At 44.4% G+C, this 72,089-nt stretch overlaps 4 protein-coding genes and 1 pseudogene across 5 annotated transcripts; 3 read left to right on the plus strand and 2 right to left on the minus strand.

Moving 5' to 3' along the window:
* Positions 1-4,855: 4,855 nt before the first annotated feature.
* Positions 4,856-24,758, minus strand: LOC310784630 (homeobox-containing protein 1). The gene is made up of 11 exons (XM_083645642.1): positions 24,578-24,758; positions 23,354-23,544; positions 19,699-20,128; positions 18,826-18,911; positions 17,879-17,989; positions 13,823-14,059; positions 13,354-13,510; positions 11,721-11,803; positions 9,462-9,557; positions 9,034-9,152; positions 4,856-6,858 (listed from the first exon to the last, which is right to left on the minus strand). Exons 2-11 carry the CDS (start codon positions 23,436-23,438, stop codon positions 6,709-6,711), a joined length of 1,554 nt encoding a protein of 517 aa, XP_083501768.1. The 5' UTR covers positions 23,439-23,544; positions 24,578-24,758; the 3' UTR covers positions 4,856-6,708.
* Positions 24,759-27,283: 2,525 nt separating this feature from the next.
* On the plus strand, positions 27,284-28,270 carry LOC310784951 (gap junction beta-4 protein pseudogene; annotated as a pseudogene). The gene is made up of 2 exons: positions 27,284-27,819; positions 27,997-28,270. The product of its transcript is annotated as a gap junction beta-4 protein pseudogene (transcript).
* A 2,601-nt stretch (positions 28,271-30,871) lies between these two features.
* Positions 30,872-31,609, plus strand: LOC310784952 (gap junction beta-3 protein-like; the record flags this gene model as incomplete). Its single annotated transcript, XM_083645971.1, has 1 exon — positions 30,872-31,609. The coding sequence occupies one exon, from the start codon at positions 30,872-30,874 to the stop codon at positions 31,607-31,609; it is 738 nt and encodes a 245-aa protein (XP_083502097.1).
* A 1,546-nt stretch (positions 31,610-33,155) lies between these two features.
* On the plus strand, positions 33,156-41,855 carry tmem54b (transmembrane protein 54b). The gene is made up of 6 exons (XM_083646348.1): positions 33,156-33,204; positions 35,239-35,435; positions 36,358-36,417; positions 38,335-38,526; positions 39,501-39,647; positions 40,606-41,855. The coding sequence occupies exons 1-6, from the start codon at positions 33,192-33,194 to the stop codon at positions 40,903-40,905; spliced, it is 909 nt and encodes a 302-aa protein (XP_083502474.1). The 5' UTR covers positions 33,156-33,191; the 3' UTR covers positions 40,906-41,855.
* A 4,046-nt stretch (positions 41,856-45,901) lies between these two features.
* LOC310784779 (hippocalcin-like protein 1) lies at positions 45,902-55,115 on the minus strand (the record flags this gene model as incomplete). The annotated part of the gene is made up of 4 exons (XM_083645825.1): positions 45,902-45,999; positions 46,781-46,886; positions 51,317-51,598; positions 55,020-55,115. 4 exons carry the CDS (start codon positions 55,113-55,115, stop codon positions 45,902-45,904), a joined length of 582 nt encoding a protein of 193 aa, XP_083501951.1.
* Between the last annotated feature and the right edge of the window lie 16,974 nt (positions 55,116-72,089).

Raw genomic sequence — 72,089 nt, forward strand, 5'->3', positions numbered from 1 at the left:
CCCACATTTTCTCCCCAATTGTACTTGGTAAATTCCCCCTGCTGTGCTGATCATTGCTCCCTCTACTGATCTGGGGAGAGTTGCAGACTTGCACATGCTTCATCCGATAGATGTGCAGTCGCCAGCCGCGTTTCTTTTCACCTGACAACGAGGGGTTTCACCGGCAGGACGTAGCACGTGCAAGGATCACGCTATGACCCCCCGGTACAGCACCTGAGGAGGCACTACTGCAGTGACCAGGGCTCATACCCCACAGGCTTCCCACTCGCACACACGGCCAATTGTGCCTGTATGGACGCTGTTTGGGCTCGAACCTGCGACCCTCGTGTTGGTAGGCAGGGAATCTACCGCTGCACTACCCGGAGGCTCCATTTATAAATGCCGGTGATTTGCATTAGAAACAGGCAAAATTAATTTCACCCTAGTCTAGTAGTGAACAAGCGGGTGTTTCAAGATATTGACACTGCTGAAACAATTCAAACTGCACTGGAAACAAGTGTAATTATCTCTCACCCCATTAGCAAAATAGTTCTCATTTTTTAAGAGAATTAGCTTCAATAGGCTTAAGACTGATGGACATTTCTTGCTGTTGAAACTACAAAGCAAATGCACCTACAAATAACATGCAGTCAGTCTCCAGTTATTCCAGACATTTAAGTGTGGATTTAAGAACAGTATTTGTCTCATGTTCAGACCTGGAATGGAAAGAATTTGCAGATTTCTCACAGTTTCACCACAGGACAATGGAGGGAGAGTCAGGTAGCAGAAGACAGAGAGGTGTGTTAATTTGACTTGCAAATGCATCATTCATTGTGATTGTCTAAAAACGCACTGGCACTCATGTATCTTAACACATAAAAGGGAAACCATACGTATCATTTTCCTCAGACACCGTCGGCCTCGCCTGACAGCATTCATTTTCGGCACGGGTACCAGCAGAAGTCCCAAGCAGACGGTGTCAGAGAACCCCCCCCCCCCCCACACACACACACACACACACACAGAAACAGACAGTGATTGCATGCTCCAATGGGTATCAGAAATTAGTGCTTGCACTACCCACAGCATCCAGCTGGTGGCGCGTGTGCACGCGCCCACACAGAGAGACAGACCGACAGACCGACAGTGATTGCATGCTCCAAGGGGTATCAGAACTAGAATTCATGTTTGGCACGGGTACCGGCAGAGGTCCCAAGCAGACGGTGTCAGGGCAAGATTTTTTTATTATGCCATTATGGCCGATTAAATGGTCAAAAACGGCCAATTAGTCATAGCACTACCCACAACAGCCAGCAGGTGACGCATACACACACCAATTAGTGATACCACTACCCACAACAGGCACCAGGTGACACCCACACAGACATGGCACTACCCACAGCAGCCAGCAGAGAACCCCCCCCCCCCACACACACACACACACACACACACAGAAACAGACAGTGATTGCATGCTCCAACGGGTATACCCACAGCATCCAGCAGGTGGCGGGTGTGCACGCGCCCACCATAGACTGTAAAAATAGGGCGCCCACACAGAGAGACAGACCGACAGACCGACAGTGATTGCATGCTCCAAGGGGTATCAGAACTAGTCCTACCTTCTATGGATATGGTCCTGTGGTACATCAAGTAGGTTAAAACAAATGGCAGGAGTTCTTTTTTCACCCCATCTTGTCTGTAAATACAAAGACATTTGTGAACATATGCAAATCATGCATGTACTGTACTGTACTCTTAATTTCACATAACCTGTTTCTAACAACTTGGGTTGAAAATTAGGAGTAGCCTACCAATTCAGTCCAGTTCAAGCAAACACGCACATTGAGAATAGTTTATTTATTTATTTCATCCCAGTGGTCAAAAACCCACTGAATGAAGTTTGACTGTGTCTGAGTCTCCCTCGTGTGGTTTAGCAGCAGGTATGCAAATATGACTGAAGAACATTCACTTTGTTAGGGATGTGGAGCAAATTTGATCATGTTGCCATTGCAGCAGCTCAGTCAATGTCTCTAGTAGTCAATAAAACACCATTTTCTTTTCCAAATGCCAATTTCCCGAGACAAGTTTATTTGGCCTCCTTGCAGTCTGCCAAATCGTTATCTCCATCGACACTGCTCAATTGAAAATCAATTAACAGGTCGGAAATATAAATGTATGACTAATGAATTTCAGGTGTAGAGTACATTCTCTAAGTGTCTTTTCTCTAAGTTTGAGAAATGGCTATGCTCCAAAAAAATAACCCTTCCAATGTTACAAAGTTGGTGATAATAAGATGGACTGTCCATCATGGACGCTGCTGACACCAATTAACCTTTTGACCAATAATCAGCCACCTCATTAAGTCCATCCATGTCTTACATGTGTTGTTTAGATTTCTCTCATTTAGCACGTACATAATATTGATGATGTTCTTGTTTCTTGTGGTGAGTAGCATTGGCACTGTGACTGATTATATACAACATTGACACCGTCTCGATTGCCTGGCAGAGGTTCAGACCAGTATGTTCTTACCTAACTTGCAGATTAGATTTCAGAGCACCATGCAAACAACTTCTTGGCCGAGGTGTGAGCGAGCAAAAAGGCCATTCAAATGTCACAGGAAGTATTTTGGAGGAGAACCAAGGCGCTACCCAACCAAGTTCAGACACTTCTCGCTTAACAGATGCTCTCTCAAACTGTTTGCTTTAGCTCTCGTTGTGAATTGGAAGTGTAAAACTTTGAACTCGCTTGTTATTGTAACTTTGAAATAGTAGAAGAATGTGTTTCCATATGGGATTTAACAGAAAGATGGATTCTCCTTTGTAGTATGCTAATACTTGCAAATGTATCCACTTGATTAGAGTGAATACAACAGGAGGAAATGAGCTGCAGTTACCCGCACAACTTTGCTTTGTCAGTGATGGATGCACAGCGCCTTTAGAAAGTATTCAGACCTCCTTGACTTTCTCTGCATTTTGTGGAGTTACAGCCTGAATTCAGAAGAGATTAAATTAAGATTGTGTTTTGTGTGTGCAGTGACAGTCCAAACTGAGTTGAGGTGCATTCAAATTATTTGAGATGTCTACAATTTCACTTGGGGAGTCTACACATGGCCATTCAACTTGTTTGACCATGATTTAGAAGGAGACACTATAAAAGTCTGTCTCCACAGATGATACTTCATGAAACTTGACCACAGAGTCCAAGGAAATGTCTCTTGAAGTCGAGCCATCTGGAGAAGGTATTTCAACTTGAAGTACAGAATAATGGTTGTGGATGTTCCAGTTTGTGGGAGGGTTTTTTAGAGTCAGGGACTGTCTGGAGACCAGTAAGGATATATAAATAAAAATAATTATAAGTATTATTAATAATAATAATAATAATAATAATAATAATAATAATAATAATAATAATACATGTAATAATTTATTTTTAAACCTTGGTACCTTGAACCCATTTTTTAATTCAATCTGCAACACTACAAAACAGAAAAAAGTCAAGGGGGTGAATGCTCTCTAAAAAGGCACTGTTTGTGTAGGTAACCTTTGGCCTCCCTTGCCAAAGGTTCCGAGTTCGATTCCCAGCTGGACTACACAACGCAGGTTACACTGAGTGACTCAGTAGTTGGTTTGTCATCACCTGCACTGCAGCACTTGTGCCGTCTCTCCCTTCAGCAGCACAGCAGCTATTTAACATGCAGGGTGTATTTACTCTTCCAGCCTGGGATCATATGCATGCCTGACTAACATAACAGTGTGTGACAGGCAGCACACAGTCACCAATACAAAATATAAAAGACGTGAACATGCAGTGAGATCTATGACGACTTGACAGATTGTCAGGATTGCATGCCCCACATTGTCCTTGCTTCAGCGCCCATATTACTCTGACAAGTAACAACATTGCCATCTTGTGGCAAATAGCTGCGACAATACTACACTGTGAGAATAATAAAAAGATGCAAATAAAGCAAAAAATGATGTCCTATTCTATGGTGAGAAACTCTTGGGAGTTGTACACCTGTCCTTGACTTGCAATGTAGCCTATATTAATCGATTGGTATGACAACATGTAGGCGCTCACCATCCCCGAGTCCAAATTTGATCCTGTAGATTTGACCATCATCACGGAGAGCAAATATCAATCATAACTGCAAATCCTACTAGTAGGAAATCCTATCTAAACAAGCCTAGCCAAGCCACTGCAGCACCCGTTAATAGGCTGATTGACTCCCCATTGTTGAAACACGTGTGCGTTGAGCAGCAGCGGTCCGGCTTAACTAGGCTCGCCACACATGCATGTTTCGACAATCATCGGGAGTCTGCTGTCGCCCGTTACGGGTCTGGCAAAAAAGAAAATCATACACAAAGTACCAATATTGCCTCTAAGCTGCTAGTTTGGTCACCAACTTCTAATTTATAACACTGACCAAATAATGGCAAATATCGGTAATCATTGCTCCAATTCTACCCAGAAATTGCCAAATTTGGTGGCAAATTATATGTATTTTTTATACTGATGAGTGATCTGCCATGTTAAGACTTTCAGAACTACATGTTCTGAAATGTACACACTACTTTACTTGTTTCTTGAAATAAATGAAATTTGAAACAAGTCTTTCTTACCCTATTAGCAGAACTCTTAAGAAAAATATGATTTTCAGATTGAATATGACACTTCTACACCCATCTTTGATGTACAATCTTGTATAATGTACAATGTAAAATAATAAATGTCAAGCACCTGAATATATAGTGTAAATGTAAACCACTACAGGAATGGTTTATATTCCTGGGCAGAGGCCCAAACCTTACCAATTCATATTTAAGTCATTACCAACAAATCCAAACATATCATAGCCATTGTTTACAGGTTTTATTACGGTTATTGTTTTGTCAGATAAAAGCAGATAAGAGGAGCTTAATCATCAGAAACAGCGTGCAGCTTTGGGGTTCCTGTCCAAAGCCAGACATCTGTCTGTCTGAAGTGAGTATACATGAACAATACAGGGTCAACCCCACTGTCATAAATGCTACATAACACTGTCCATATCATAAATTGTCACCAACAGCGGCTGTCTGTTTCATGACGAGCCAGTAACACATTTATGACACAGAATTATTTTTGAGGTAAGCTAAAGTTGGCTAGTGTTGTACTGAGCAAATGAAATCTAGATCTATGATGTCATGACTGTGTCAATTCTGTTGACATAAGCTGTAATGTCTCAACTAGGTACTGTTTCTATGAGCACAGTTTACTCTGGAGCAACATCTCTACCTTGGCATAGCTTTGGCATTAGGAGGTAAGATGGTAGCACCCGGTTTGGGGGCCATTCGAGAAGAAGCGGCTTGGTTCATTTTATGAACATTTGGAGAATAAGAACTCCCACGGCCTTGGGCCAGCGAGTATAGGGGACTACATAATGCAGAGTTTACGTCGGCTATTCATATTACAAAATTGACAGTTAACAGTTTCTAAATACTGCCAATGTAATTTGAAGACAGGAAAGCACCCATACAAGTATATATTTTCTGGGTTGTGTACACGTCTAGGCCCAAATGCAAGGTACAGTCTGTAATGTTCCCTTCTTTCAATTATAGTGGGATCCACTTTGAAGTGCAGCTTTGCAATCATACAAACTTACATGAGCTTTAAGCTTTAGCTTATTCCAATATAAGGGAAGGTGCTTCTAGCAAGTAGGCCAACATATTACGATTTTATAATATCTGTTTTAGCGTTCTTTCAAACGTTAAGGAAAAGAAATCTAAGTAGACTTACATAACTCGTCTAGCTTCACTGGCTGAGTTCAGGGCTCAGACAGACTTTGAGACGTGGGTACAGTAGATTACAAATATGAACAAAGACAACATCATTCAGTTGAACGAACAAGATGGATGACAAATAGATACTGAGATATATGATCCTGGGCTTGTTTTGCTAATACAAAAGGTATAAATAACACATCCTGTTTTGGCTGAACATAGTCAAGATGATATGACACATTCATTGGAAGAAAACAAAGTGGAGAGAAACAAAAAAAAAACTGGTACAATTCTTCACTGTCTTTATCCACCATCTTTGGGATTACCTGAGATTCCAGTTGTCCCTCAGGGCTGTACAGGTTTGATAGCAAGACTACTGGTTGATTGACCGATTGATTGCATCAATCGATTGATTGAGGTTATAGTCTCACGAACAAGGTGGCGTTGACATTCAAGCAAGCAGAGGGCATCTTCACTACAAGCTCCTATACATCATGATAGATCCCCACAGCAAACATCACACCAAGCTCTCTTCTCACCCAAAACACACCTGACCCGCAGGCTCTGCACATTCATCTCACCACAGTCCATCAAACAACCACTCTTTGAAAATGTTAAAAGGCATGTTGCAAAGGGGGGGAAAAGGAAAGGCTTAGCTTAAAATGGGTGAGGTATCTTTTATACTCCTCTCCCTCTAAGGAATTTAGGCTTGTTAAGACTGTCTTGGAATGCACTATATATAGAGATAGATATTGCCATTAATATAAGCAGGATTACTGTTGATACATACAGTGGCCTCCTTACCACTAGAGGCACCACAGCGAGCTTTAGCACCCTTCTCCCTTTGTTTTCAGAGTGTCATAGGCCCCAAATGCCACAGGGGATGGAGGAGACACTCACATTTTTCCTATTTCATCGGTCTATAATTCAAATATGTGATTATCCAAAAGCTCCTCGAGCTTTGGTCACTCCTCGTCCACAGTTTCCCCTTTTGTCACATCCTCATCTTTCGGTTCCAGGATCTGAGGGGTGGGGCTAGGAAGGGGCGCCACCTCGGTGGCAGCCAATGAGGAGGGGTCTTCTTGGTCGACATTCCTCTGGGAGGATGGCTCTTCCTGTGGAAAAACATGAATATATGAGCAAACAGTTTGATCTGACAGACAGTATCCACTTTATTAGGTACAGGGTGGACCCCATCTTGCCTCCACAACAGCCTGGACTCTTCAAGGACTGGATTCAACAATGTCCTGGAAACGTTCCACAGGGATCTTGGTCTCCACGCTGACTTGATATCTGGACCGAACTAAAGTCACTGTCGTGTTCTTGGAGCCACCTTGAGACAAGGCCACATTAACCTGCTTGAAGTCCCATTTAAAAAAAGGGTAGAACGTGTCCATGAAGGGATGTGCCTGGTCAGCAACAATGTTTAGGTATACTGAGGTGATCAAATGATGATCGCTCAGTACTACGTGCTAATTTGTGCCAGCAAAACCTTCCTCACACCACTACTAGCCTGTACTGTTGACAGAGCAGGAGGGATTCATAGATCTTTTTCGTTTCGCTTTAGCACACGGTCGCATCATTCTTGGTAAAACTCTAGATACTGTAGCGGCAAAATTGTAGAAAGGCGGCCATTTCTGCAATGCTGAAACCGTTTGAACAATTACATGTACGACTGTTGGTGCCAAAGTCACTTACTGTATCTAAGCCATTCCCAAGCTGTGTATTTATGTATGAGATTATCTATGCATTTCTCCATTGTTGAATGATAGCGTTATTTAATTTGTAATCAATTATTTGATAATCAGCCTATAGCAGACAGCACAGCCCCTCACTTTTAGTTTCTTTGTTCTGTGCCGTGCTGATGTTGATATAAAAAGTGCTCTGAGGACGCATTATTTGGCCTCTGTACTGTTTATGGTCAGATGTGGGCTGCAGACATTTTCAAGTGGGCCATGAGTGGAAGAAGAGTGTTCTCTGCCTTGTTGCATTTTATATGGTTCTGTTTTTACCCTGTAGGACTTTGAGATTTATCTTAAATGAAAAGTGCATGACAAATAAAATGTATTATTATTATTATTATTATTATTATTATTATTATTATTATAAGAAGGTTTGGAACCTCTGACATCTTGCTCATTCTAATGTTTATTTGATGAATAAGTGAACCTCTTGACCCTGTCTGCATGCTTTGTACTTATCTTTCTCTTAACGTGACTCACTGTCTGGAGCAAGTGGTTGGACAGATATGGGACGGTGTAGGGGAGGTCCGGGACGAATTAAGCAGGGGGACGGAATTAGCTTGTCCTCATATACTATCTTTGACAAAACCCAGGAAGACGATTCTTTCCCCCCATGTTACACTTCCTGGTACCTCACTTCCTGTGAAGTTTCAGCTCGGCCAGTCAGTGGATGGCGGAGATATCCGCAAAAACGTTGCCTTTTTCGTCTTATTTTCAAACGCGAGTAAAATATTGCAAACTGTGTATTTTTCTATTAGCGTGTTGGAATTTATTTATTTAATGCTGCTAACGCTATTCATCTGTTAGACCTATCGGTAGACTACAGCTCAATGATTGTTTTGTGTGTAATGTTAGCATATCCTTTGTGCTAGCTTAGCTTTCATCCAGGGAAACGCACGGGGGACAAATAAAGCACTTTGCTCCAATTGCCTTGAATAGGCTATGCATTTATCTGTGCTTGCAGGACAATGCCTCGCATAAGGAAGAGGACCACGGACAGAGGGCAAAAAAATGCACACATTCAAATATTTCTTTGGATAAGCCATTTAAGGGAGGTAAAATATTGATCACATCACATCAGCAAAATATATAGATAGACGTTATAATTATATTAATTTGCAACATATAACATATTAAAATGTATTTCATAATACTTAGTTTCTTAGATGACCAAAAGATGAAGGAATTAATGCCAGAAAAAAATTGTTACCTGGCTGTTTTTGTGCCTTTTTCACAACCGCTACATTAGTCCCCCGCCTGTGCTTTATTTGTCCCTTCACTGTGGGACAAATTAAGCATTGCGCAGCTTCTGGTTGCCATCTGATGACGTCTGATGTATTGACCCATGGAACGAAACTACGGTTGGTATTGCCAGAGGACATGTGTAGGTTGCTTACATGAAAATATTATAACTCCAGCTGAAACAATCTTTACACAATGACAAAAAAAACAAAAAGTGCTTCATTCGTCCCAGACCTCCCCTACTTAAAAGCGCATACTGAGTGTAGTTTTGTACTTCAGCGGTTTACTGGCTCTGCGTTTACTTACTTGCTCGGAGAATCGATGATTCACCTGATCGGCAAACTCGTGCGTCTCTCCCTCCTCTCCGTTTGAGTGGCAGCTTGGACTTGGCACCTCAATCCCGTGGCTTTCCAAAATGGCAGCCTCTGGTAGAGTTAGACATGAAAGATGAAAAGTGGAGGTGAGAGACAAACGGGGACTGATGAGCAAAGTGAATGTCAGAGATGTTCACTAGGTTGCACAATTTAACACTATAGCCTAGTATCAAGTAGAAACACACGAATGAAAAATATAAAAATATATGAATGACAGCATGTTTTCAGGGTGTGCAAAAATAACTGCAGTAGAATATTGAAGGCCAATACATACAGTGTGTGCAGTGAAACGTGTCTAGACAAGCAGACGTGTGGCCCAAGCTTCCTCCTGGGGATTCTAAATACGGATCACGTCCTCACCTATATTCGCCCTTCTCTTCATCTCCTTCCGGCGGTTGGCGAACCAGTTGTACACCTTCAACGCCGTCACACGCTCAAACTCAGACAGCTTGCAGCCTGGGAGATAAAACATCAAGCAACAAGACAACAAAGGCCTCTCATTTATCATGCGATCACTGAGCCGCTGCAAAAAATCAAGCTGAGCGGGGAGGGAGAAAGCAACTTGTACACCAAAATAAAATAAAAACTGGTAACGTTGTGTGTTCTCGGCTGTGGCGGTGACGTTGTGTAGCGGCTCGAATATCAGACAACAGCAGCGCTGTGACACACAGCAGGCAACAGACTACAGCCAAACAGAGGAACAAACAGTAACAAACATGTACTCACTCACAATGGGTTGAAAATAGGAAAGAATGTGTCGTTTCATTGTAAACCTTCTTCTAGGCTGGCGACGGTGTGGTAATTTCCCCATCGGTTAATAAACTCATGAAGCATTCAAACGCTGATTTGGACGTCGATTACCATCTTTGTCACTTAAAGGAGAATTCTGGTTTTTTACAACCTGGACGTTATTTCCAGCTTGATTTATGTTCTACAAGTCACCCTGAACAGAAATGTCTGATCCAGTATAAAGCTACAGCGCACCGCGCAACGGCCTGGAACAGAGGCCGATAGGGCATATGCTATCCCTGCATTTACACCCTGTAAATAGCTTATGTTCTGCCACGCACCGGCTCATATCCTTATTATATCATAGAGACAATGAGAAAATGGATGCTGTATTTACCTTGCTGCAGCCAGCGTGTTCACCCTGTCTCTGTCTGCTGTCCGTCGCATTGGTAGTTGCCCCCGCTCTTCAGTTTGTAATCCATATAACGTTATTCCAGCTCAAATAAATACGGGCGGCCATCGAATTCAAATGCATCGTCCATATTCTCAAAATCAGATAAATATCCACGGTGTTTACAACTGATGTGAGACTCTGGCGGGACTTGGTAACACAGTCCCAGACAGCAGGCTGAGAGAGGTATATAGAATGGCTCACATTTATGCCAGTATCATCATGATAAGGATAAGAGCCGCTGCGTGGCACAAAATAAGTTAATAAGGGGGGTGGGTCACATTTCCATGAATGCCACAGCTTTTCTACATGGTCGAATAGACACTGGTTGTAGAAAACAGCCTTGGCAAGTACAAATAAAATATAAAAGTACAAATGCAAATTGTAAATATTTTTTTAAACAGTACAATTATGAAAATAGTGCCCCAAAAAAGTACAAAAATATATTAAATATATGTTTGTACTTTTTTGGGGCACTATTTTCATGTTTTTTTCTATTAGTCCGTTGTAGAAGTAGAAAAAACAAAATGTTCTAATAGGTAGAAATCTGTGAAAGACTGAACACCTCCCTCCTATTTCTCCTCTCTCATAGGGAGTGTCTGTCTGTCTTTCAATGAGGACCACATGTTTGACGTTGCCTTTAATCTCCTCCACATCTGGGCCCTGATCCCCGCGATAGCGAGGATCAACGAATGCATTCTTCCGCAACAGTTCTGTTTCATTTTGATGTTTTGACTGAAGTCACAAAACAATACCATCTTTTGGCTCTTTAGACAACATTCTGCCAAAATGTTGTGCCGGATGAGATCGAACACTGGGAGAGGAGATAACACAGTTACATAGTTTTCCAATGAGAGAACGTCAGTTAAGTCACAGGCTGGCTTGAGGGCTTTGTTGACTGACTCTTGGACATCAACATCTTGCAAGGTAAGGAGGGATCAACAGTAATCACTTAAACATGAGCGTTTGTGGTGCTTTGATCCAAAACGCACTTTTCTTTCTTGTGTTAGGGGGCACTGGGTTCAATTCCCAGCAGCAGTACTCCCGGCCTGGTCAGACGTTCCTACAGACACAATTGGCCGTGTCTGCGGGTGGAAGCCGGTGGGGGTGGGGAGTGGTAGTGTGACCCTCCCACGCATTGCATCCTGCCAGTGAAACCCCTCGCTCGCTGTCAGGTGAAAAGAAGCGGCTGCACATGTATCAGAGGAAGCCCTATCGATTTGCATAACCTAATAACAATATCCAAATTAGGGTTGGGCCGCAGCCCTCTACATTGCACCATCATGATGGCACCTCGACGTTCCAAATCAGTATTCAACTGCTTTGTTTTTTGGTAAGAAACTGATTATATATGTGTGATGCTATTATGATGAACAGTTGCCTGAGGGGATTTTGGATAGAAGCAGGCGCAGACACTGTGACAGATGTTTCTTAGGTACCTGGCTTCTGGATGACTGAGTTGCAGGCATTGGCAATCTCCTCTCGCTTTGCCTCATCTGGGTACTGGTTCTCCATGAAGAAACTGTAAGAGATAACATCCAGAGATAAATCATCTCGCATCAAAACAAAGGCTGTACTTTTATTAAAAGATAGCGTATGCACACCGCACAGCGAGAAGACACATCCCACGTTTACACCTCATCGCTTTCTGGAGTCCTTGTACTGAATCGAAGGAAAGCGAGGACACGACATTTATCCGATGAAAAAAAAAGCAGATGCATAAGAATGCTGCGAGCATAATCTAATCACGGCAGCCTCGCCACAGTAAAGGAGTAGATTAATGACTACATTACGCGGATTAAATTCTCTACTTTTATCACTCCACGTTGAAATCCCTTCCGCGGCCTATAAATATGAGGTTGCCCATTTAGTCGCCCTGTCCTTCCTCTCCGATCCTATCCTAAATTCCCTTATTCTCATCTCGCTCCCTTTATATCCTCCCAAGGCTGAAAAAGAATAATTATCTCACTTTACAAAACACACATGGATCAATTTCTCCCCAGCCTTCTCATCCTCCTCACCCTCCCTCTCTCTCTCTCTGTTGCCCTATCCTGCCCACTCCGTCTCTCACACACACACACACACACCACATCATCTTAACCTCTACTGTATCGTCCTTCAGTCTAAACTAGCTCATAAGGACCAGCACTGCAGTGAAATTGCGTAATCCAGGAGCAGTGCTGGTGAGCCCTGTCTGAGTGCCTGTGTGGTCTTATTACGGTGAGTGGCACGACTGCACCCTATACTTACAGCAGCCATATAATAGAGAAATCAATCGCGCGCGGTGTTTCGGAGCGGGGGGGGGGGAGAATGTCTACTCTTCTTTCTCAGCATCCTCTTGTCTGCCGGCTGAGAAGCCCGGTTATTGTTTTGGGACAAATATGTTACCGAGTGATAAGCAAGGACACGACACCCCCGAATAAAGAACGAGCATAATATACAGCCACTCTATCAGCAATACGTCCCGACAGCAGGGCACTGCAGGACTCGTGACCGTGGCAAGGTTAAGTCGGTTATTCTCCTGTAACGCTGCATTCGCGACGTATGGGAAATAGCTGTCGGAACGACGTGACGGATGAAAGCAACGACTTGCAGGTTTGAACGTGTTCACTCGTTTGAAGGCGTCAAGACGGCGTGACTGAGGTTTTCTGTAGACTCCGGTTGCTCCTGGTAGTCTTTTGCACACCGAACACACGCGCACTTAGTGAGTGATACATGCAAGTTCATCTTCTGCAACAAACACAAAAAAACAGCAACTAGGAGTGTGCCGTCATGGCAATTTTAGAGTTGTGATCATAACATGAGTCATGACTTATCTCATAGCTGTGAGTTATACAGTAATAACGGTATGTGATGAAAACTTCTAGATCATTTGCTATACTTGACAGGTGATTACAGAATTCAGAGAAATCACAGCCCAAAACTTGACTCCCCAAGTAGCATTTCCCAGCTGAAGGTGGATTCTAAACTGAATTTTCCAGTAGGAAGCTCCTATCCACCAGCTTTCCCATATGATGTAAAGGCTGCGCGATTGTCTCTTTCACCATTAAATCCCGAGTAAGATCGCCTCACCTCTCCATGATGGATTGGCACTCCTTCCTCCAGGTGAACCTGCTTCCTCTGCGCAGCCTCAGAGGCCCGCCCACCATGCCGCCCCTGTCGCCAGTCATGATCCCCGTCCTCCAGTCGGGCTCCTCCTTCACCAAAGAACGCATCGACAAGGTGGCACCTGATGAAGAGGGCGAACGTATGAGTTTATCTGTGCAAAATGATTGTTGAGAACAAAGAGAACAATGATGACGCGTGGACTGTGACTATGGCAATGACATGAGGACCTATCTCAATAGCATGGAGCGGCGTCCTTTTCATCACTAGGAGTACAATTCTACAGTTTCTTTGCTGATGGGGAAAATGCCATTTGAGACTTATTGAGATTCCTCCCTAGATGATAAAAGAGAGGCTGAGGAGCAAGCAGCCAGCTGATCAGGTCAGGTATCTCCTGAGGCTGAAGCTGCTGAGGCCAGAGCGAGGGCGCGGTTACCTGGCTGTGCCTGGGCGGCTGCGGCGGCAGCAGTGTACCAGGGCAGCAAGTGCATCAGCAGCTCTCTCTGCCTGCCCCAGGCCGGGCTGGGGATGGGGTTGAGGTTGGTGTTGGGGTTGGGGAGGATGTTGGTGAGGCTGGCGCTTGCCCCTGCTACCGTCCCGTCTCTGTCTCTGTCCCCTCCCCTGGCCCTGGGCATGGGACTCAGGCTGTGCTGGCTTTCACTCCACCTCAGCCCTTCAGTCAGGACAAAACCAATGGTCAGGCAGGCCACAGCCATAGATTAGATTATAGACAGATGTGGGCAGATGTGATTATTGGAGAGTTAACGTTTCGATGGCTCCATGTTAAAAAAACTGCTACATCTGTGGCTCTGAGTTACATTAGCACACTCCTGTAGACCTGCCTGTCAGTTTGTATTCATGATCAATTCAAAACCAAATGTCTAGTTGCTTACAAATTGAATATATACGCCAGATAGGGCTAACACTAGTGTGAACGTAAGAAAGGGCAAAGTGTTATCATTTCTCAAGGTTTACAATAGGGGGAGGTCCAAAGGAGTTTAGTTAGTTTGGTTTATTGTAAGCGAAGTGCCCACCTCGGATTGGAAACATTGCAGAGAAAAGTTGTTATTGTTAGTATCATTGTTAATAGCCTGTTTGTTAGCCATGTAGGAATGAAAACCAGCACTGGAGTACCACCAGGATCAGGGCTGAGAACTACAGAGTAGCTATGGCAAAGCATGGGTGGTGAAGAATGAATAAATAACTCAATAAAAACGGGAAGGGAAGGATTTAGATGAGAGGAGAAAGCAGGGACAGCAGATGGTCCATCAGTGGCTTTGTTCATGTCAGAGACTTGATCATATAAAAGAATATATATTTATACACAAGATCAGATGTGCTGTGAAGTGTGAATGCATGTTGCCTGACACAAACCAACAGTTATTGATAGAGAAAGTTTACATCACATTAGCCTTTATTTGGACAATCACTAATATATTCATATACATTTCCATTTTAGTTACATATAGTTATGACACAGACATACTTCATATTTGGATAACCTGTGTACATACACAGATAGACGTATAACCTATCTGTTATTCTGGCCCTGTAGAGAGCACCGTGGCACGGTGACAGGGCACAGTGTGCGATAGAGAGGAGCTGCAAATGTAAGGTACAAGTTATCTAAATACGTCTGTCTGTGTATGTACACAGGTTATCCAAATATGATGTCTATCTGTGAATGTACACAGGTCATCTAAATATGAAGTATGTCTGTGTCATAACTATATGTAACTAAAATGGAAATGTATATGAATATATTAATAACTAGTGATTGTCCAAATAAAGGCTAATGTGATGTAAATTTTCTCTATCAGTTATGATGGACAACTTTAGCCTGATTTATATCCAGCATGCTAGAGAAAACACAGAAAATGCTCTGCCTTGTTTGCATTTCTTTAAACCAATCACAATTGTCTTGGGCGGTGCTAAGCCCAGCGATGGTGTCCTTGGGGAAATAGTGTCGCGCGGGAACTTGTTTTGGTGGAATCAAATTGCGTATGAGTATGTAAAACTTGCCATATATAAACAAGAAACTTTGCGCTTACCTGATGTCAGCACAACGCATAAGTGTAGGAAGCACAGGTGACAGGGAGGACACTGTAGGAGTACTATTGGAATACTATTGGAATACTATTGGAATACTATAGGAAGGAATATTATAGGAATAGTAGATCCCTATTGCCAAATCCAATTTTATTGACTGTATCTCCTAGATAGGATACGACTAGGCAGGGCGCGCTTCACCATCGCTGCTCCAACTCCATCCTAGAGGAAACACTGTCCGTTGAGTCAGACTATTACTCTATAAACCCACCTCAATGAGGATAAGTGTGGAGCCCCCCAGGGGGGTCACCTGGGCTGGTACCAAAAAAAAATTATGCTAAATCAGTGGGCATGTTTATATTACAATTTACTCCTAAACTGTGCCCACAGCACGGGTTAGGAAACCATGCGTACAGATTTATAATAGCTATGCTGATAACATCAAAGAGGGACTTTTAGGCATATACTGTATACAGTGAGCCAGAGCATTACACACTGCTTGGCATACATATAGTGAGCTGTAATAGCCATTAGGCACCTACAGCATAATGTGAACCATAACCATTGATTAATCAAATCAGGTCTAATTTATGATCGGATGTGTGTTTTGGTGACAATAGGAAACCCATTTAATAATGCTTGTAGGGAAGCATGTTAATTAAATTGTATGGAACTCTGTTGGTCTCTCTGTTGTCCCTGTTTGACGTTATCAATATACATATTACAAATCCGTGTGCACAGTCTACTAATCTGCGGGCATGGTTTAGGACTCTGTGAGCACTGATTACTAATTTGAGGGCATGGTTTACTAATCTATGCACAGTTTACCAATCAGTCCCCTTATGGATTACCACATCAAATTATTTTTTTCTTCACAGGTGACCCCTGGGGAGTTCTGTAGAGAACAGCCAAAGCAATGCCACATTATGATGCTGAATGACGATTGCAAATTGTGAAAGATGGGCTAGCGTACATGTAAGAGCACCGCGGAGACCCGGGTTCAATTCCCGGTAGCGGTACTTCCAGCTTGGTCAGAAGTTTCTACAGACACAATTGGCCATGTCTGTGGGTGGGACTGCACTAGCGCCTCCTTTGTTTGGTCTGGCCTGTTTGTGGGGGAGAGGAACTGGGGGGAGTCGTGTGATCCTCCCATGTGCCGGTCCTGCCAATGAAACTCCTCGCTGTCAGGAGAAAAGAAGCGGCTGGCGACTGCACATGTATCGGAGGAAGCATGTGCTAGTCTACAACGCAGATCGGCAGAAGGGGGGGAGCAACGACCGCGATATAAACTAAATTGTGAAAGATCACGTTCAGGTCTGCCATTGACGCTGGAGCAGCAACTAACGGCAAGTGTGGCTCCCGGTGTGGTCAGATATCTGAGCGCACACACAGCAGCGTTGTCTGGGGTTTACCCCATGTGGAAAGAGCACTTTCTTTCTGCTGGTTGAGCACACAGTGCAGAACAAGCAACCGCTTCCCTTCATTTGTGGCGCCAAGTGTGAAACGGTTTCTCGTCTCCACCCGTTTATTCAAACCATGCCTATCACTTGTTTTTTACTCCTGTCTCGGTGACGCCTGTCTCTTTCCCTGCTTTCATAAACTTCATTTCCATATTTCAGCTTTGCTACATCATGGAATCTGTGCTACATCGAGATAGAAAGTAGCTTGCTGTTCAAATAATTTGGGGGGGAGACAACTTGCTCGCATTCCATTGGTAAATGTAAAATATTGCTATGCTAAATAGGGTTGAATAAAACGCATCAAAAACAAAAATTCACATGAAGTGATTTTTCTTTTCTTTTTTTTTGTCGAAAATAGTTTATGAATCTGAAAAATGTCCAGATGCCGGAAATCCGGCACTTGTCCAGAGGTCTTTAAGCACTGTTACTCTAGCCTGTACAGACAAACCGCATTCACCCACTAAAGTTTCACTTCCAACCAGAAGCCTTAACATTATTGATTAGCATCTCCAGTGACAGGACTACCTTTATCATTTGTCTTTCCTCTAAAATTATAGATTTGTCTCTTGTCCTTCCTTGACCTCACAGCCCTCAAGGACCAGGATGGAATGAGCACGAGTGAGGTGGGAGGGTTTACCATGCAATACACAGACAGGACGAGGGGGAAGAGGACAGGTGCAAGGGAAGGTTAGCAAGCAGTGGTTCACGCTCACAAAAGACACAAATAACGTCATTTTTCTCATAGACTTCCATCCTACACCGATCAATCAATGCTCCCTTATCATTCATCACACATGCAGCCTCCTGGCCCTGCTCTGCACTCAATCACAGACCTAGTCTGTCTGTATCCAACGTCCAATCTCCATGCACTGATCCCTAAACCCACTCCTCTGCTCTGTAAGAGTCCAAACCCACACTGCATCTGAAACCCTTCTGATCCCAGTCTAACTGCCACAATCCTCCACCTCTGCCCTGCGCCTCACCTGGGTTATTTCTCTCCAGCAGGTACCAGCGGTAGAAAGCTCTGCGTTTGGAGTCGCTCATCTCCAGGCCTTGCTGCAGCAACCACTGGGAGATGTAACTCTGACTGATGCCTGCGGGGTGGGATGAGAGGAGGCGCAAAGGGAGATGGTGGAGGCGAGACATGTTATTCCAACACATTAATTACATCATTTTATCTAGCGGTGCACCGATAGCATCGCTAGTTTTGCCATTGGCAATGAGCCAGTTCCCAAGTACTTGGATTCAACTAATGAAGCCGTCCTGTTATTGATACCTTAATGGCATACACTTTGGTGCAATATAAAGACTTCGACGGGGGGAGAGAGAAAAAGGTCTCCTGATTTGTACAAATGCTGAATTGTTGACATTTGTGAAGTCAATAGGCATAGCAGCTATTGTTTAGAAGAGCAGCGTAAATGTCATTTTGTTTTATTATTATTATTATTATACCTAACCTACTGCCCTGTTTTTATCGGTTAACCTTTTCTGAACACGGTGTTGCTGAGAGTCCATTAATAAGCTGTTTGAGACAAGTGTAGGGAAAAAATGATGTGTCGACTATTTTGTTTTATTCTTATAAGAAATAATTATTTGTTTTAATTGAGGATTGTTGTAAAATGCAAACAGTGCATTTTTACATCATCATCATCATCATCAGCCAATACTAGGCAGCCAGGATTACTGCAAATGATACCTGATGCAGCATTTGTGTGTGTGTGTATCCCTTTAAGACCACGAACCGCATTAACGCGGTTCGCGGTCTTAAAGGGATATGCACACAAATGAGGGATATACACACAAATGCTGCATCAGGTATCAATGGGTTAAGCACCTAATTGCATTACCTAGTTACAAGTCGCTAATATCCTTGTCCCTTTGAAGCAGGCTGTAATGATTCAGTAAAAACACATTAGGGAAAGCAGAGTACCTGTGACTTGGCCCACTATTGCCTGAGAGATCCTGCGATTGTTGAGGAACGTTTTGATCTCTTCTTTCACAAGGTTGCTGTCCCTCCTGTAGCACGAAGAAGAAGAAGAAGAAGCCGGCATGGCATCAGGACCATTACACACGGTGGTTAAAACAACAGCCATCATCACAGCTGCCTAACCTTATCCACTGATGCCTCTCTTTATTCAGCTGTCCCTGATACACCTGACCTGAATTATCTCAACTAAATATTCCGGAGAATAAGCCTGCACCTCTGGGGACGTTCGCTGTCATTATCTGATGTTATAATAGTCTCCTTTCCACCAAGCGTTTTGTACTTGCCTTTAAGTTGTCCTCATATAGCCTTAATTCATCTCTCGCTCTGACAACACTAAAGCGTCGCCATCCTCTCCCTCCCTCCTTCCAAAGATGGGGGCTTGGACTCGAGTCGCACTCAAGTCACACACAGTGACGTGAGACTTGATTTGAGACTCGTCCTCAACAGACTTGAGACTCAACTCGGACTCGAAATTTGGGACTCATGAAGAATCTTTATTTGTAATCTTTTTGGTGCATTGACATTAAGGAAATGTCTACTAGCGATAATGTCACCTTCTAATCAATGCTGATAATGTATGCCAATAGAAGGAGTGAGGATAATACAGCACATGCTTTGAATTCCTTAGTTTTATGCAGTGTTCTAAGCAGACCGGATGGCATCCAGCAGACGATACAACGCATAACAAGAGACTTGAGATGTGACTTGGACTTGCCCCTCAAAGACTTGACACTTGACTTGAACTCTAGCTCAAAAACTTGAGTTGACTTGGGACTTGCAAAAAATGACTTGTGAGCATCTCTGCCTCCTTCTCACCTCATGTACTCCTCCACCTTCTCCTCCAGGTCCCACTCCTCCTCTCCCATCATGTCGTAGCTGAACGACCTCTGGACCCCTGCGGCGGGCGGGTAGAGGGGCGGGGGGGAGGCCTCGTAGCTGTTGCTGGGGGACAGCGCGGGACCATCCAGGCCGGAGGTCTGCGTGGTGGCAGAAGCCAGGGAGAGCGAGGAAGAGGAGGACGAGGACGAGGAGGGGGCCGGGGCGGCTGTGGTCGGGGTGTTGTTGTCGGACGGGGCGGGGTGGGGGTCACAGTACGGCGTGCGGTGGTCCGGGTCCAGCCTCTCCAGGGACTCCAAGGCGTGGATGATCTGGGGTTTGGTCATGCCCGACAGGCGCAGGCGCTGCAGGAGGTCGATCTGTTCGATGGTGTAGCGCGGCTCGACCTCGCAGCACTCCATTCTGGCATCTAAGACACGTAAACTGGGGTCTAAGTTCTGTCGAGTTAAATTTGACACTTAAAGACACTGAAAGTGCCACTTGAATGATAGAAGACTAATTTTGCAAAATGAACATGAAAATGAAAACAACTATCATAATATACTGTAGGTCTGAGAGACTGCGCTGATTTCTCTTGCAACATCTGTCACACATCTCAGAGTAAATTTAACTTAAAATGCTATATTTATCTGTATTCAACACCTTTTAAGGCATTGAGTTTAGATGACGAAAGACTGTTTCAGGACCTGCAGGCACCCTGATAAGAGGGAAAAATATTAATAGATGAAAAGGCAAATTAAAATAATATGAAATGCTGGATTCAGACACTACATTTGTTTCATCTGGGTATATTTATCATGAATGGAGTACTTTGATTACAAGAGTGACTGACTTACTTTAATTTAATTTACATAAACTGCATTCTCCTCTGAGGAACCCTTGGGTCATTCAAAACTTTGGCACAGTTTCAACTACTTGGCACAGACACTTGGGGCTAACCTTGCTCCATTCATCCAGGTTGGAAATAAAGTGAGATCACCCTGGCACACGTCACTGTCATAACCTAACATCAGGTCCAGTCAGCCTAGTCCTGATGCTGGCACACGTCACTGTCATAACCTAACATCTGGTCCAGTCAGCCTAGTCCTGATGCTGGCACACATAACCTAACATCTGGTCCAGTCAGCCTAGTCCTGATGCTGGCACACATAACCTAACATCTGGTCCAGTCAGCCTAGTCCTGAATGCTGGCACACATAACCTAACATCTGGTCCAGTCAGCCTAGTCCTGATGCTGGCACACATAACCTAACATCTGGTCCAGTCAGCCTAGTCCTGATGCTGGCACACTGTCATAACCTAACATCAGGCCCAGTCAGCCTAGTCCTGATGCTGGCACACTGTCATAACCTAACATCAGGTCCAGTCAGCCTAGTCCTGATGCTGGCACACGTCACTGTCATAACCTAACATTAGGTCCAGTCAGCCTAGTCCTGATGCTGGCACACGTCACTGTCATAACCTAACATCTGGTCCAGTCAGCCTAGTCCTGATGCTGGCACACGTCACTGTCATAACCTAACATCAGGTCCAGTCAGCCTAGTCCTGATGCTGGCACACATAACCTAACATCAGGTCCAGTCAGCCTAGTCCTGATGCTGGCACACATAACGTAACATCTGGTCCAGTCAGCCTAGTCCTGATGCTGGCACACATAACCTAACATCAGGTCCAGTCAGCCTAGTCCTGATGCTGGCACACATAACGTAACATCAGGTCCAGTCAGCCTAGTCCTGATGCTGGCACACATAACCTAACATCAGGTCCAGTCAGCCTAGTCCTGATGCTGGCACACATAACGTAACATCGGGTCCAGTCAGCCTAGTCCTGATGCTGGCACACATAACCTAACATCTGGTCCAGTCAGCCTAGTCCTGATGCTGGCACACATAACCTAACATCTGGTCCAGTCAGCCTAGTCCTGAATGCTGGCACACATAACCTAACATCTGGTCCAGTCAGCCTAGTCCTGATGCTGGCACACATAACCTAACATCTGGTCCAGTCAGCCTAGTCCTGATGCTGGCACACATAACCTAACATCTGGTCCAGTCAGCCTAGTCCTGATGCTGGCACACATAACGTAACATCTGGTCCAGTCAGCCTAGTCCTGATGCTGGCACACTGTCATAACCTAACATCAGGTCCAGTCAGCCTAGTCCTGATGCTGGCACACATAACCTAACATCGGGTCCAGTCAGCCTAGTCCTGATGCTGGCACACATAACCTAACATCAGGTCCAGTCAGCCTAGTCCTGATGCTGGCACACATAACCTAACATCTGGTCCAGTCAGCCTAGTCCTGATGCTGGCACACATAACCTAACATCTGGTCCAGTCAGCCTAGTCCTGATGCTGGCACACATAACCTAACATCTGGTCCAGTCAGCCTAGTCCTGATGCTGGCACACATAACCTAACATCTGGTCCAGTCAGCCTAGTCCTGATGCTGGCACACATAACCTAACATCTGGTCCAGTCAGCCTAGTCCTGATGCTGGCAAACTGTCATAACGTAACATCTGGTTCAGTCAGCCTAGTCCTGATGCTGGCACACATAACCTAACATCAGGTCCAGTCAGCCTAGTCCTGATGCTGGCACACATAACCTAACATCAGGTCCAGTCAGCCTAGTCCTGATGCTGGCACACATAACGTAACATCGGGTCCAGTCAGCCTAGTCCTGATGCTGGCACACATAACCTAACATCAGGTCCAGTCAGCCTAGTCCTGATGCTGGCACACATAACGTAACATCAGGTCCAATCAGCCTAGTCCTGATGCTGGCAAACTGTCGTAACCTAACATCTGGTCCAGTCAGCCTAGTCCTGATGCTGGCAAAGTGTCATAACCTAACATCAGGTCCAGTCAGCCTAGTCCTGATGGTGGCAAACTGTCATAACCTAACATCTGGTCCAGTCAGCCTAGTCCTGATGCTGGCAAACTGTCATAACCTAACATCTGGTCCAGTCAGCCTAGTCCTGATGCTGGCACACTGTCATAACCTAACATCTGGTCCAGTCAGCCTAGTCCTGATGCGTTGTTTTTTTGTATTGAGGGAACATCACTCCAACACTATTAAAACATCTGTCAATTTACCATGGCCTTGCTTACTGACAAAGGTAGACACACCTGGTAGAACATTACATACAGTAATATACTTTTGACCACCATAGCTGCTCTTCAATTCGGCATACATAGATCCGCCAAGCAGCAGTTTCGTTTCAGCTTTTACTGAACTGCTTCACCAGTTCAGAATATCTTCTTCCAGCAAAACACACCGTGGCGGGCTACAGCGAGCAGTCATAACAGAGTGAAGTGAACAAACTCTAAAAGTTGCAAAATTATATTGAAAGAAAATGTTTAGTGGAATGTATCAGCACCTCAACTATTTATGTGTGCCTTAAAAAGGCTGGGTCTAACACGTATGCAGCTTTGCCGATAAGAAAGTAACATTTAAAAGAAATGACAGTTGTAAATCATCTTGACATTGGTGCAAATTTTCTCGCCGTGCAAGACAAGTCAGACGATTTTACCAGACGTATTCTAGGCTCTAGTGGAAAAACAAGGTGATTATGTACTTGACAGCAGAGGTTGATAAAAAAAAAAAAGTGAAATATGTGTGCCATCGTTACCTGCTGGAGGGGGTGACACTGAGAGGCGCCCCGTGGGGAGTGGTTCAGTGCGTGGGGTCGCAACCGGGACACACCACTGTCGCATGGCTCGCTGGAGCACAGCTCGGCTGGACCTCTACTGAGCCAGGCAGGGGACTGGACTTGCTGCAGTGTATTGCGGTTAAGCTGGCTTGCTTAGCATGCTGGCAACCCTACAACAACAAGAGATAACGCTAGTAGCTCGCTATGTTGGCTAAGCTAACACTTAACTCTTTGCTATTAGTTTGCTGGCGCACCAGCCGTCCCACCGATAGACCGCTAGCCTGACATACGTCAAGCCAGAAAGAGGCAGAAACAGACAGGAAATACAGCAATTTCAAAATAAAAGCATTTCTCAGGACGCTGGTATGATTCATACCCACGTCTTGAGAAGGGCTACCTTGGCTGTTGACAATAGGGGTAAAACCGGGATGGGGTTCCTTTGCCTTTCCGACATGCTGCCACTCCGAACGTTAACTTCCATCATTCGGACTGGCGGTCGTTCACCTTAGAAGCCGCAATGCCGACCTTAGGTTTAGGCGTGGGGGTGGGAGAGGTTAGGTTTTGGGTTAGGGTCTGGGGGAGGTTAGGTTTAGGCATAGGGGGAGGTTAGGTTTGGCGTGGGGGTTGGGAGAGGTTAGTGAAAAACGGGGAATATAGACCCCCTTTCGGAGTGCCGATATTTCGGAGTGGCAGAACGTCGGAGTGGCAGCACGTCGGAGTGGCAGCATGTAACCGATGTAGCCTATAGTTTTTTAGATATTAACGTTTGTATTTCTGGGTGGGTGTGATGTCACGCTGATCCCTCGTATCCACCTTTCATCAAGGAGTCATAATTGAGTTCACAATAGGGCCCCCGGTTGATGAGATTCTGTCTATCAGACACAACTTTTTTTATTGATATTTTTAAGATATTTTGAAGGTTGTGACCGGAAGTCTTTATATTCGACTAACTTGACAATTGTCAAGCTAGCTTGGGCTAGTTAGCTCATGGTGCTAACACTGAAGTCACGGAGAATTCGCTAACGTGACATTGACAATATTTCAGACAAGCTGATATATACTAGTACTAGTTTAGCGATGAGACCATTGACACACGGCTGCGAGCCAACGTTAGCTCGAGGGAACAGAAAATACTCAGCTGCTAACGAGCTAGCTCGCTAGTTAGCTAGCAGACTGTCCCAAAGCGGCGCACCTCTCTCTTACCTCAGGTCGATGTAGAGGCAGGCAGCAGCCGGCTGGACGGACAGAGGAGATGGGGGAAAACTGTTGAAAAAGTCCTGGTCCACCCAACTCTGCAGAACAAACTCCTCGGTCCGGTCCAGAGCTGACGGGTAACACCTAGGACAGGATGAACCGTGCAGGGTCACATTGTATAGTCCTGCGATGCAGTGGGAAACGTTAGCAGATATGTAAATATGGGAGTCTGTCTCTGAATTTATGACCCCCTCGCCCGACACCACAGTGACTGTCAAGCTCACCAAGTTAAGGATTGATTTCCGGTTAAAAATAAAACTCGCATTGACGAACGTGCTGCAAACACTGCAAGTTGGATATTTTTCCTATTCTTTTTATTTTTAGTAGCCTAACAGTGTTTCTCAAATGGGAGTCCAATTACCCTTCGACTGCAGGGGGCAGCCAGAAGAAAAAAAATTGTTGTTGTTGTTGTTGTTGTTGGTGGTGGTGGTGGTGGTGCAGTGGTGGTGGTCTTTGGAGCAGCTACGACCCTTTGGATCCACTTGTGTGAGACATTATTTTCTTCGATGATCAACACGCGAAGCAAAGAAAAGAACACAGAATGACAAAAATCACAAGTGAAGCTTAAGCATATCTCACTAAATTGTAAGTCTGACAAAATTAACTGACGAACCCATTTAATGTTCATTACTCTGCAAAATAACATGCAAATACAATCCCCCCCCCCCACCAAATGTTTTGTGCTGGTGTAAATTACTTGGCTGAAAACATGCCTGAAAGGGGGTACATTCATAAGAGAGAGAGAGAGAGAGAGAACCACTACCGCTAAGATCAATGTCCTCTTATTCTGCTTTCAAAAAGCACCTGAAGAAACATCTACTGTCCTCCTGATCCCTGTACTCATCCTTCTCTGACAGATTTTGACAACTTTTCTCGAACAGACTTTGTTCTCCTCTTAGCCTTCTTGCTTTTGCTCCAGATGCAAATTACCTTGTTTTCACTGCTTTGCTAATTTAACATGTAGCTTTTCTTTTTCTGTGTTTTTTTTTTGTTGAATGTTTAGCCTGCATGTCACGAAATTAATATGAGTAGGTGTGGAACTCTGTACAAGCCTGCAAAGGCTTCGTTCCCACCTTGCACAGATTTGTACCTAAATTTGTGCTAAACAAATAAACTAAATAAACTAAACACTGGCCCAATATAGGAAGGCTAAAGTGAAAAAAAAAGATGTTCCATACAACCTACAACACACGTTTTTTGATTGATTTGTACACTTTAATTTTAAATGCAAAATCATCTAACTTCCGCAAATTCTTGCTAGTTCTGGCTGACTTGACGCAACACCACACAATTGCAGCAGTGATTCAGGAAGCACTTTTATGAAAGGGAGGGAAATCAAAATGCAAAGTGAAAAGTTGATTGCTCTCTGTGCACACTGACTATAGGCAGACATACTCTTTACAATTTAGCTGACACTCTTATTCTAAGCAGCATACAGCAGGTCAGGGGTCATGATGCCCCGGCACATCAACAGGACACATTGCTGTGTGGTTGAAACAAAATAGAAAATAACATGCACACCCAATTGTACACCACTGTGTCCTCAGTCTTCATTAAGTTCCAAGAGAAAAGATTACATTTCTACATACCAATAGTTTCTCAATATTGCAGAATACCTGTCCCTGTGTGACTTTAGTCAGGCCTCACTCACAGAGTTGGCATGCAGCCTCTCCTCTCTCTCCCCAGAGGGGTTTTCATAGTCCACCTCACTCATTCAAACTCTGCTCACCTGTGAGCTGCTCCACTGTGAAGCACCTGTGGGCTCCTCCACTCTGGAGCTCTCCATGGTGCTGAACCTGTTTTGGGTCATTTTGGCCACTAATTAGTCATTTTGCACATTTAATCGACCCTAATTACCTAATTAAAAAATCTGTCTCTGTTAGGTCAACCGCAAAGGTGCTCTTTACACTTCCTGAAAGATTCAGTGCGATTTCACATAAAATGGCATAGCTGTGATCGATCACTCACTCACTCACTCACTCACTCACTCACTCACTCACTCACTCACTCACAGACAGACACTTCACATTTCTTATCATAGCATATAACGTTCACAGCTCAAACACACACACACAGACACACACACACACAAACAAGCTAAATGATCTCAATTCAGGCCATAACAGGTCTTAAATACAATCTTTCAAATGTTGCTTTTTCTCAGTTCACATTGCTTCTCTGGTAAGAAATCTCCCTAGTTGCATAGCACTTTGCTGTGTATTGTTTTACAATTGAACTACCCTTAAAAAGCCTTAAAAGTCTTTGATTCATCTTACTGAACCGTGTAGTCACCCTGAATCCAGACAGCACAGTTGGGTGAATCAGAGTGTTAATCTCTCTCTTCCTCTCTCTCTCTCTCCTGCCCATGTTCGTCAAGCTGTTTCGTATATCACCACTCCCACCTGTGAGCGAGCAGTGGAATGAGTCTGTGTTTGCTTTTCTTCAATATTCTTCCCTCCCCTCCAACCTGTGCCAAGAAGGCAGCGGTAATAAGTAGTGTATTAAAGAGCTGTCGTGCCTGACATGCTCAGTTCGGTACATGTTGTGTTGAGTTAAAGGCGTCGGGTGGAGGACTTGAGCACCCAGATCGTGTGCCACGTGTTTGGGGTGTTTCGAGGTTTTTTCACTTTTGGAGGGCCGCTCTAAAACAACAGCATGAATTGGGCCTTCCTGCAGGGCCTCCTGAGCGGGGTGAACAAGTACTCCACTGCGTTCGGCCGCATCTGGCTCTCCGTGGTCTTGATCTTCAGGCTCATGGTCTTCGTGGTGGCCGCCGAGAAGGTGTGGGGCGACGAGCAGAAGGACTTTGACTGCAACACCCGCCAGCCCGGTTGCCTCAACGTCTGCTACGACCACTTCTTCCCCATCTCCTACACCCGCCTGTGGGCCCTGCAGCTGATCTTCGTCACCTGCCCGTCGCTGCTGGTGGTGCTCCACGTGGCCTACCGGGACGAGCGGGAGCGCAAGCACCGGCTGAAGCACGGAGAGAACTGCGCCCCCATCTATGACAACACGGGCAAGAAGCGTGGGGGGCTCTGGTGGACCTACTTCCTCACCCTGCTCTTCAAGATAGCGGTGGAGGCCGTGTTCATCTTCCTGTTGTTCTACATCTACGAGGCCACCTTCTTCCCGCCGCTGGTGAAATGCACCGAGGACCCCTGTCCCAATGTGGTGGACTGCTACATCGCAAGGTAAGAGTAACTTCCAACTTTTAGCCTCCTATCAAACATCATGAGTTCTTGAGCAAGACACTAAAGGTTCAGGATGGTGGTTCAGTAGCTGACCCAGACCTGGGCCCTACTAGTGAAAAGCAAATTTCCCTCCATGGATCAATAGATTTTCACCTTATTGTCACCTCTGTTCCTCAGGCCCACGGAGAAGAAGATCTTCACCATCTTCATGGTGGTGACCAGCTTCGTGTGCATCGTCCTCACTCTGTTGGAGGTCTTCTACCTGTTAAGCAAGAGATGCTGGGAGTGCTTCAGAGGAGGCCGTCGCTCCGTGAAACAAAACTCCTTCGCCATGGCCAAGATCCCTCTGAACGGGAAGGAGCATTCGCTGGAGAAGGTCAAAATGGTCGACGACAGGCGAGATGCAGCCAACGAGGGTTCAGCCCCAGCCTACAGTCTGGCAATCTCCTGAGAGACATATCACTGTGTAAAGTTTGACTTGAGAGAATAGCTGAACAAAGAGGGAAAAAATGGCTGAACAAGGGGGGGGGGGGTACATTTACTGTTTTGTAACTTCTGTATTGTTGGCCATATCTGCAAAAGTTTAACAATGAAAACATTGTTTACAAAGTCTGGGTCAAGTTTCCCCCCCCTGTTTAATAATTTGACATTAAATAATTTGACATTAAAACCATGTTCAGTAATGTTTTGGTCCCGCTATAGTGTTGATGTGATGTGATGTGTGTGATGCTTTTTGTATGTTTGTGATCTGAAGTAATTGGTATATTATTTGATTTTACTCAGTTTATTTATATGAGTATCTTGTTATATGTTGCCGGAATGTCACAGTGGTAAAATAAAAAATATACTTCACTTGATGTGTGTTCACTGTTGTGGTCACTGAGGTCCAAGAGTGGTACAGTGTGAATATAAACCTACACTGGAAATTAGAGAGATTCATTTTCTCAAAAGAGCTGTATATGAGCAGACATAAAGGCATGACCTTTATCCCAAAAATGAAGCGGGGGGGGCTGGGGGGGGGGGGTGATGATGATGCAGGGGTAAAATTATATTTTCTAAAATAAACAACCTGTTAAATTTCCTATGCCACACATCCCTCCTCTATCTTCCCTGGAAGGATTTCTGAACCCAATCATATGCAGGTGATTCAGCCATGTTTTTGAATGAGAAATCAGGTATCATTATGACACTCGCACATGCGGGGCAGATACGGGAGTAAGTCAAACCAGGTGAGGTCTTGATTGAAACCCTTGTGGTAAATGGGTGATTAAAACATGTTCAAAAGCAAATCAGGGGAAAAAAAGCGACACACCTCCTGGGAACAGTACGATCTAACCTTTGTGTTCAAATGACAACTCCTAATTGTCGGACCACCCAAACTATGAGTAACGAGCAATTAACCACATCCTGCATTCCTTAGGATGCAGGATGTCTAGCATCCTACATGAGCAGGAGTACCATTATCTCTGATAGAACTGATTGTACAACACTACATTACGGTCTGAGGAAATAAATAAACTACATGTGCAATGAGCACATACTTTTTCTATCTGCTTATGTGATACTGGTACTCCATATCTCAGGGCTGTGCCGGCACCAATGGCTCCAGATTTCTTGCGCAAACAAATCGTAGGTGGTGGCCCTGTTTTTATCCCGACTAATCAAATGGTAGAGGTAGACAAAGGACATTTCTCACAATCCAAGTTGCCCAATGGAACTGATATCAAGTCACTTGTTGAGTAATGTGGCAATCAGTCGCCATGTAAGCATAGCTATGGTAGATAAAGACACTAAACGGGATCCGGGGGGCTACTTCTTGTGCATTTATTCTACTGTAGTTGCATGAAGTCAGCAGCCATGGTCGTCATCCAATCAAGCCTCTGTTTGTTATTTTGTTAAGTTTCTTGTACCTGTCGACACACTTCCATTGCCCTATTCATCAGCCACTGACAGCCCAATTACTGTATAAATCTAATAATGGTTTTAATATGTATTGTTCTAAGAACTCAGTCGACTTTTAGCTGAGTGCCAATTCTGAGATAAATTGATGACGACAAAAAGCTAGAGACAGAAGTTGAGTTCAGTGAAGTGATTCTCCGGCATAAGAAGGTGGAAGTAGACCTTCATTGAGGGCGGATTAAAGGTACATTCTGGCTGGATGCCAGAATGCAGTGGCCACACCTTCACATGATGGCCAAGAGTTTCTTCCTTCACTCAGCTAATACTATAGATCAGGTGGAGGAGAGCGGTTGCTTGAACTACCTCTTGACTTCATGCCAATGTGCTGGACAGAGCGATGGACTGAGTATAAGGCCTGTCTTCTAAAGGTAAATTGATATGAAATGTAACTTGTGATTTTGTTACTAGCTGGCTATGTGTTGTTCCAGTTTAAGACTTTGCCAAATATGTTGTAGTAAAGCAACAGGCATGAAACGTAAAAGGATAATTCTGCAATACAGCCTAGAAAACAAATTTGGAAAAAAGTATTCTTCAAGTGCCAATGGAGGGTAAAAGTACAATAGGTACAATTGTGAGTAAAGTATAATTTATTTGGAGGATGCAGAGATTTAAAAAAAAATATCCACGCTTTAACTCATGCCTTCCTCATAATGTACGAGCCTAAAGCCAAGTCTTTATCTGCACTCTGCACTCTGGATTGTTTTATGTGTCGAGCAAGCAAATGTCAAATATTAAAGGCGTCTTTCTTCAAAGTGCCAACTGTAAGTAAACACGTACCCTTTAACTGTGGGAATTGGCTTTCCGTGAGAAATGCTCCGAAAGGAGGACATCTATGTATAAAACATGCAGTAAACAAACATTTTTAGAATACCAGGCTTATAAAATGGTTTATCATCTCTATACGTGTAATTATACTCATTGTTTATTCTGTGATTATCTCCTTGAGATCTTTGTACGTCTCTTGATATGTACACCTCTCAACACTCTCTTAAGATGAACACTTTGTCTCTCTATCTTGTTCTAGCGCTCTGGTTCATCTCGCTCAAAGGTTTGAAGAAAGACTTCTTCCAAGGTCAAAGCCAGAGCCGAACTCATGGATTGGAAATCTCTGCAAGATCTGCTCAGCGGAGTGAACAAGTACTCCACTGCCTTCGGTCGCATCTGGCTGTCCGTGGTCTTCGTTTTCCGCGTGATGGTCTTCGTGGTGGCGGCTGAGCGCGTGTGGAGCGACGACCAGGGACACTTCGACTGCAACACCCTCCAGCCTGGCTGCACCAACATCTGCTACGACCACTTCTTCCCCATCTCCCACGTGCGCCTCTGGGCCCTTCAGCTCATCTTCATCACTTGCCCGTCCTTCATGGTGGTGCTGCACGTGGCCTACCGCGAGGAGCGGGAACGCAAGTACCGGGCCAAGCATGGGGAGAACGCTCGGCTGTATGACAACACGGGCCAGAAGCACGGGGGCCTGTGGTGGACCTACCTTCTCAGCCTCTTCATCAAGACCGCCGTGGAGGTGGGCTTCCTCTACCTGCTCCACCTCATCTACGACAGCTTCCGGCTGCCCAGGCGGGTGGTGTGCAGCATCGCGCCCTGCCCCAACTCGGTGGACTGCTACATATCCCGGCCCACGGAGAAGACGATTTTCACCTACTTCATGGTGGGGGCGTCTGTGCTGTGCGTGCTTCTCAACATGTGTGAGATTGGCTATCTGATCACGGCCCGGGTGCTGAACCTCAGACGTCGAGGCACCGTCCGCACCTTGCCTAGAAAGGTCTATTCTGAGGCAGACTGTGACGACTGCAAGCCCTCCCTAACAAAACAGACCTAGACCAATGGAGCTACAATGTATAGGGAATCAGGGACTCACCTTTTCACTGATTGATGAACTAAGAGATGATCAGTTTATTCCCATTGGTTGTATTTTCTATTTAAAGTGCAAAGTAATTTCCTGTGTATTGCATTTTGACACATGTACCAAATTACTCTATGTCTGTGTAACGTTAATAAGGTAAGTAGGCTATGTGTTGCCACAAAATTATTGTAATACATAATACTGTAGTAGCATAAAGGAAAACAGACATTGTTACATTGTTCACTAAATTATTATTGGCCCTAAATGCCTAAAACTCAGCAACTGCTCATGGATTTGTGAACACTCTGATTTTGTATTACCATTGACAGCATTGCAGTAATCAAAGCTGTCATTATTTTTTGCTTATTTTGTATTCCCTGACCATGTTTGCCAAAGCGCTGGAAATAAAATATCTTCAACTTTGCTTAAAACTGGAAAAATTGCACTCTTGGGAAGGTCTACTCTCACGTTTTGTTAGGCCTATTCCTCCACCTGGTGGCACTAAAGGCCTATTACACCATAATGTGAAACCTGTGGAGACTAATGTGTCATTGATTGCCAACATGGCAAATTAGTTGAATTATTCTGTAATAGCGCCTTGTAGCCTACATTAACAATATTGGCAAAAGTGTGTGTGTGTGTGTGTGTGTGTGTGTGTGTGTGTGTGTGTGTGTGTGTGTGTGTGTGTGTGTGTGTGTGTGTGTGTGTGTGTGTGTGTGTGTGTGTGTGTGTGTGTGTGTGTGTGTGTGTGTGTGTGTGTGTGTGTGTGTGTGTGTGTGTAGTGAATTTAAAGTGACCATTTATATATTCCTGTGCGCCAGTGAGTTATCCCAGGCTCTCATCCACCTGGTGGCACTAAAGGGCCGTGAGTGCACCACATGTTGCCTGCACTTTTTATATAAAATATGCCAAATAAAACCTTAAGTCACTTTCAGCTACAACTACAAGTCGACTATAAATATTGTAAACTACTCTATGAGGTAGGCTATTTACACAGGTTTATACAATGATGTGAATGATGTGACAGAAGAAGATAGGAAAGTAGCCTACCTGATGGGGATGCCATTGCCAACAGGTGCACTTGTGCATCAAGCGACACATCAACTACAAAACACAGAAAATTTGGCGACTCTGGCTTCAATATAAAAGCGTAAAATGTCAGGTAAAGACAATGTTAAAAAAAGAAGAAAAAGAATAGCCTAACAAAATAAAACACTTTCATTTAGGCTACTATTATTAGATCTCCTTTTCACGTTTTTTTTTTAAAGAAGACATTCAATGGTTGTGTCCAACTGATATGGATTGCATGGTCGTCTGGTCGAGTAGATTCTGTGACCCTTGGGTTTATGAAACCCTTTCAAAACGCCTATAAACACACTGATTATCATGTCATCATCAGTCATCAAAATGTTCGTCAACAAGGATTTTATTTTGAAATTCCTGGACAGAAGTCATTTGTTGTCTGGCTTGACAGGTGCTCATAGTTTTAGATTGGCAGAGAGAAGAGACGCACACGCTCAAAAACTCGTTAACCTAAACGAATGGTGACTTGACCGAGATGGCCAATACAGGTAGGCTGACAAATGTGTCTAACTAATTGCAGGCATGGCTTGTTGAAAACCTTTCAGTGTTTGTTTGGACGGGGCGGTGCGCACGTTGGCTGGAGATGGAGATATCTGCGATATATTGGAAAGGAAATTCATAGTTTATGGGGAATGGAGGCAGGTTATGGAAAGATTCTAACTTTATATTTTTATTTTGTTTTATATCGACAATCTCACAAATAGGAGCCCCAAAGAGAGGGCCAACCCAACTCTGTTCAATGTTTGTGCGGTGTGGTGGTATGTAGGCTATGTAGACTACAAAGTAAATTGTTGCCTGACACGTGGGATATCATGTACGCCAGCAGGAATGTATGAGCAAGAATGTTAGTTCAGCTTCAGGTTATGAATGAGTTTTTGTGTCAATACATGAGGCAGTGACATGCAGGTTAAATGAGATGTCCATAACACAAAGCAAGTTTTCCTTATAAGACCAGGAAACTTGGCATTTACAGTAAACCCATTGTGGGATTTACCTCTGATAACTGCTCCTAGCTGTTGTCAGGATTAAAAACATTATAGGCTATTTGCAGGCACCATATACCAGATTGGATAATCAGTTGGGACATGTGCAAAACCCTCAAGTCAAAAGTCCCCAAACAGAATTTGACTTATCCACTTATACAGTATTTGACCTCAGACACTCACACATGGTCATGATGTGGTTTTGCACCATATTGTCATTGTAACTCATCATATTGTTATCTAATTTGCTGTCAGAACTTTGTCAAACTGTTCCATCCAAGGCATGCTATCAAATTGTCTGTTTGGATTAGGGACTATTTTAGATTTGCTAGATTTGCTTAGTTTTCAGTTACTTTTCAGAGTGTGCTCGTTTCAGTTTCTATGTTTCATTCAGAAATGTAGGCTATATGTAGAAATTCAGTATTTCAACGTTTAATATGTGGATGAGGAAAGTGTGTCCTGACTGAGTTGCATTCCATGTGTCCAGTATTAAAAAGAAGAAGACACGGGTACAATATTGTCGAAAAATCATCATCGTTTCAACATAGTAGTGTGTCTTGGTATGAAAGAGACACTGAAAGTATGCATTTGAATATTTGCATTTTATTACAGTTGTAGAAATAGAGGCAGCATTTATAGATTCAGTTTCAACTTTTTCCTTCCTTCAGTTTATAAAAATGTTGTTTCATACTTAGTTTGATCCTTTTAGTCATTTCTATAGCTTTGTTTGGTTCAGTCCCAGTGGTCTGTGCTACAGTATGTGCTCAGCAGGTAATCATTGATGGCAGTGACATCTCTGCTGTGGTTCTGACCTGGTTCCTGAGCCTCTGATCAATGCAGTGCGATAGCCTCGGGACTCTTGAACCTGTACACCACTGATGACGTAGGGCTGGACCAAAAATCATATCTCAGTATTTTTAGGGTGAACGGCAACACACTTATATATCTCGAATGTTTCATTAAAAGATAGGACTGGGCTGGGATGACTATTTGTCCTTTCACAAAATACTTACACAATGAGATTTTTGAAAGGCAAATAATATAACAGTGTGGTAAGTTCAGAAAATGACATCACTTTACTGTAATGTAGCCTTTTAAAACCAGGAAAAGACAACACTTATGACATACAGTACATGTATCACCGGTCCATATTACTGTACAATTTTCAAAATCTAAGATGACATCTAGTCCCATTATATCACAATATCAATAGAGTAGCCTACCGCAGCGATTACGTATTTTTGTAAGCTTAGAAGACCCTGCACTTCCTGCTTCCTACGCGTAAAAGTCAATGGGACTTTTCTATGGGAATTTCGGTTAAATGCATGAAAAAAGGTCTGTGCACAAAATGTATCAAACAGCGAACTTTGTGTTTACCAAAATAATCTTGACAAATGAGGACCACTTTTAGGACTTTTGAAGTGTTTTCTCAAAATTGCGTAAAAAAACACATTTACGTTTCAGAAATCATAAAAGTGGTCCTCATTTGTGAAGATTCTTTCCTCCTTCCTTCCTTCCTCCCTTGCTTCCTTGCCTCAGGTGTGTGTTGTGCCAGCCTGGAGGAGCCCGCGGCCCTGATGAAGATGGGGCTGAGCATGGTTCTTGTCGGTCATGTGAACTTCCTGCTGGGGGCTTTGGTGCACGGCGCCGTGCTCCGACACATCAACCTCCACAAGCAGGCCAGGGCCATGGAGTACGCCATCTCCAACGTGGTGGCCATCACCTCCGGCCTGGTGGTGAGCCCACACACACAGACTCAACGTCTTTCTCAAAGTGACAACAAAGTTGTAAGGTGACATAGGGATCCCACGCATGACTAACTCCTCTCTCAAACACCCCAATTGAAAACGGAATTATTTAACTAGGCCTAGCCTAATAGGTGACGACAATAATCATGTTTTATAGTTGTATCCTACAGTTGATTCAATTTGTATTACCAAATTCCATGATTCTGTCCACGTTTTCTGCATTGCGGAAATCATATGGACCAATATATCGCAGGATGTAGGGAAGGGATGTTACTGCCACTCTGAGTAAATTATGGAAAGTCATGGAAAAATCCTGGAATTTTACATCAGGGCCACAGTGGAAACCCTGCATACCATAAAGAAAGCACAAAATCCTCCAAATGTGCAGTCTTCCAGGAACGTTTTAAGCACCACACTTGGTTATTTATATGATTTGCTACTTTGTTTTATTTTATTTATTTATGCAAATTCCTTGACTCATTACAGTTGAATGTAAAACCACTACCATAAGCCAAAACCATTAAAAAATCATTTTCCTGGGTGGAGGATTTTCAAAGTGAAGAAAACACTACCGTACTTTGAATGATAAATCCTATAAGTCTTAATTATTGTTAGACGTGAAGGTAGAAGGACCATGCCATGATGATTTTTGCTTCCCCAGCTGACAAAAACAACTTGCACAATACACAAAGCACTCCAGTTGACATATTTCACATGCTTGTAGTCAAAGCAGAGAGAAAGTCTTTTGACCCTCCCCATGTTGCAACCCCGACTTGTCCAATGGTCCCAATAGACCTTCATATTCCACACTATTTTTATCTTATTATGTCTTATTATATTCACTCTGCATGCCCTTATCATCTGGGCTGTGATGATATGCTGTAGATCTCATTAGTCTCTCTGTCTGCAGGGTGTTATTGTTGGAATCCTGGCTATTGTCCTGTCTAAAAACAAGAAGAGCAGAATCCTGGTGAGTAGCATTTTCAACTGCATGTTCTTGGGGGAAATAAAAAGGTGTCAGAAATCTGCCTACGGTTTGTTCCGACAAAGCTCCGCTCTCCTCATATCCTCCCTGCATCCTTCCCTGCACACACTTGTTTTTTATCATGGTTCCCACACCATTTTAAACATCTCATCACGGCATAATTTGAGAGACAGAACAAGGTTGATTACTGTTACATGTATTTGCAAAGCGTGTCTGGATTTTGTCTTTTGCCATTGGGCATGTTATTTGAAAGGTTTTGCCAAGTACATTACAAAACATGCCAGACAATCAACCGTGTTGAGATGATAGGAATGGAGGATTTGTAACTGTGATTGTTTATGAACTGTTAGAAAATAAAATATGTTTGGAGAGTCCTCTAATATTCATCCAAACATTTTCTAAAATTGCCCTGAAAATGATCCATAATGCACCTGAAACATAAAAAAAAAGTAAAATTTCCTACCATGAAAAGTACTATAATTTCTATTCTTGCACAAAATGTTCAATGACCCATATTTGTCTATTTTCAAGCCATTGATCCCCCCCGCCCCCCTTCACAAACCTTCCACGATCCCTGGGACCCTGTTTTATGCATTTCAGCTATGATTTCAGCCCTTTGGACTGGTGCATTTGGCTTCAGGTGCTGTAACACCTCCCTCCAGTGTCTGAATGCTGTCTGAGCTGCAGGGCTAGAATGCTTTCTATATGTTTCTGTTTCGTGCCTCTGGTCATGCCTCTCCCACCTCTCTGTTTATTCAGTCAGCTGTCAGGCTGCCCGGACGGGACCGACGAGGCAACCCGCTGAACACAATGACTCAGGATTTAAAGGCAAACTTGCTGCGATAAACCGCTCCCGCTTCTCTTTGTTTGGTGGCGTGAGCTGGGCAAGGCCGAGCTGACGAGCAGCAGCAGGAACAGGGTTCCCACGGGGCCTTGAAACCTTTGGAAGTTTGTGAATTTGAAGGGGGCAGGGGGGGGATCGAGGCCTTGAAAGTTTGTGAAAATATACATAAATAGTAGACAACCTTCAACGTGATGTCACAGACTGTGTCTGTAGCGTAAGTCTATGTGACTGATGGTACATGGAGGTCACGTGGAGGCTGGGTTTACCCAGGCTACTAAGGCCTTACAGGGCATGAGTAACACGTAATCTACTGAGGACCACTCCCTTCGCCATGCTGACACGTTCATTACAATTTCATCTCCTACATGTAGACACATTGCAGGATTTCCGATTGTTCTTAATCAAGTTTAGACTTCGTCACTTAGTCTCTCACAAAGCTTGTCTAGACACTTTCTACATAATGTCTGATCTGTTAATGCAAATAATACTGTACATTTATTTGTTTTCTTCACTTATTTCTCTCTTTCCCCCACTTCTCTCCCTCTTTGTTATAGATTATTTTCTTGTTTGCATTCTTATTTGTTATATACTATATATTTTTCCACTTATTTCATACATAATATATCTGATTCGTTTTTGCTTTGTTGTCATATCTACTGTACATAGTTTTTCATTATTTCTTTCTTTGTGTACTCTACTGCTGTTATTTTTGCACACCCTGCACAGTCCAGTACATGCTGTAATTAATATATTTTCATACTTTACTTTCATACTCTAGTGGTGTAATCTTTGGTTGTATATGCTTAGATACCCCCTATTTGCTCCATTTGTATCTATAGTCTAAATTATTTTTCACTACAACGACCCAATTTCCCCACCTGGACCATTAAATCTTCATCTCAACAATGGTCAGGTTTTGTCTCCCTGATGTCATGGTTCTCACTGTGCTCCTCTGGTGCTTCTGCTGATGTCATGGTTCTCGCTGTGTTCCTCTGGTGCTTCTCCTGACGTAGTCACTCTGATGTCATGATGTTCACGTTCCTGGGTTGCTTCTCCAGACGTGTTCACTCTTCACAGTCAGCCTGCTGGCAGGGATGACGGCAGCCGCCTCGGCCATCGGACTGACCGTCTCTGTAGTGAGGACCGTCATTCACGGTGGGCGGAGCCTCCTGACTCACTGTCGCTTCCCCGACGCCATTGGCTACTCCAGCGTCACTAACGAGTGTCCTTTTGACCCCACACGCATATATGTAAGTACATTAGAGAGACAGAGAGAGGAGAGATCAAGGTGTGAACTCTTGACATTTCTCCAACAGCTGTCTTTAAAATAATTGATGTATTCCCAGTCCATTATGGAGGCATAGCACTGTATCCTCCACTTTCGCGGACTTTCCGAGTTGTTGTTCCGACTTGAGCGTCCATTTTTCCTATTACTCCGATGCCACATGAATGCAGCAATAGCTGCTCCTAAGTCTAGCTTCTACTGTTGCAGCAGATGACATGTGTTTACAACAAGATGGTGAGTGTTAGCTATCCAGATAAGCTGGCTAATAAGCTGACATTATCTATTCTAGACACAAACTAGAGCTGATGTATCCTAATTCCCAGGCAATACGGCACAGCAATTAACCATGTTTATTGAATTGTGTTGAGACGGCCAGGTCATACATTTAGAATCACAACCAGCTGTTCACAGCAAAGGTTAAGCCAAAGACTTCCAATATAAGAGGGCATTACATCACCTGAATGCCCTTTACGGTCTGTTTTTGACATTTATTCTGATCTACTTTGTAGCTTTGAGACAGTAATATTGACGTTTATGCTGCGCAACATTTAGCCTATGTGCTTCTTGGGTTAGGTATCACTCATGCATTTAAAGAAAGCTTGAGAACTAGAACTAAGCTCTTCCCCTTGTAGACTGCACTCAAGACAGCAAAATAACCAAGTGCATGATTTTTCTTCTTCATTAGATTGCTCTGCAACCTTTTCTTTCACATTTGTCCCACAATACTCCTATGCAAATGGGAATGCCTTGAGTTGCTGCTGTATTTTTGCTCCTTAGGGAAAATTAAAATGACATTCTGTATCACATCATTACACAATACACACACACACTCATCCCCATTCTGTGAAGCGTGTGTTGCCAAATTGTGCTCTGTACGGTCCAGCTGGCGGTTGCTAACGTCCGTCTGTTCTCTCTGCTCTCTCCTCCGTCTGCCTCCAGAGCACCACTCTGGTCCTTTGGGTGCCTCTGATTGTGACGTGTATCGTCCAGCTGGTGTTTTGCGCCCGCTGCTTCTTGGTCTGTATTTCGTTCCTTGGCCTCCCTTGCTGCCCTCACAAGAAGAGACCCAGAGACAACGGCAGAGTGGTGAGGCTTATTGGACACTGGAATGCTGATCTTTAATTTTGAGTGTTGGCACATTTACAGTAGAAGGAAGGCACTAAAATGACACCAGAGACCCCATGTTAACAAGGTTGAAGATTTTGTATAGATCAAACCCCATCGGAAAAGATTTACATATGCCTTAGTAGAGAATTAAATAACTATGTACTGTAGATGAGGTGAAACCTAAGGGCAAAATAGTCATCCTTTATATATTCTCATTGTGAGCAAGGTGCTAGCTCGTAGCTCCATTTGTGAAGCCAATGTGGACTTAAACTTAAACCTTAAACTTAAACCTGCATTCCTGGCTGCAAAAATAAGTCTGCTTACACATGGAAGTGAATGTGGAAAATGTCAATACTGTCAGACTGACAGTAAACACTTTCCTAATGAGTTTATGGTCTCAATTGCCAGTTTCAAGTCTTAAATACATCATGATGGAATGCCAACCTTGAGGCTTCAAGGCGGCAGTCCAAAAACCAATGGGTGACATTACGGTGACTACGCCCATATATTTTTTAAATTTAAGCCATTACTCATCCCCAAACCATCCAATCCACACAGGCAATACAGGAGCAGAATAGTTCACTCAATACAAGGGATCAGCGTTGGTTTTACCTTTTGTCTTAGGTTTGCCTTTGTGTACTGTGTTTACATTATTGCAATCCGTTGATAAAACCTTTTCAAATATAAAAACCACATAAACTTTATTCTGCTTTCATGCCATAATTTGCTACACCGCCTTTCTTAGCACACAGTGGACTGGAGTAGATCCTGAAATCCCCGTATGCACTGAATCGGGAATCGTTTTGAATCAAGAATACATTTGGAATGGAATCATGACCCCAGGAATCAAAACCTGAACTCAATGTGTGAACTTATGTCACGGAACAGGAAGTTACTAGATCATTTCATGCCTCTCACGCTCTGTGTTTGTGCGCAGATCAACGTTGTGAGGCCGCTGGAACTGCCCCCCGCTGCTCGTTATGCCCCGCCTCCGAGGCAGCAGCAGAGTGCCCCTGCTCCTCGCTACGCCCCGCCTCCGAGACAGCACCAGCGTGCCCCTGCTCCCCCACACCACCACAGCCTCCCCCCGCACGAGCGCCGGCCTCTCCGCCAGCCTCCCCGCCAGCCCCACAGACGGGCCGAAACCCAGAGCGAGGGCGACCAGCAGCACCGAGCCCCGGAGCACCACCAGCTGCTGCAGAGGGGCGCGCCGGAGAGAAACAGCTTCTGGGTATAGCACACGACCTCCCCATCGCAGATGAGATGCCAATGAGGAGACGGTGGATTTAAAGGAACAGTTTAGCCAAAAATGGAAATTCTGTCATTATCTATTCAACCCCCCATGCTGATGGATGCTCGGGTGAAGTTTTTTAATAAACAACAACAAAGCACTCCTGGAGCTTCACGGGAAAACAGATTCTCCTAAACAACCAAAGTAAATGGTGACTAGTTAGTAGCTTTCAAACAAAACAAAATGGCACAATACTGCTTGTCTGGCATAATCCAAGTCTCTGGAAGCCCCGAGATGCCAAGTTGACTTGAAAAGACGTCATTTACACAATGTTTTTTAGCAGAAAACTTCAGTAGTCACTGAGCTCCAAGCCACGTCCACGTTAGCCCACACCCCGTCTAAAGTGGGTGCACAAGCTCGAAGGCGTGTACATGCACCACTAGATCATTCTTTTTTTCTTCCCTGGACTGCTTTGCTTCACCAGAACTTCCTTCGGCATGGGGGGGGTGAGTGGATAATGACTGAATTTTCATTTTTTGGGTGAACTCAAATCAACACTTTGAACGTCTGACCTCAGAACTGACAGGCTGGAGATGTTTTACTTGCCAGTGCAGCGGACTTAAGCGCTATAACTTGATGTATGAATGTTCTCTAGCGCAGTGTAGCACATGCTGTGCAAACACTGGGATCTGATGGGACAGTGAACAGGGATCCTGTGCAGGAACACAGGACCCCAGTCGTGTGTGTGTGTGTGTGTGTGTGTGTGTGTGTGTGTGTGTGTGTGTGTGTGTGTGTGTGTGTGTGTGTGTGTGTGTGTGTGGCGGGAGGGGGGTTAGGTCAAGGTGAGGCATGTAGTGAGGGAATGAATGCAGTCAGTAGTAGTTGTCTTTTATCACGGTTGTAGTTCTTTCTGCTCTGGGATGCCTGTTTGATGAGTAGTGAGTTTGCATTTTCTTTCTGTTTTTAGGCCAAGAGAAACTCATTTTGTGAAAGTACTGCACACTGTCTGTTCTGTATTTATAATAAAATTTGTATTCATAATCAGAATTGAATCATTGTTATGGCTTTATGTTGATAGGGTGACCAGATTTCTGAAATGAAAATCTGGCACATTTCCAGTTTGGCAGTCAATACAATATATCATTAAAATATCCAATTCTATTAAATGAAAAAGGGGGGCAATTCCGGTTTTATGTACCATATTTTGGCCATGGTAATCGGTAACTGTTGTACTGTAAACTATGGTGCAGGCCGACTGATACAATTGGGTAACTTTGTAAACCACTTTGCGGTCTGTTTAATGCACAGTTAAAAACTGGGACATTTCCGGGGACAGGTCACCAAAAAACAGGGACTGTCCCCGGAAAACGGGGACGTCTGGTCACCCATTGTTGTAGAGAATGTCTAACCTGAAACATTTCATGTAATACCCGGTAATGTTAGCAGGCAGTGACCTGACAGGACCGACTGGTTACACACCGAAAGGCACACACAAACACACACGCAAACGCACACTGATGGCACAAACATGAGGACCTGCACTGTTCCATGACAGGTTGCATCACGTGGTGTAACACATACCTTTTTGATCATAAATGACTTCAAAAATCATAAAACAGACCACACGTGCAGCTTTGAAACACATAAGGTATATTTCGTTATCGATTTCGTGTCCAACAGAACAAACATGACATCCTCGTGTGAGGTTTTCATGCAACAGAAAAGAGGAAAAGAAGGGAGAATAGGAAGAAAGAGGGGGGGGGGGGTATTTATCCAACACAAGATACCAGTTTATCAGAGGCAGTGAGAATAGAAAAAAGATTACATTGTAGATTAGGGGTGCGGCTTTGTTCCTTAACCTACCAGCAGGAGGCAGTGACACTAGAGGATCCCCGAAGCAGCTGGTTAGAAGCTCCCAGTCCACAAGTTTTGGTACAAGTTTAACCCAAAGTCAGTCCCAGTATCACATGACTGCAGCCACATCAGCACCACACACACCATAACCATCTACTGTTTTGGAGGGTATGCACAATATAGGGTTACTGTGACAAATATTTTAGGCTGATTTTGGACATTTAGTGTCCATCTCTGATGTGATGGAGGCTCCTCCCTGAGCATAGTGAGTGAATATGGTTTATTTGGAGGATTTTACTTGACAGCTTCAGGAGTAGCAGTCTGTAAATCCTTCCTGTAAAATTTAATTTGTCTGGGTTTTTAGTGTCCCATGAAGGTCTGAATACTGTTTTGAGGCTTTGCACACTGACCAGACCATCAGGGCCAAACACTGAATTATTCTCTGTTTTTGTACATGGAAATGATCAGATTTGGAGACACTGAATATCAGCATCAAATGGCACTTCGATCCAAAATCATCAAGTTGTATAATTGGTATCTGCCATGTCAAAACTTAATGTAAATATGAAATAATCTCAATCCTTCAATACATTCGAAATGTTCACAGGTTGGGCCTTGCTCTTTTTAATGTTTTTTAATGCCTTCTTCTCTCTTTGTTCTAGCTATACAGTATGACTAGTGTATACTGTACATATCTTCATACTGATATCCTGCTTTGCCCAACAGTGTGTGTGACTTCACACTGCACTTGTGGTGTGCTTAACCTCCTAAACAGCAGATGGCAATAGTGAGCTGCCAACAGGAGCCTGGCGAGGTTGAAGTGTGAGGGTGGTGCTGCAGTGGCTGTAAACAAAACCTCCTCCAGTCAGGGGCTGTTTACATGTGCACAGCATTTCAGATAGTGGCAGATACTGTTGACGCATCTTTCATGTTCCTGTATCCATGTACCCAGCAGCAAACTGACTTTCTTCACACTTCTTTCTGAGCTTGCAAAGACAGTGAAAACCAATGATATATATGGGATAACATGTTAGCGTTAATATGGGTCAGTTTCCCCGCACACTATCACAGTTATCTTACAAGTTTCTCATAACCGTGATAAGAGCTTATCCACGTTGCTATAAGCAGGAAATGCAGGGTGCCTGCATATCTCAAGAAAAGTCTTAAATGTCTTCGATCAAGGCTTTAAAAGGTCTGGAATACAGTTAAATAAATGTCATGTCAGGCACACCTATATTCTATGATAAGATTCAGTTTGCCAAACAGCATTTCATTACCACAGGCATTAAAAAGGTCTGAAAAAGACTAATTTAACTTGATGTAACTTGCAGACACCCTAAAGTGGCATATCCCGAATATTAATCAATGGAATATGAGTGTGTGCATGCAACCATAGCTATTGATGTCTCTTCAGATTACCATATCCGGAAACCCTAATCTGCTCGAGCATACGACTACTGGCAACTTGCTCCTATCCCTTCGTCTAACTGCTCCGTAAGCAGACTAATCGAGGAGGTTATAAAAGCAGAGAGTGATGAACGAGCCCTTAGTGAGTTCTCTGTCAGAGGAAAGAGAGCAGGGGGGTGCGTTTGTCCCGACGTAAGACAAGTATTCAATCAATGTGTTTCTGCCTGGTACGGTGCTGAGGAGGCTGCACAAAAAAGGTTCAGCTTTGCGTTATTGTTTCTGTGGATTTTGTCGTGTGTTTAGGTCGTCCGGTTCGTAGGATCATGCAGTGTGGTGACAGGTTTTACGACTAGCTTAGTTTACGGCTCATCAATAAACATCTTTAAAATACATACAAATTAAGGAACAACACAACGTGATAATACTGTCAAAGTTAGCCTCAAGCATACAGTGCATATTCACATGCGCGCACGCACACATTCGGACCGAACACACAGCCATACTTTATACACACATGGCGGCTCAAACGATATGTGCTACTGTTGATCAAATGCATTATGGAATCTCCTGGTGCGCATATTTCCCCCTCTGCGTTTTCCCCTGCGAATACTGGCACCGGACTATGCCACCGGATCCCGCCCCCCGCTGATAAATCTATGAATTCCAGAAGAGGTCAGTCTCGAGTCCGTCTCGCGCTTCTTTTTTGTGTCCCTCTCTCCGTCACGATTCCCTCTCCGAAAACTGGAACGTGGTCATCTTCGACAACATACCCGAGTAAAACTACAACGCTAAAGAGTACAAATGAATAAATAAAATGACACTGAGGAGGAAAAACAATGCTATGTACAAAACAAATACAAAAACAAACAAACAAAATCAAATTAAAATCAGTGAAATCTCAATCGACATCGATAAAAACCCAATGGGATCTTCGGCCTTCTTTTTCCTCAGCGAAAGATCATACAGCAGTGAAAATCCCACCCCCCATATCCCAGCCCCGCCCATATCCCAGCCCCGCCCAGTCCGATCAGACCCAAAGACTATACATAATACTGCCTTTCAGAGAGTATGCCAGAGACTGTGTACCGTACATGGAGACAAATATACTTGTCTATTCCTCTTATGATATACAGTACATATATACTGTACATATATTATGCATTATATATATTATACACATAAATATGGATATAAAAGTGGACAGAGGAGCTGTGCGTCGGTCGGAGGAGAAACAGAACAAGACTGTGTAGCTGAAAAACACCTAGGCCCATGCATGGTTCTCAAGATGGGATCATTGATGTCCTGCAAAAAAAACTAAAACAAACGAACAAAAAGTCCAGACTTCGTCAAGAGCTCGCTAGAGATCCGACGTTCCAGAGAGAGAGAGAGAGAGAGAGAGAGAGAGAGAGAGAGAGAGAGAAAGAGAGAGAGAGAGAGAGAGAGAGAGAGAGAGAGAGAGAGAGAGAGAGATTCGGGAACATTAGTGGAACGCCCCTGGCAAAAAGCTGTGTTTCTCATGAATGTAATGCATGTCCCTTTGTTTTTTTTCTCCAAAAAAATAAGTGAAGTGATAATGTGGATTTTTTCCCTCTCATCCTCCTTGAAATCCCTCCTCCATCTTGCACACACACAAAAAAGATGATATGAGAGACGAGAACCATCATGCATTGATTTGAGTGACTGTTTCAATAGCAACGGATGGGGGTGAGGAGAAGGGAGGGTGGGGGGTTGTGGCGGGGCCTCAGAACTGGGAGGCCGAGCTGGGGTCGCACTGGAGTAGCCGGACGATGGAGGGGTCACTTTTGGCACCTTTGATGAACTCCTCCAGAGACAGTTTGCCTGTGGGGATGGACAGAGGAGGAGAGAGAGAGAGACAGAGGGAGAATTAGGAAAAAATAACAGCATTTTCAGGGTTCCTGCACATTTTACATTTCAAAATTCTATACTTTTCAGAATCAGAATAAGCTTTATTGGCCAAGTACTGTATGTAGACATACAAGACATTTGACTCCGGTATACGTTGCTTTCAAATAATGTACTTAGGGAGAGAGAGAAAAAGGTATGCATACAAGCTAAAACAAACAAGACTTCTCGGCGGATGTTTCAGACCATAAATTTGTGTGCAAATATCTAGATGTTTATTATGTAAATAAGTGGCTTTAAAATCCAACTGGTAACATGTATGTTACATTCTGACTATGTACAGTATGTGGCCGTTCAGTCTACACTCCTATAGGCGGGAATTTAGATGACGTTCCACTGTCAAACATCTCTGCCAAGTAAACCAACCTATACTCATATTATTATCGCATTAACATATTGCATAAATAATATCAAATTATTATTCCCAACCTATTTTTTAGCCTTTTATAAATAAGAGCCGAAAATGAGTTGGTAATGTAATAATGCTATGTATGTAATTCAAAGATATTGCCTAATTTTCTTTCAAACTAATGTGGTCGTGGATGTCGAGATTTACTACAGTTAGGCAGTTGCGGTCTGCAGGCTGTGACATCCGAATATGAGAGGAAATTACTTCTTAAGATGGGCATCATTGCCCTTATTCCTCTCCTCTCCTCCCCTCTCTCCCTCCATGTCCCCAATGCCCTCTCCCTCTCACCGTCATTGTTGAGGTCCATTTGTCTGAAGATCTTATCCGTCCTCTTCTCCGGCGTGGATTCGTCCTCTGGCATCTTCATCACGGACGACACCATCTTGTAGATGGCCTGCGAGACGGAGAGAGAGAGGGCGGGTGGGAGAGGGCGGGGGGAAGGGGGGGTTTGAGAGGGGGAGGCAGAGAGATAAGTGAACTGAAGCCAGCAGCCGAAAACCTCCAAGTTAACGTCCCTCTCAAGATGCCGATCAGCGTGCTTCTCTAAAGTTCATATGATTCACTGACATTTAAGAGCTGCTCCCTGGCCTCGGCACATTTGGACTTTTATACTGGGGGCGGGGGGGGGGGGGGGGGGGGATACCAGACAGTGCAGCAAGGGGGGGGGTACTTTGCTGGCGACCTTTGAAATTTTGGCCGTTTGAAGCCAGATTTAGAGGAATTATTATTGTACAATAACAACAATTGGTCTCTGAAAAAATGATATTCGAGGGATCAGCCGAGCAGCATTTTGGTAAACAAACCACGTCACTGGGTGGCAATGGCCATGGAACCCTATGGAGCCCGAGTGGTGCGAGGCTTGAGTGTCTGACTCTAGGCGGCTAACTCTGTTTACATTTTAAAAACTGCGACAGTTCACACAACTTTAACAGCAGATGCATATATTATACATCAAACTCTTGAGCTAATTCTGCTCTCACTCAGAATGTCAAAATATAAGCGATGTGATGTATATTTTTTGAGATATTAACGTTTGTTTGGCACAACTCATACGATTAACTGCCGCGGGGTTCCGCATTTCTGGGTGGCAAGTGACGTCACGCTGATTCGTCGTATAATAATAATTATTGCTTTATTATTATCGTTAGTATTATTAATCAGAGAGTAATTATTGTAATTATTATTCAGTAAGTATATAAGAATGGAAATATTAGAGTAGAATTACAGAAGATTATTACTCATTATTGTATGTTTAGTAATGTAATGATGTAATGTAATGTACATTTATGTTAAATAGCGCTTCACTGGTCACCGTTTCATTGTTGCTTTTGACCGGGCTCAAAGACACTTTACAAACACAGGATAAAACAACTTTAATAAAGAGATAAAAATATTAAAATAGATGAGAGAGAGAAAAAGATTAAAGGTCAAAGGCAACTTTTTGAATGATGACATATGAGTATGAAACACAATGAGTTTTGGCCTGTCAGAACTCAGATGTGACTGGAGGAGGGCATTCCAGAGGCAGGGGGTGGCTGCAGCAAGGCCCTGTCAGAGGCACCCCTGTCACAGCTTTAGCAAAGAGATCCCTGTAATGCTTATCAAAGTGGATATATATTTTGTGATCATATTCAGCTAGCCATCCTCAGCAAATACATTCCCATTGTTTGTCAGGTGGTTGCCTTTTCCATGGAAGTCAGACACAGTGACAGAGAGCTGGAGCGCCGGGTGTGTGTGTGTGTGTGTGTGTGTGCGTGCGTGTGCGTGTGTGTTACGAGCAGAGCTTACCGTATTGATCTGATACATCTTTATCTGTTGACCGATACAACCGGCTCCCGTCCCCCTGATAGCGTTAAATTAACCTCCACGAGCGAACACAGCAGAGGCCGCGAGCAGTTGGCCTCGGGCGCAGATCAGCAATCAGCACGGCTAAATCCTCTCCATCGGGAGTATGGGACGCGAACCCGTGACCGTAGATCGGTGTCACAGCGGTCGGTAGTGCCCGCGGAGGAAAAGGTAGCCGGCAAAACACGAGCCCTCTGAACTCTTCGATAAGTCATGCCGGCTCTCAAACTATATCACTTACTTGCACTATAAAAGCTAGAGGTCCTTCCATCCTCCAAAAGAGGATGAAAAGCTGGGTGAAGGTCAAGTGTAAACTGACTTTGCATCAAAAAAAGTATACAGATATTAATTTTATACTCTCTCCCTCTCTTTCTGCATACAATAATACAATGGGCGTTCGGGCGGGCGTTCGGGTAGTGCCGTGGTAGATTCCTTGCCTACCAACAAGAGGGTTGCAGGTTCGAGCCCTCTGTGTTACCTCCGGCTGTTCGGGGGCGGGGGGGGGGGGGGGGGTTATGTCCTGCCGGTGAAACTCCTCGCTGTCAAAGGTGAAAAAAGCGGCTGGCGACTGTATCGGAGGAGGCATGTGCTAGTCTACAACTCTCCCCAGATCAGCAGAGGGGGTGGAGCAACAACTGGGACAGCAGGGGAGATTGGCCAAGTACAATTGGGGAGAAAATGGGAGAGAAAATTTCTAAAAAATATAATAACACAATGGGCCCCTCCTCTCGCATCCAGTGGTGCGTAACCTCGATGATCTTGAGGATAATCCCAGTATTCTGCACACTCAGGGATTTAACTACGGTTAAATTTAACCCACTAATCTGTGAGAACCCAGAGGCGTAAGCACAATGCATGCACACACGCACACACACACACACACACACACACACACACACACGCGCACGCACGCACGCACGCACAGTCTACTGTGAGGTCCGCAGTCCAGCATCTTCACACATATTGTAGACCACCTGTGAGTCTCTCCACGTATGTCCTTCAGCAGTGAAAGGATTACATGCAGCACTAATATAGCAGTTAACATGCAAACTGTTGTCTGTGCCAATATTTGAGTCAGCACATTAAGCGTGCCTATTAGTCTAAATGCAAATACTTAAAACGAATGTATAATGAAGTGAGCATTGATCATCTGTGCTCTGCTGGGACACAGATGTCCATTGGAGTCTGGTTGAGAAGCATTCTGCTATTTGATTGGCCAGTCCAAAATGTATTGTAGTCGGCTTTTGGGAAATTTGAATGGCACAATGACAGTTGCTTGCAGCCAGGACAATAAGCCATATTTAAGCTTGTGGTAATGCCAAATTGGACCGTTCAACTTCTCAGATCTAGTTTTAGAATCGCTTAAAAAACAGACGTTGGGTCTGGCGACTTGGAGGTTTGAGAAATTAACTCGTCATCTATCCCCAGACATATGCCATGTTAAAAATCCCCATCTGAGTAGCTGAAACCAAATGTTTGGAAAATCTAAAAATAGGCTTTGACCTGCAGCCTGTTTCACTGATAGGAACGGAAATTCAATCTGTCTCTAAAAAAAAACGCGCTGAGCCTGTTTCCAGATGGGCACGTTTCCAGTGCTGCTCGAGCTTTAAGAAACCTTTTACAACAGTCGTGCTCAAACGTCTTTGGCTTCAGTAGCCCCTTTCCCTGATTTCTGAATCCAAGTACTCCCTTTAAAACTATAGCATGATGCAATGAATGAATGATAACCCACCTTTTGAAGAATATAACCAAATAAGAAAGGGGGTGAAGGAGTTGCAATTAGTGCCTCCTGAGCAGATTTATTTTCATGGAAGAATCTTATATTTTTCTATTGTCCACTTCATCTCAAGTACCCCCTGTAGTACCTCCACGTACCCCTGGGGGTACACGTACCCCAGTTTTGCAACCACTGCTTTACAACATATATTTCCCTTCTCATTTCAAAGCAACAAGCTCATTCAAAACACCTGAGCTCTGATGAACAGTTCCTACAGAGAGCATCCACCAGAAGGCCGTTTCTCATCCTCCAGCTCTTTCTTTCATCATCTCTACTTGCGAGGCTGGAAAAAAACATCCTGACCTTACATTCTGTTTCGCTCTATGCATCAGCATGGACGTTCCAGCCTCCCACATCGATTTCAGTGGGCGGGACTACTTGCCTTGACAGACAACTCTTCAGCCAGAAGCACTTGGTTTTTTATCAGCACCAGTACTCTGAAGATTGTTTTGGTTGTGTTTATTCCCTATTGGAATCATGTTTGCTGTTTCCTTCTTTTTTCTCTTTCTTTTTTCCCACAGCGCTGGGCCAGCAGGTCCCGCCAGGGTCAGAAGCTGCCAAAGTCAGGACATTCCACTGAGTCGGTCAGTCAGAGTCAGTCAATCATTCACTCACTCATGGCCGTTTCGTGAGGCTAGAGAAAAGGGACCGTAGCTAGGGGATAGGAAGGTTGTTAGAGAGTCGTTATTCGAGGGGTTGCATGGGGGAGTGGCTAGGGGGATATGGTTTGAGAAATGTCGAAAAGGTATTTTTCGCAGAGGAACTCCGCTAGTGCATAGCCTACTCTTGTTCTTGTTTAATTGTTATCTCCACCAACGAGGTTATGGTTTCGGTGCCATTTGTCTGTCTGTCTGTCTGTCTCTTTGTTTGTTTGCCTGTTAGCAGGATTAGGGAAAAACTACTGGGCCGATTTTCATGAAACTTTGTGGAAGGGTGTAGCATGGGCCAAGGAAGAACTACCGGTAGTCTCGCTTGCCAGACTTCCCTCCCTTCCGGGAGAGAGTCTGGCAGCGTATATCTCCACTCTGGACTTGCGGGGGGGGGGGGGGCGGGGATGCTCTGTTTGGTTTAACCTAGTCTCGCTTGCCAGAATCTCTCCCTACAACGGGACGGGTGGAAGTCCAGACTCATAGGATAACCAGGCTAGGCCACTTTGTGAACGAGCACTCCAATCTATGAACAAAAACTCGACCCCTCCTCACCTGCACGATCTCCAGCATCTCATCGCGGCTGATGTATCCGTTTCCATCCAGGTCGTACATGCTGAAGGCCCACTTCAGCTTCTGCTCCAACTTGCCCCGTGACGTCACGCTCAAGGCGATGATGAACTCCCGGAAGTCTATCGTCCCGTCGCCGTTGGTGTCGAACGTGCGGAAGACGTGCTCGGCGAACTTGGAGGCGTCGCCGTAGGGGAAGAAGTTGGCGTAGATCTTCTTGAACTCCTCCACGTTCAGGTTTCCGCTGGGACAGTCCTTCAGGAAGCCCTGAGAAAAAGAAGAGAGATGAGACAAGAGGAATTGGGAAATTATAGACAAGTCTTTTTTAATCTCTAGAACCATATGATACATCTCTACGACTCTATTTTTACCTCACCAGAAACCCTATTATAATTGGCCTAAATAAAGCCTTTCCAAAGCAACTCCGAGTCCGAACCATCAGGAACCGACATCTTTCTCTGTGACAAAACTTCCTCCGTCACAAGTAGAAATGTTTCATGTAAAAGTCTCATTCATACAACGTTTCATGCTGAATAGAAGTACTTTTTAAAAGGGTTCTTAAATGCTGATTTATGGTAGGGCGCTCGACACCTTTGATAAGTGTCAATCGCCAGAAAATAAAGAGCCGTGCAACGTTTGTAATTTATGTTTCGGGTAGCTTTTAAAGAGGTTTCAACGTTTTAGGAAGACACAAGCCCTGTAACGTTAAACTTCCATGATACCGAATAATCTTCGCGACCACTGAGTGGTTATTGTTTTTAGTCTACTCTACTGTGACATTTTCGTCTGACTAATAAAGATAGCGAGGAGAGGAGATTTTCCCATCGACGTTTGCAGTCCAACATAACGTTACTCATAATATTCAGGGTATCGGCAATCATCTGTCCACAACGTTAATGCCATCTGCACATCTTTGCATTCTTTCATTGAAGAATCAACTTGTTCTGCCAGTCTTCAAAAACTAACTTTTGTTTAACAGCAATGGCCTTTTTCTAATCACATTCATATCTTGATCTACAAATTCTCGCAAGCCTCGCCTGGTCGCTCTACCTCTATTTATAAACGCGGGGGAGGGCAACAACACACAACGCAAGGCCACACGCACACCACACGCATGTCACGACACAGAGAGGGGGCGTGGCTTCAGTTCCTTCACTGCTCACGACAATATTCTCGCCTGTCTCGCTACATATATAGTAGTGGCTTGCTGGCTTCTAGTAGTGCTGAATATGTCAAGTCTTGGGTAGCAGCTAGTTTGAAGCAGTCACGTCGTCATGTGATAAGGCAGCAGCGTGTGGCAGCGAGAGAGACAAGGAGGAGGCAAAAGCCATGTGAGACCTGTCCCGTTTCCAACGGCGCTGAAGGACTTTCTTTTCTGAGGCAGCCGCTATAGAGGGAGCGAGGTGAGGAAGTCATTGTCCCCATTCGAAGGCCTGGAATTACTTTTTCATCATCCTATCAGAGATTGCTACGAGTCGGGGTGGAAAGTCGGCAATAGCTCTGCCCTTAAAGAAGAAACTTTTTCACTGCCAGCGTCCTTGACATGTGTTATGGGAGAGTGTTAAAATGTTCACTGTGGACTTAATGCACTGATTTACAGCCAATAAATTGCCAAAGACACGCTGAATAAATTGTGAGGCTCTGGGCACCTCAACACCCCGCTGAAGCTTTTATTACCTCTGTAAACACATACAGGGTAGGGATGCATGTTTGTGGATTTTCTTGCCGATATCCAAAATGGCAATATTTTCCAACTCTTTTGGCCGATTGCCAAGACGATATATGCACACTTTTTTTCCCCTCCGCCTAATTTCAGAGATCATCAAGTCTCTCTGTCGTGCCGACTCTTATCGTGATGGCCCACTGGCAGATGCAGACACAAATACAATGCTTTTCAACACATTCACCAGGCAAAGTAAAAGAACTACATCAATTTAGGTTATGTAAGATGTCATATTTTTTTCTATTTTCTTCCAAACAAAACTGAGTATTTAGTTAAGAATTAGTCGAGCATTTGGGCAAAATTAAAGTATAATTTTATCGGCCTGTCATATCGGCAACATTTTTCGTTTCGGGCCGATACCGTTATTTCAATTTAAAGCCTTTGTCGGCCGAAACCAGAAAACAGCCTAGAAACATTTGCATTTGATATGATGTCTGTAGTATCCATGAGTAAATGTGTTGAGAGCAGACACCATCATGACCATGTTAACCCAAGGCTTAACTAACAGGTCAGGGAGGTGATACGTAGTGTAACATCGACAATGTTTATTCAGGACAGGTCACACAGCTGGTACATAGGTCTAATCCATGCATAATGCCATATAGGCATTACTGTACACACACACACACACACACACATACACACACACACACACACACACACACACACACACACACACACACACACACACACACACACACAGACACACAGAAGATGAGATAATTCCTCAGTTCACTGTGTCACGCCGAGATTTGGTCCAGAAATCTCCTGGAGGCAGAAGAAACCTTCTGCTAATCCACGACAAGACTAGTCTCGCCACGGGCTTAACAGACCGGGGGTGGATGGATACTGTGATAAACACGTCATTACAGATTAATGAGACACAAATGGGACAGAAATATATTTTGTTACAGCTGGTCCTGCAGATTATTTTGAGTGTGTGTGTGTGTGTGTGTGTGTGTGTGTGTGTGTGTGTGTGTGTGTGTGTGTGTGTGTGTGTGTGTGTGTGTGTGTGTGAGAGAGAGAGAGAGAGAGAGAGAGAGAGAAATAGATACAGAAAGAGAGGGTAGGAGGATTGCGCACTTTAAGTAATTTGTTCGTTCCTGCTCGTTACATTCATCATTATAATACTTTTTTCATCAGCCCCCCAAAAGTGTTGATGTCCATTGTTCTTGTCATCCTTTTGATCAAATCAGTGATGCAGATGCAATTAAGAAAGGTAAACTATTGACATCAAGTGAAGGACCACCCATATAACGACAACAAATATTATCTGTAGTGTAGAGCATCAATTCATGCTTTTAATCGATAAATACTGTAGTCAAGGAAAGTCTATTCCACAAATACAAATGAGGATAAACTGAGTTTAGGTGGTTTTTACATCCCATTACATCCTTGAATAAATTCAAAGTTCAAGTAGGGGAAAATATTTTCTCCCGGAGAAAGTAAACCATCCTGCTATTTTTCATCCAAAATGTTCTGCTGGCAACGTAGGCTAATATTAAGTGGAACTGAAATTGCCCTTATGCGTCTCTGTCCTTGACTGTATAAAATATTCACCCAATGATGCCAGCTCCTCAAAAGTGAAGCCAAAACCTCTTGATGGTAGCTGGTTGCAATATAGGGAATACATCCATCCTGCCCCCTCCATGTTAGCGGATGGGAGATGAGCAAACTCAAAAATCAAGTACAGTCAAACAAAGATGGTTTCTGTCATTTTAGGTAGTTCTTGTCACGCTCATGTATGTCCAAGTGCAAATTTTTCTGATGAGTTTGTTTTTAATTTGGTTATTTTATAAAAAGGGGGGATTGACAGCTGTGACAGCCGTTCTCGGGCTCCAAATGACATCACAAAAGCAAGATGGCAGCTCACGGAACCGAGATATTTTGCCTTCACTTTTGCATAGCAGTAATAGGAAGTGGAGGTGCGTTGTCCATACATCATACAGTCAATGGTCTCTGTACCTTGTACCACTCCTGCAGCTCGTGGTCGGAGAACTCGGTATTCTCCCTGAGGTCCTGCAGCATCTCCGGCCGCAGTTTGCTGTTCTGTTTCCCCATGGCAACGGGACAGGCTGCTTGGTTTGCTCAACAACAGCAGTGACTACAACACGAGCCAGGCCCAGGCCGCTTCTCAAACCTGCCAATCAAAGACGAGGAAACAGGAGGTCAGCAACCAAACAGGTAAGAGCGGCCGTCGGCATCCATCCAATGACAAACAAGAAAGAGGGGAAAAAGGAGTCGGTCAGCAAACAGGTCACTGGAGTCACAAAGCAACAGATCTGAACTGAAGAGTTAAACACAACACAACTTACTGATGCAAAGGCTGATGCAAAGATCATGAGATCTGATTCTATAGAGATATAGCACTAGTAGAGGCAACATGAATGGAATGGGACTTTATGGCAGCCATCTTACGTAGGTGCACTTCTCAGCTGACTGTCATTGGAATCAATAGTGAGCGTGGCTTATGCGCTGCCATAATGCGAATATTTTTTTAACAAAACAACTTTCTTCTTTGCTCCCCTTGGATTTTTGAAGCTGTGCACCACTGTTTCTCCATGTCCAGCCAGCTACAATGGGCACAGATTCAGGTTGTGCTAGTTAAAGCTGTTTTTAAGGTGCAGCATGACATCCGGCCATGTTCGCAAAACATTAAATGATCCCGAACGTACCCCCGTGACGTCAAGCGCTAACCCACTGATCACATTTAGGGCGTTATCTGGTCAGCTGTGTTTGTGTGTCCAATCAGCTGTGTGGCATGTCCAGAGGCCCTAACATCTGACCGGACAAAACATGGTCTCGGTGAGCCATCTATGTAAGGCAACTGTGTAAAGAAGATGTAGGTGACATCACGGAGTCCATATTTTTATACAGTTTATGTGCCACACTCTCCTTGTACCAGGCAGGAAATTAGCTGTGTTCAATCACCAAACTGCTTGTTATTGTGTGAGCTCTATAAATTTCAGTATCACATTATCAACCTTTCTGACCTCCAGTCGCTCTTCAGACACGGCAGGTAATTAAACCAAGAATTGTGTGTCTGTGTGTGTGTGTGTGTGTGTGTGTGTGTGTGTGTGTGTGTGGGCGCACGCACGCGCTTGTGTGCATGCGTGTGTGTGTGCCATCGAGACAAAATGTGGTCCTGGAGACACCTATTGTAGCGGGAACTAGCACAAATGCTGTTTTGAGTATTTTGCTAGGTGTTTATGTGTCTGTGGACAGAAGAAGCATGTGTGTGTGTGTGGCATGTGTGTGTGTGTGTGTGTGTGTGTGTGTGTGTGTGTGTGTGTGTGTGTGTGTGTGTGTGTGTGTGTGTGTGCGTGCGTGCGTGCGTGCGCGTGCGTGCGTGCGTGCGCGTGCGCGTGCAACGTGCGCACGTGTGTGTGCGTGTGTGTGCCTGCCCCCAGCGAGGTCATAAGCTTGGCGGGTGTGAATGTACATTCATCTATTTTCATAGCTGCTTTACGTAAAATCTATTTAGCCTCCTGCTGTCAAGTCTCCTTCGCCCAAACATGGCTGCCGCCGGTCTTCTTCGCTGCCTAATGTACGCAGAAACAAAACCATTCCAGTCAATCATCTCATTACAGCGCTAATAAAATTAGATGAATATTAAGTGTCTCATCCTTAAGGAGTTAGAGTAAATAATTGGACATTGACAGTAATGTCTGCAGCCAATATCCAGGCAACTGAGGAGAGAACTGCGGCCATCAATTACCATTTCCTGCATTCCGTTTGGAAACAATATAATGACCCTCTTACCACCTGACATGACAGTGCGTCTTGTATCTATTCTAGACTGCGTAGATCTACGATTCAGCTGGATGACATTTACACCTGTGGTTAAAATGCGTCCCTGGTATTCACCTTATGTAGAAGAGACAGTCTGGCTTGAGAGACTAACAGGAAGTGTAAACACAATCGGAAGTTCTCATTGTGTTTACACTTCCTGTGACTCATAAACCTAGTCTGACTCCTATGTGAGTCAAACTAGGTTTGACCAGGTGAGTCAGACTAGTTTGAGCAGGTAAAACAGCCGGCAATTTGAACAGGAAGTCGTGACACAATGGGTCAAGTGGGCGGGGCTTAGGGGTGTCAAAATTAATCGTATAATCGATGCATCGCGATGCGGACGTGTGAATCGAATCGAATCGAATCGTTGACAGATGAATCGTTGAATCGTTTATGTTTAAATTTCTGTTGACATTCAGATTTTAAAGGACTTTAAAGTAAAAAAGGGACTTGATATTTATCTGACTGCTTGTATTAATTGATGGAAAAGTAGCCATGTGCAGTAATAGTACAGAAAATTGAGGATTTGATACTTGGAGCTGCAGTACTGTTGGAGCTGTATCGAGATGCATCGTGATGCATCGTGGAATCGTGAGGACAGTGAAGATTCACAGGCCTAGTGGGGCTACATAAGGTGAATAACACACACTGAAATCAGTTTGCTCTTTCATTCACCAAAACACAGATTGATGCAGGCCCACGTGTCATGAAGTTCCTCTCATGTTATTCACGCTGTGTGAAATTGCAGTGGACTGAGCACACCCGCCATGCCATGCCATGCCAAGCCAAACACACACCTACACACACACACACACACACACACACACACACACACACACACACACACACACACACACACACACACACACACACACACGCACGCACACACACTTTATAGTACCTGCAGGAATTAATAATAGGCACCCACCCTGTCCAATTGTCATTTGGCTAACACAGCCACAAAACAAACAGTGTTGTGTGTGTGTGTGTGTGTGTGTGTGTGTGTGTGTGTGTGTCTGTGTCAGAAGTGAGCCTTGGAAGAGGAGATGAGATTTAATTGGAGAGATAAAGATTCTCTCTCGCCTCGTACAACCATGGCTCCTCTGTTAGTGACTCTAATGGCTTTATGATGGGCTGTAACAAAATGATAACAGAGTATAACTGATATATCATATATCTTGGAGCCTATGCACTAATATTGCACAAAATCTATAGATTATTGACAAAACTGAATGACCAACACACAGACATAGACAGACAGACAGAGCAACAGACATTTTGTCATCTCAAAAAGGGATTACAGCGAGAGTTGAAAAATATGTTTTTCATCCGCTAATAATGCAGACATAGAGATACAGATACATTTTGCCATGTTAAATGTATCAAAAGCCCTGCAAAAATGCAACAAAATATCCATCCCCTTTTATTTGGACCAAAACAATTGAACTATGTCACAAATCTTGGCTAGCACCAGGTGCATTAGCTGTGCACAAATAATCTTTCCAAATGTAGGTTACTACTCATACTACTAGGGTGATTGCTTTAGGTTACTACTCATACTACTAGGGTGATTGCTTTAGGTTACTACGCATACTACTAGGGTGATTGCTTTAGGTTACTACTCATTCTACTAGGGTGATTGCTTTACTACTCATACTACTAGGGTGATTGCTTTAGGTTACTACTCATACTACTAGGGTGATTGCTTTAGGTTACTACGCATACTACTAGGGTGATTGCTTTAGGTTACTACTCTCATACTACTAGGGTGACTGCTTTAGGTTCTAGGACGAATGCTTCTCGAGATATGCAAAGTAGCCAACACATACAACACACAGATTATCTCACACTCACAGACATGAGATTCCTGGAATGGAACCTTAGAAACAGTGTAGGGCCTTCCATTGGCTGATTCTGCTGCCAATCAAATGTGTCTGTGCTCCTACAAGCTAGTGTGTGTGTGTCTGCGTATGCTCGTTCTTCACTCTGTGCGGGGCGCATCCCGCTCACGCTTGGTTCACACAGCATGCGTGAGCGGCCAAGTAGCGTGATTTCACGTGTGTCGCAGTTGAGTTGTTCACACAGGAAGCACATGTCTCTGTGCTGGCCAGAAAACCCCATGTTAACAGACTGTAGGCTGCTGACAATGTGTTCCCTCCTCCCATAGCCACCAAAGCTTCATCTGTTCACTGCTGTAGAAACACTGCTGACAACTCAATACTGTTCCACATCTGGGATGAACTTTATATTGCCCATCGTAATGTCTCCCTTTCTTCACAACTCCCTCATATCAAAGCTGTCACCTTTATTTGTTTTCTCAGCAAGAGTCATGAATTCAGGCAATAATAGGCTCGGGGACCAGATCTCTATCTCTCTCTCTCTCTCTCTCTCACTAGTCGTGTTTCCATTACCCTCATAAATGCGCAAAATCTAAATATCGCAATAGAAATTGGGTAATGGAAACACGTAAATTTCGAAAAACGTCCCAAATATCGCAAAACGTTTTTGCGCTCTCATGAGGTGGTTTTTCAGACGTGTCGATATAGCAGTTTATCGCAAAAGTGTAATGGAAACAGTTTTTTCGCATTAGCACGTCATGTGACCCATTCTGCTTTGGAAAAGCAGCGAAAAATGAGGAAGAAACGGTTCGATAAGCCGTGGCAAAACCTCCGCAGCAATGGAAAACTTTGAAGCAACGCTAGCAGAAAGACGAGTGTTATGCAAAATAAATATAAAATAGATAATGTTTAATGGCAGAAATCGGTCCATGGTGACAGGCTGCCTGTGTGCGCGCATTTGGCACAGCGCGAGAAGGGATGAAAAGCAAGCACACACCGGTGCGGTGCGTGCTCCTGACTGAAGTGAATACAGTGACTGTGAGTAATACATTACACACGTTTCAGGTGCAGTGTTATAATTATAATAGCTACACAAAATTGTGATTATTGACCAAATCAGCCTTTTCCCCCCTCCATCTCTAAATCGGACCAGTTGTAGGCTATTAGGCTATTAGGCTTTTTTCCTCTGCCTGTCGCGCTCACTGCATTCACCGCAGCCAGCAACATTTTGCAACTAATTTTATTTTGAATTGATAATCAGGCTCGTTTATATGTGTTGTAACTTCATGTTGTGATTTGCATTGACCATTGGTTGGATTTGAGCATGCAGGGGACGGGATATGGGGCAGATCCACTGTGGCAGGCAGCTGCTGGTAGGCTAATGGGAATTGCGTTCAGGTGACCAAACTTAACTTCAATGGAAACGCCTACAAGTCGCAATTGTACATTGTCGAAGTTGTAGAAATATCGCAATTATTTTGCGAAAAACTGTAATGGAAACACAGCTTCTCTCTCTCTCTCTTTATGACATATAGGCATAAATAAATGAAGTATGCCTATAAATAAACAAACCTAAACACATGTATCCTTGTTTACAATAACAGACATAATGGTCAAAAGGCTCAAAACCAGATAGATCATCATCCTACAATGTGTTGCATCTTTCAAACTTGCATCAGTGCAGATGGATTCATCACAACCACAGTGAAGACCCTGGTCAGTTGATCTGATCTAATATATCTGTGCTTCTGTGGTGATATAATGAAGATACGACCATCTAACTATAGCATTTTCTATGGTGTTTTCCTGTGAAATGCACACTGCAGCGCCCAGAGAAATAGACCAGATGTCGAAACTGGCACTCCAGATTGCGAGCCGCGGCCAGTGTGAATGACCTGACCCATTAATATGGGCGCCGCAAGGAAGTAGCGTTTGTTTAGGAGCCGTTCCACGGCCTCTATGCGTCCTGTGTGAAAACATCAGCCAGTCAGAGCCCTGAAGCCCCACCCCGCTGTGATGTGACGGTGTATGTAGCAAACAACCCCCGCTGCAGTCAGACAGAAGTGAGCAGCTGGCTGTTCACTAGTTTATATAGTAGAATATAGCTTATTCGATTGACGTCACTCACGTACTGGCACGCCCACCGCCGCCATATTGTCGACATAACACAGCAGCTCTCAACTGACAGCCTATGTAAGAGCAGCGTTTATAGGAAGCTAGCCGCTGTTAGCGTTACCTGTATCGTTCCAATTGTGTTCGGATGGTGACCTGCGTTAGGCATGGCTGTAGTAATGACAGCAATAAAGTCCCCGTGGTTTGTTTCTATCTCTACCGTCCTCAGACGTGAAGGGAGCGAGACGGAGGATACGTCAGCAGCACAGGAGAGGTGTGTGGATAGTTAGTTGAGACAGGTGAAACTTTCTGACAGCTCCTCACAGCAAAGTCTGTTCACCTCGTTCTTTTGTTTATTTATTACAGGCATTAACGGCTGCCGTCGGCAGCATACAAATAACAACTGTGGGGTTTTTATTGGTGTCATTACCATCGCTATTTTGTAATGGAACAGAAACGACAATAAGGCTGTTACTAGTTGTCAGCTGCAGCGCTGTGTGCGCGCAGGACGGTATGTCAACAATATGGTGCCGTCCAGGGTTCGCGAATAAGGTCTATTGGTTTATTAACATTGAACGTGTCACATGTCCAAATTGCACCAAATCCGACACTGCACTTCCTCAGGCCCCCAGCAACAGATCTGCCAAGTGTGAAGTCGATCGGCCGAACGGTCTCGAGATATGAGAAGAAGAGAAGAGAAGAGAAGAGAAGAGAAGAGAAGAGAAGAGAAGAGAAGAGAAGAGAAGAGGACACACAGAGAGAGATTCCTGGAATCCATCTTTGTGCTAATCGTGTGTTCATATCTTCCCAGTCAAAATCAGCACAGAAATTCAGTTTACTGCCATCATTTATTGAAGGAAGAACAGGTTCACTCTACCGGCTGCGACCATCACAACAAACCCATTGTAACAGGATGACCTTTCCAATACAATCACTACTCTCTCCCTCTGTTTCCCCCCCTATTCTGTCTTCTTCACCCAGGCCGTGACCTGTGAACGCTCCCTCCAAACCTCTCTCTTGGTCCGCGAGATATTAAATAGGAAAAAATGCCATGTTTCTGTCCCCGCAGCGGATTTTCTCACATTTTCTCCCCAATTGTACTTGGCCAAGTGCTTGTCGCCGCGGTCATTGCTCCACCCCCTCTGCCGATCTGGGGAGAGTTGTAGACGAGCACATGCTCCCTCCGATACATGTGCAGTCGCCGGCCGCTTCTTTTCACCTGACAGCGAGGCGTTTCACCGGCAGGACGTAGCGCGTGGGAGGATTCCCCCCAGTTCCCCTCCCCCCGAACAGACCAGCGGAGGCATTAGTGCAGTGAGTGACCAGGACTCGTACCCCACCAGCTTCCCACCCGCAGACACGGCCAATTGTGTCTGTACTGTAGGAATGACTGACCAAGCCGGAAGTGCCGCTGCAGGGAACTGAACCGGGGTCTCCAGAGTGGTAGGTGCGTGCCTTTACCTCTACACTACCCAGATGCCCAAACACAGTCTTTAATCCAACTCCAGCCCCCAAAAGCCAGAGTTCCAATCCTCCATCGCTCATCCCTCCATCCTGAGGCATAGAACACTAATCCGGCTCTGCAGTCCAAGTGCCTAGTGCTTTTCGGTTGCCATCCAGCTCTGTCGTAAGTCAGCACACGCACACATCCTGCACACACATACAGTACATTGCCCCTTCAACATCTGTTCAAGAGCCTCTAAGTGGGTCACCAACATCTGGGATGATGATCCATGCATGGTGGAGGAGCAGAGAGAGAGAGAGAGGGGGGAGAGAGAGAGAGAGAGAGAGCATTTTTTTTGATGCAATGATATATAATGTAGTGTCCGAAATTTAGTTTGGTCGCTGCCCATATAATTCACTATTATGATAAACACTACATATGGGTAGTGAGTGAGGGAATGAGTGAAGCATTCTGAATGCGTGTGTGTGTGTGTGTGTGTGTGTGTGTGTGTGTGTGTGTGTGTGTGTGGGGGGGGGGGGGTTGATGAGTTGTTCCATGTGAAAGAGCGACAGATCAAGAAGATACCATATTGATTCTTCCTTTTTTTCCTCGCTTCACTCAAGTGTTTTTCTGAAAGAGCAGCAATCTGAGGCCATCTGAGACGCTGGACAGCTTACACCTTTCATCCACATTCTTTTCTTTCTTTACCCCCCCCCTTCCTTCTCTCCGTATTTTGACCCCTCTCACAATTTCCCCACAATTTCTGCTCAACGATTAGCTTTTCTCTTTCTTAACACTTCCATTTCTGATGACCTGACGCTTTCTCCCTTTCAAATCCCTTTAATGAATTGTCTGCCTTCTCTCTCTCTCTCTCTCTCTCTCTCTCTCTCTCTGTCTCTCTCTCTCTCTCTCTCTCTCTGTCTCTCTCTCTCTCCTTCTTTCTGTGATTGTTCTCTCTGGAGTCAATTGTATTCTCTTGTATCTAATGGAGGAGAAAAGATGGAGAGGGACACCAGGATCACCTATTGTGATGAACACATTACTCACTGCTAGAGGTTTTTCCATTTCAAATGAGGGACTCTGTACTGCATCACCATCACAACACAACGTATCTGTACTGCATCACCATCACAACACAATGTATCTGTACTGCAACACCATCACAACACAATGTATCTGTACTGCATCACCATCACAACACAATGTATCTGTACTGCAACACCATCACAACACAATGTATCTGTACTGCAACACCATCACAACACAATGTATCTGTACTGCAACACACAACACAATGTATCTGTACTGCATCACCATCACAACACAATGTATCTGTACTGCAACACACAACACAATGTATCTGTACTGCATCACCATCACAACACAATGTATCTGTACTGCATCACCATCACAACACAATGTATCTGTACTGCATCACCATCACAACACAATGTATCTGTGCTGCAACACCATCACAACACAATGTATCTGTACTGCAACACCATCACAACACAATGTATCTGTACTGCAACACCATCACAACACAATGTATCTCTGTACTGCATCACCATCACAACACAATGTATCTGTACTGCATCACCATCACAACACAATGTATCTGTACTGCATCACCATCACAACACAATGTATCTGTACTGCATCACCATCACAACACAATGTATCTGTACTGCATCACCATCACAACACAATGTAGCTGTACTGCATCACCATCACAACACAATGTATCTGTACTGCATCAACATCACAACACAATGTATCTGTACTGCATCACCATCACAACACAATGTATCTGTACTGCATCACCATCACAACACAATGTATCTGTACTGCAACACCATCACAACACAATGTATCTGTACTGCATCACCATCACAACACAATGTATCTGTACTGCAACACCATCACAACACAATGTATCTGTACTGCAACACCATCACAACACAATGTATCTGTACTGCAACACCATCACAACACAATGTATCTGTACTGCAACACCATCACAACACAATGTATCTGTACTGCAACACCATCACAACACAATGTATCTGTACTGCAACACCATCACAACACAATGTATCTGTACTGCAACACCATCACAACACAATGTATCTGTACTGCAACACACAACACAATGTATCTGTACTGCATCACCATCACAACACAATGTATCTGTACTGCAACACCATCACAACACAATGTATCTGTGCTGCAACACCATCACAATCACAACACAATGTATCTGTACTGCAACACCATCACAACACAATGTATCTGTACTGCAACACCATCACAACACAATGTATCTGTACTGCAACACCATCACAACACAATGTATCTGTACTGCATCACCATCACAACACAATGTATCTGTACTGCAACACCATCACAACACAATGTATCTGTGCTGCAACACCATCACAACACAATGTATCTGTACTGCAACACCATCACAACACAATGTATCTGTGCTGCAACACCATCACAACACAATGTATCTGTACTGCAACACCATCACAACACAATGTATCTGTGCTGCAACACCATCACAACACAATGTATCTGTACTGCAACACCATCACAACACAATGTATCTGTACTGCAACACCATCACAACACAATGTATCTGTACTGTAACACCATCACAACACAATGTATCTGTGCTGCAACACCATCACAACACAATGTATCTGTACTGCAACACCATCACAACACAATGTATCTGTACTGCAACACCATCACAACACAATGTATCTGTACTGCATCACCATCACAACACAATGTATCTGTACTGCAACACCATCACAACACAATGTATCTGTACTGCAACACACAACACAATGTATCTGTACTGTATCACCATCACAACACAATGTATCTGCAGATACATTGTGTTGTGATGGTGTTGCAGTACAGATACATTTTTACACCCCCCGCATAAAACTTACTATGCATTCAGACCAATCAGCGTACCTATTCAGTAGTTGGTTAAACCGTAACATACAGTATACAATTCAACGTTAATGTTATTAGCTTTTAGCTGTCTAATAGCTGATGTTATTAGCATTTTCCAACTTGTATCTCCAACGCACGTAGGTCGGAGATGATTCGTTTCCCACTTTCCACTTCCCACCTCTGGCTCCGACCATAAACGAATGCAGCATAAGAGACAAAGGAAAAGACACAGACAGAAGGCAGAAAGAAGGATTGATGAAGGGATAGAAAACACAGAGGAGGAGGAAGAGGAGGGAGACGGAGACAGAGAGACAGAGACAGAGAGAGAGAGAGAGAGAGAGAGAGAGAGAGAGAGAGTCATCGGAGGAAACGACGATAATGGAGTGGTTAAAAATAAGAATGAGGCCTGGTCCTTCGTGTGGCGCTCTGTTCTGCTGCACTCAGAGAATTTTCAGAGCATGTCCAGATCACGGTAATAGCTCTCTGTCAAGCCGGGGAACACACGTGTAGCCTACTCTCTCTCTCTCTCTCTCTCTCACACACACACACACACACACACACACACACACACAGATATGTCTTTTTTGACATGGAGAAATAATACTAATGTGGGGGGTGAGATTCAGGAGATGATCAAAATAAAATTGTTTAAAAAAAATGCTTTACTCTTTTATGTGTGTTTGAATATGTATCCTCCACTTGACCATATTGAATATTGGATAACAGCACACATTCCATGGCCACGCCTCCACACAGAGACACATACTGTACATAGACATCCTCTCAAGTCATCATCTCATAGTCACTTTTTACAACTGATATTTATCTGAACAAGAGACAAATTACATGATTTCCACCTGTTTCCAAAGCAGGCATGTCTCAGTGATGTTCAAGGAGCAAGAAGAGTCAGTATGTGGAAACATACAATGCAACGTACATTTGCATTGGAAAGAAATTAAATTATCCCACCTCGTTGGCATATTTTATCACTCCCAGATTACATGGTTTTTGCACTAGGCAAGATTCCCGTTCCCCCTAATTGAGACACCACAGATTTGCCCTATTTGCCCCTAATGAAATGCAGGTGTCAGGTGTGGTTACTGGTGGGAAGGCTTCTCCACACACAAGAAGGGATCCATACAAACGGTCTCCTACACAGCAGGGCATGAGCGCTGTATTTATGTTTTACGTTCCTGCGCCACCTGGGGCCACAAAGGTGCAAAATGGCCTTGTGGAACTTCTTCCCGGCACAACAGGGCCACAGCGGTGGACCTCTTTTCAGGAACCAGGACCTCCACTTAAGAGGAGGCTGCCCTCGTTTCTTCTAACATGTCCATTTGAGGCCAATGTTATTTCCATCTGGGCCACAAAGACAGGGAATAACGCCCCGCCATCCATCCAGAAGGGACGGTCCCGCACACGTGGGGACCGTCCTGAGGACTTCAAGCAAATCAAGCACGAGTGCCAAGTGCTGACGCATAGTAATATCATCCATTCGGCAAGGAAAAGTCAGATCAATTCGGGGCATATTAAATGTGGGACTATTTAAGGGCCAGTGACTCATGCAGGTAACGCTATTCCCGCCGTGGAGTACAAGGCGGTTAGTGATAATAGCTTTCTTGGCACCGGGCAGTGACTTCATTTGTCTGAGACAAGAGAGACACCGCCATGCCCGATAAACACGGAGACATCTAGAGACATCATAAGCCCCAGGTCACGTCTCCAGCAAACACAGAGCAGCATCCAAAGTGGACAAACTGCCTTCCCAACGGCTAATGATGGCCTCCACAAAACGCTCGTTACGAATCTAAAGACAAATGAACGCACACACACACACACACACACACACACATTTCTTCTCTATTCTTTCCGCACCGGGTAAAGATAGTCGATAATTTACTCTGGAATTCCACATGGAAAAAAGGGCACGTTGGCTTTGATATATCCATGCTCAGTTGTAGAAAGCCTCCTCACAGCCATACTTAATGAAATATTTACACAGGTACAGAGAAGCTCGTCTTCACAGTCGGAATAGAAAGTCCTCCGTGTAGCCAGCAAGTATTTATTATCCAGTTCAGTCGCAGCTGCCATCCCATGGCTCCTTCTCTCTCTACATATATGAGACATGATTGTATTTATATGATAATTCATCCCAGACATTTGCATGGGACGCATGTGCAAATGCACACCAATGAATTTGCATGCAAATGAAATATGTCCTTTTTAATACCAAGTCAATATAGCAGAAGAAGCAATATGCTTCCAAGTCGCACTCATAGTGGCTACACAATTTGAACACATTTTCATGGGAAGATTGGGCACTTAGGAGTTGGACAGAGTGACTAGCATGAACAGAGAGAGAGAGAGAGAGAGAGAGAGAGAGAGAGAGAGAGCATCCAATTTGACACATATGCATATTATCCCTTATAAACACCGGCAATTCCATACGTTCTCAGTGAAGTGAATAGTATAACTAGAGCGAGGATGGCATTGAGACAGAAAGACACGGGGGCAGCTGTCGTGATTTCATCGTCATTCCTATCTTCATCTAGGTTAATGGCTGAGACAATCAGCGGCTTAATGTGTTAATGCGTGGCGGATGGAGGCGACCATTTGGGTGCGCTTGTCTGAACACTCTGTTTTGGAGTGGGTACAGAGAGACAGACGTGTGCTCCAACACATGGCGGAGGTCAGCGCTACATCTGTGCACGCATTCACAGCAGGGGGGGGGTGATGTACACGCCTCCGCTGCTACCGCGGCGCGCCATGTGTGTGTGGGACGGGCCAGGTTTGGGGAGACAAGCACACCGAATGCATGGACAGTTGGTGTATCAAACAGGGTCGACCTATTCCATTTGTTGATTACACAATACACTGATAGGGGACATGGATGCATGGTGGTGCGTACTGCGTAGTGACTAGTACGCGTAGTAGTAATGCATTGCATAAAAACGTCAACCCAGCCGCCAAAGAAAAAGTATTTTACGTGCAAACCAGGGATATGTGCACTACATTTGAAACAAAACGTCTGCGCTTTACATTTCTAAAAGATCTGCGTTTTACATTTCTGTAAACCACAGATTGTAGTCTACAATCTCAATGTAAATTTGAAACAAAACGGCGGTTAATTTGAAAACCTGGCCACGTTTCCAACATTCAACGCAAATAAAACAACTTTAACAACTTTTGTTATGTTCAGGCAAGTAAAACAACTTTGTTAAGGTTAGGATTATGGTTTGAGTTAAGCTTAAATAGTCCTAACAAAAAACGTTAAACGTGACTTAAGGTCCTCACACATCGGGAGCGTTTTTTTCGTGCGATTAATTTGCACGTCAATAATATTTTCCGAACCTATATCAGTCAATGCAACCGTGCATACCAACGGTGAAGTTTCGCTGAGCGTTATTACGGCGTTTTTTTTTTTTCGAACCACGGTCGATTTTTCAGAAATTCGCTTCCGACGTGTACACATCTGTGGCTGTGATTGACAGGTGGGTCAAAACTCGCATCGCAATTTCGTGCCGTATATTCGCATCGCTCTTGATGTGTAAGGACCTTTACAGTTGAAATGTAGACTTTGAACACGCTCGTATACACGAACATGGCAAGTGTTTACGCCCTCCATCCACAACACCCTTACTGGCCACTGCGCTATTTCAATAGGAGAGACTCTATAACGTTGAGAGATACACGTATCTAGAAATGTTGATATGCAACGTGTTTTTGGTTCAGAAACGTTGACATTCTACGTATCGGAGGATCGCAGAAACGTACAATATAACGTTTTATTCTGGCGACCGGGCTTGACAAGTAATCGGAAGAAGAGAAAGAGAAAGCAATGAGAGAGGAGAAGAATAGAGCTTAGAAAAAAGGATTAAACAAAACAAGAGGAACACTGTGATGGATAATTAATGCCACTTTACTGCTCTTCCTCCCTGCCTGCGTGTGTGCGTGCGTGCGTGCGTGCGTGTGTGCGTGCCTGTGTGCGTGCGTGCGTGTGCGTGTGTGCGTGCGTGTGTGCGTGCGTGTGTGCCCTCCCTCCGTCCGTTTTTGTCTCAGTATCTGCTCTCTGCAGCACGGTGACCTTTGGCGAGTGTGTAATTCTAGCACTGGGGCCTGAGCATAATAATATATGAAAATCCATAGTGTCTGCTGCATAGGGAGCGAGCCCGAAAGACAGGACAGGCCGGGCTGCTGACATGCCAAATTGCGGCCCTCCACCCAGACCTCATGCTGCAACCCGCCAGAGAATGAGTTCGCTGCTCTCCCTCTCGGAGACGACTTGACCTCAGTCAGAGTTAGTTAGTCACGGTTCAATAGCCAGATTACAATTCTTCCAGAGCAGAGAGAGAGAGACAGTCGGCATGTGTGGGAATGCCACAAAATGTTATACGGCTGGCGCGCGAGTGGGGGTAAAACCGCCCATATATCTCAATGGCCTGACTCACCAAAGGACGGTGCTGCGGCTCTAAACTACAGGTTGGGGATTCGAGAGCAGAACACAAGACGTCTGCTCAGATGTGCGTTTACTGCGGTGGTTAAATCCCCCGATCGTGTCTGCCTGGGCTGGGCTAGCAGCTAAATTCTAACTTTGCTGAATGGATAGAACGGGGGATTTACCCCACCCTGACCACGCCCCCAGCCAGGCTGAGCCAGCTAACCCAGCGTCTATGACGAGACATCGCCTCAACCTATATCCTTTTTATAAAGCCAATTTCAGACATCTCGACTGTTATGATCGCCTTCAAGTTAACCCTGCCCACTCAGGAGGCTATGACAGGAGGTGCATGCTCTTCTGCACATCGCACTCATTTAACATCCATTCAGAATCAGCACACACAGAGATCAGGTGGCTTGTTACTGTAGGTCTGACGAGGTATGACTGGAGACTGGGGCTATGTATTGAAAAATCAATGCCTATCTCTATCACACTTATCAGTTATCAGGCATCAAAGCAGCACCAAACCACCTCTGGAGGTGGTCAGGGATGCATTGTGTACACATTGAACACAAGTGTAAATGCAATCTCTCAATCTGGATATAGCAACTGTATGCGGATTGAGAGGACACCCATTTTGGGTGATCAAATTGCCATCAGATTGCAATCTGATCACCCAAAATGCATGTTAATGCCAGGTGTAAATGAAATCAGGCTAAAAGAAAGGTATTTGAAAACATACTGCTGTAGAATACTCACATTGATGAGTACAATACTACCACTGCAGACACTCTGACAACATAATCTGACCTCAACATGTAAGTTAATTTAGTCCCATAATCCATGCTACAGAACGGTATAGCTGTCAGATACAGTAATCCTGCAGATGAACTAAGGATTATAGGCAGATTATTAGATCACTTGTATTTATTTGTATACTTTATTATGCCCTTGGGGAAATTTTCCTCTGCATTTGACCCATCCTATTCACCTTATGTAGAAGAGACAGTCTGCCATGAGAGACTAACAGGAAGTGTAAACACAATCGGAAGTTCTGATTGTGTTTACACTTCCTGTGACTCATAAACCTAGTCTGACTCGTATGTGAGTCAAACTAGGTTTGACCAGGTGAGTCAGACTAGCAGGGATTGAGCAGGGTTTGAGCAGGGAAAACAGGTGGCGTTTTGAAGTCGTGACACAATGGGTCAAGTGGGCGGGGCTACGTAAGGTGAATAGGCAGGTACCTAGAACATAGGAGCAGTGGGCAGCCTCTGTACAACTCAAGCTCTTTTTTGCCAGTGAGTACCGGAGTACCGGGCGAAAACCGACACAAACACGGGGAGAACATTCAAACTCCTCACAGAAAGGACCTGGGACAGACCGGGGTTCGAAACGAGGACCTTCTTGCTGGCATTGAGCACTTCCCACCGATGCCACGCACGCATGGATATTGGCATGCACACAAACGCATACACTGAGTAGAATACTGCCATTATACTGTACTGTACTGTACCACATCGTGAGGTTAATAACCCCTGATAAGAGCCCAGAAGCTAACAGACCACAATAGCTTTTACATTTATTTTCAACAGAGTCACAAGGGACACTGATGGCTGGTTTCACAGAAATGCATTACGCCTATTCCTAGATGGAATGATTTTCCAATGGAGATCTCCATTGGAAATAGAATTGACTCTGCGTCTGTGAAACTAACCCCTGAATCTATAGCATCCACAGAACCCCCCCCCCCCCCCCCCCACCCCCGGGGTTAGAAGCGTGGCTATTCCTGTGGCGCTGAGGTGAAGGAGAATCCTGATCTTAGCCCGCATCGATCTGCTGACACACAACACCCGTCTTCCCTATCCTCTCATTTAGCGTCTCCGTTTCCCCCTCCTCCTCCTCCCTGCTCCATCTCGCTCCCTTCCCCTCCAAACCGTCTCTGGTGTCGGTTTGTCGTTTTGAACAGCCGTTGATCTTTGCTAAATGCCACGGGGCTGCGTGAGCTCCCCTGGTATCGCTGCTCTAGATCTCTCTCTCTCCTTCCTGCTCCTGCCAATGCAAACTGGCAACAGGACCGCAACTCCCCCCCCCCCCCCCCCCCCCCCCCCTCCGTGCTCCTCGTTACTAAACTACCGGAAAGTGCGTTTGGGTCCTCCCGTGGTGCTGTGCTGCGCATTGAGGAGTCGTGTCGTCCTGGTTCGGCGGCTTGGCCCATCTGCTCGGAAAGGAAATGGAAGGAGGCGTAATCGAGAGCGGTCAGTCGCTAACCCCCCGAACACCTACTGACACATTACGTTAGCACTCGGGTTTAATGACATCAAACACACTCTGCAGCATCGTTGCCAGGTGCTCGTCGACAGCCCGATTCGCTCTACCGCAGTCATATAAGAAGAGGCGGGAAAAGTCCTTGCAATTAACGCTAGCTTGGTAAATGAAAA

Source organism: Poromitra crassiceps (genome assembly GCF_964638095.1).
Source record: "Poromitra crassiceps genome assembly, chromosome: 11".
Lineage (NCBI taxonomy): Eukaryota > Metazoa > Chordata > Actinopteri > Beryciformes > Melamphaidae > Poromitra > Poromitra crassiceps.

Bases quoted from the DNA above. Each gene is read 5' to 3' on its own strand.
- LOC310784630 (XM_083645642.1), bottom strand. From the start codon at position 23,438: ATGCGACAGTGGTGTGTCCCGGTTGCGACCCCACGCACTGAACCACTC. The intron at 9,153-9,461 runs GTGAGGACGTGA...TAACTCTACCAG, and splicing joins GAAGAGAAGGGCGAATATAG to AGGCTGCCATTTTGGAAAGC. The intron at 6,859-9,033 runs GTAAGTAAACGC...GTTTTTCCACAG, and splicing joins ATCATCGATTCTCCGAGCAA to GAAGAGCCATCCTCCCAGAG.
- tmem54b (XM_083646348.1), top strand. The intron at 38,527-39,500 runs GTAAGTACATTA...GTCTGCCTCCAG, and splicing joins TTGACCCCACACGCATATAT to AGCACCACTCTGGTCCTTTG. The intron at 39,648-40,605 runs GTGAGGCTTATT...GTTTGTGCGCAG, and splicing joins CCAGAGACAACGGCAGAGTG to ATCAACGTTGTGAGGCCGCT.